Here is a 72,089-nt window from a genome sequence, read left to right as displayed (position 1 = left end):
TATAAAAATTTTCACCTCTCTTCACCTTACGCCTTATCTCCTTATACTCTCCTGTATTTCCTCATTCCACCACCAGGTTTCCCTTTTCCTCCTTCATTTTCCAGATGTCACACCAAGCACCCTTCTTGCTGTCACCCTAACTACTTCTGCTGTAGTTTCCCAGCTGTCGGGTAACTCTTCACTGACACCCAGTGCCTTTTTTACCTTCTCCCTAAACTCAACCTTGCAGTCTTCCTTTTTCAACTTACCCCATTTTATCCTTGGCTCTGCCTTCACTGTCTTCCTCTTCTTGATCTCCAAGCTCATCCTACAGACCACCATCCTATGCTGTCTAACTACACTTTCCTCTGCAACCTCTTTGCAGTCTTTAATCTCCTTCAGATTGACTCTTCTGCATAAGATGTAATCTACCTGTGTGCATCTTCCTCCACTCTTGTATGTCACCCTATGTTCCTCTCTCTTCTTAAAATATGTATTCACCACAGCCATGTCCTTCCTTTTGGCAAAATCCACTGTCATCTGACCGTCTTCATTCCTCTCCTTGACACCATACCTACCCATCACCTCCTCGTCTCTTCTGTTCCTTTCATCTACATGCCCATTGAAATCCTCTCCAATCGCCACTTTCTGTCCCTTGGGTACACTGTTCATCCAACTCACTCCAAAAATCTTCTTTCTCACCTATTGCTCACCCAACTTGCGGTGCATATGCACTAACAACATTCTTCATCACACCTCCAATTTACAGCTTCATAATCATTACTCTGTCTGACACACTCTTCACCTCCAAAACACTCTGTCCATACTGTTCCTTCAGAATAACCCCTACTTCATTTCTCCTTCCATCCACACCATGGTAGAACAATTTGAATCCACCTCTAATCCACCAGGCCTTACTCTCCTTCCATTTAGTCTCTTGCACCCACAATATATCAACCTTCCTTCTCTCCATCATATCTGCTAACTCTCTCCCCTTACCATTCATACTGCCAACATTCAAATTTTCTACCCACAGTTCCACTCTATTTACTTTCCTCCTCGTCTCCTGCCTCTTCTTCTTCTTCAGCCCAATTTCCACCAGCACATTGTTGGCTAACAGTACTGGAGGTGACCATTGCTCACCCAGACCTTGACAGAACTGGTATGGAAATTTGTTTCATTGTCCACATGTTGATCTGGCAAAATTTTATACCGGATGCCTTTCCTAATGTATCCCTCCCCATTAATCTTTTCTTTTACCGCCACAAAGATACACACTGGTTTTTGCATCCCCTGTGGCTAGGTTAAAATTTGTCACTGTAATAAGCACCGGAAATGCAATTCAGGGCACTTTCATTACTATTTTTTGCCACAGCTGTAGAGCAACTAAGGAAAGAAAATATTTACTTTATATTTTTGAGAAGATTTGTTTCTTTCTTTTCATTCCACATACTAAAATGATGGTTTGTGATATCTTACTGCTAAAATGACAGCTTTATTTAATGAACGCCAGGTGCTTAGCACATCCATTTTTAGGTGTTCTTGCATATAATGCCCAAAGCACCTGTTGCAATAGCTATATTGTTTGTCTGCACAATTTGTACACTTCAATGAAATTTGGCAAGATCTGTACACAGTTTTAAAATACAAAAATGTCCTATTGAAAAACTTGTCTATCTTAAAACGAAAAAATATTCTCTGCAACTTCAAATGAGTTCACCATTTCAACTTTACCTTGAGTGCTGTTACACCAACTTGTATATTTTATATACTTCCCTCTTTTTCATGCCTAATAGCCACTACTGATGGCAAACAGATCCCCAATACAAGTTAGTGAAACACCAACAGACTGCATGCCATGGGGTGGGACGTCCGTGTCATTAAATGTTTGCGTGGGAGGGAATGGCAATCCTCCATTTGCAAGCCCACCTGGGTGCATGTAGAAACCTCTCAATTAGCAGGTTGTCTCAGCTTTGTGAAGTCTTCCCAGTGGCTTGAGCACAAGCAAAAGAACCAGTGCATTAGCACCTCAGTTTACAAATGAGTTAACTGTAACAAGTTAGTTCAAAAATCTTCATAAACATAAAAGTATAAAATGCAAGCAAGGAAAACAAAATGGTGTATAGATATGAATGAAGTACCCTGTGACAATAAGCACACGAGTAAATAAACATTTACACAGCATCAACTCTAAACCAGCTTCACAGCTCCATTATCTACATAAATTGCAATGGTCCACTTTTTCACTGTCACTGTTATTTCCCAGGGTGACCAAATGTCTGGGTGATATTGACAGTTCTGATTTTAGGCAATGCATCCTGATGAATAACTGAAGAATATCAAAATGTCCCAGTTTTAACATGCTGCCCATTTAATAAAAAATTGCTCCACCAAACCAAAGATCCTCCTAATAGATTTAGAACTGTGTGTATAAAACTTCAAGGGGGGTTCCCCCCTCCATACCAAAGTAAGATGTAATATATGTACAATAGTGTGATCAAAACTCCCAAGAGGGAAATGTTGATTAAGAATTTGTGCTGCATTTGAAGAGCATAATGACATGAAAGAACCATACAGAAACACTGCCATTTATTTGTTTCAACTTCAACCACTGTGTGCAGTCCTCTACTGTACATTCATTTGTGAAAGGTTTTTTTGTGTACCCCAGTTCCTCTCTAATGACAATGATATAGAGCAAGCATTAAACACATGAGGATGCGCTTTATGTGTGGGCATACAGTATATGCTACACAAGTGTTCTTATCACCCATCCAGAGTGCCACATTCACCCCTAATGGTCTGTCACTGTAATCGAATTGGATTTTCACTTCACTTATTCCCTAATATTTGCCATAACTGAAAAACTGTGCAAGACCCATTTCATGAGAATTACTACAGCCAGACATGCTCGAGCAAAGGAAGAATTTATTATAAAGGGTTTTTTAGGTTATGTTAACTGGTAATTGCAAATTGTGGTGTGTGTGAGAGAGAAAGAGTGAGTGGTCGATGTGATGGACTGGAGTTCTGTCCAGGTCTGTTTTCAGCCATTTACCCAATCCTGGTGAAGACAGCCTCTGGCTTTCAAAACTCTGAAATGGATTGAAAAGGTTCTGGAACCAACCTACTGACCTCAGTCCATTGAGCGGACAGTGCCTGCACAGGCTTTGAACACACCTGAAAGTTAAGCCATGAGTACATTTTGTAACTTGATTCTTTTGGTAAAGCTAGTCCTGATGGTGCCACCTTAAAGGGTAAGGTGTTACAGTAAACAAATATTTGATGATTTATTAATGAAATGACTGTATGACTTACCATTTTTGTCTCCTATCCAGAATGACCTGCATTATGCAGAAGTGAGAACTACAGAAAATCAACAACAGAGAGGGCAAATGAAAAAACACACTGTGTACGCTGAAGTCCAATTAAGAAAATAAAACTTTAAAATGGACTTTCATATTCTGAATCAGCTGTGCTTTTAATCTTAGGCTGCCACACACTGCAAGTGTGTCTGAATCCTGGCAAGAAACAAACTGCTTTTTTTGGTAAAATGTAAAAAAAATAAACACATTTGTATATACAAATATATGCCTTGTTGGTTTACTTCACAAATGACCACTGCATCATTAAAAAAAATGTTTTCTATCATGAACTACTGAGTTTTTTTTTTTTTTTTGCAGTGTAATACTGTAACAGTCAAATTTTGTATTGAACTGAATTAAGGGGGATGACCTTCTCACCTTGTAAGATGACAAATATAATCAAGTTTACTGAATAATGGCCAGGGCACTTAATCGTTACAGATTATTAGGCCATTAAATAGTACTTGGAAATGGAAAAAATATATTCATTCTGGCAGCTCCTGAGTCCGGAGATGCATGGAACATAACATCTGACAAGAGCAATAATATAAGTTAAAAAAGCAATTGGATGCTTTTATTTCAAATACTTAAGGATTTATCAAAATGTAGACAAAATTGATTAGAGCTTTTCTGAGCTAGGCAGCACCTGAAAACATATTATGGATAGATATTACATAATGGACACTAAACACTGGATAGAAAGGTTGACAGATAAATATTAACAGCACTATGTAATAGATCGATAGATAAATAGACATGTGAAAGACACTGTATAATAAATAGTTATATATGTGAAAGACACTATAAGATAGACAGAATAGCAATATATAATAGATAGACAAGAAAGGCACTATAAGATACAGTAGATATCCAAGCTTTGTCCACCTTCCACCTGACTCTGGTTCATCCATGTTAAGAAAGACAACTATTTTTATCTTCCACCCGGGAGTACTTCTGGTCCTTCATACACATGCTCCAAATGCACTTCTGGGTGAGGTTGGAGCACCACAAAATAGAGTTCCCCAGTCCCTGCAGCACCTGTAATAACATATGTAAGCCCAGTCTGCTAGTCGAAAGCAAGTGGCTCTCCTGTGCATGCTCTGTTGGTTCACCTAGAGGCTTCTGGGAGATGGAGTTCTGGAGGCTGGACAATTGCTAACTGGTTTCTCCCTGTAACAACAGAATCACCAGAAACCCCCTAACCTCCTTACCTGTGGTGGAGACATGTTGACTGTTGCACACTTCCGCCTTCCCCTTTTGAGAAATCACATCCATAGGTGTAGGCTCCAGATAGTATGAGGGCCACCATCCATCCACACCTTCTCACAATCCCCTGGGCCAGGTCACATGTCCCTCTTTGAAAATTTAACAGGGCAAGGTGCATGTCACTCTATTCATCCAAGCGCACGCCATTGACATCATTCCCAGGAACATTCAGGGGTCGTCCTTCATTATAGATAGATAGAGATAGATAGATAGACAGACATAGGCTGTTTTGATAGTGAAGATGAGTCAGAGTATAGTAGGCTTGTAGAGCACTTTGTTTTGTGATGCAGAGAACACTAACTGCGGATCAACATTAGCAAAACAAAGGAGCTTGTGGTGGACTTCCAGCATGTCTCAGAGCCTCTAAGACCAGTCATTATTGAGGGGGAGGATGTGGAAGTGGTGCAGAGCACAAGGACCTGGGGGTTCACATAGACAACAATCTGGATTGGTCTGACAACACACTGGCTCTGGACAAGAATATTGTGAAAAGGTTAAATATTGAAGACTCCTGGTGCCACACTCTAATCAGCTAATTAACTCGAAACACCTGCAAAAGCCTTTAGATGGTCTCTCAGTCTAGTTCTGTAGGCTACACAATCATGGGGAAGACTGCTGACTTGACAGTTGTCCAAAAGACGACCATTGACACCTTGGACAAGGAGGGCAAGACACCAAATGTCATTGCTAAAGAGGCTGGCTGTTCACAGAGCTCTGTGTCCAAGCACATTAATAGAGAGGTGAAGGAAGGACAAGATGTGGTAGAAAAAAGTGTACAAGCAATAGGTATAACCGCTTGTACCCTGGAGAGGATTGTGAAACAAAATTGTGGGGGAGATTCACAAAGAGTGGACTGCAGCTGGAGTCAGTGCTTCAAGAACCACCAGGCACAGACGTATGCAAGACATGGGCTTCAGCTGTCGCATTCCTTGTGTCAAGCCACTCTTGAACAAGAGACAGCATCAGAAGCGTCTCGACTGGACTGCTGCTGAGTGGTCCAAAGTTATGTTCTCTGATGAAAGTAAATTTTGTATTTCCTTTGTAAATCAAGGTCCCAGAGTCTGGAGGAAGAGAGGAGAGGCACAGAATCCACGTTGCTTGAGGTCCAGTGTAAAGTTTCCACAGTCAGTGATGGTTTGGGGTGCCATGTCATTAGCTGGTGTTGGTCCATTGTGTTTTCTGAGGTCCAAGGTCAACGCAGCCATCTACCAGGAAGTTTTAGAGCAATTCATTCTTCCTGCTGCTGACAAACTTTATGGAGATGCAGATTTCATTTTCCAACAGGACCTGGCACCTGCACAATGTGCCAAAACTACCAGTACCTGGTTTAAGGACCATGGTATCCCTGTTCTTGATTGGCCAGCAAACTCGCCTGACCTTAACCCCATAGAAAATCTATGGGGTATTGTAAAGAGGAAGATGCAATACGCCAGACCCAACAATTCAGAAGAGCTGAAGTCCACCATCAGAGCAACATGGGCTCTCATAACACCTGAGCAGTGCCACAGACTGATTGACTCCATGCCACGCCGCATTGCTGCATACTTTTCATGTTCATACCTTTCAGTTGGCCAACATTTCTAAAAAACTCTTTTTTGCATTGGTCTTAATTGATATTCTAATTTTCTGAGATACTGAATTTGGGACTTTCATTAGTTGTTAGTTATAATCATCAAAATTAAAAGAAATAAACATTTGAAATACATCAGTCTGTGTGTAATGAGTGAATCTAATATACAAGTTTCACTTTTTGAATGGAATTACTGAAATAAATCAACTTTGTCATGATACTCTAATTTTATGACCGGCACCTGTATATGGTATTATTATTATTATTATTATTATTATTATTATTATTATTATTATTATTATTATTATTATACTTTCTTACACTTCTGATTTTGTACTTTTAGTGTTTTGTATGTTTTACAGTTGAAAGATCAGACTTAATAAATATGTCATTTTTCAAGCCAAAAAATGCAACATTTTTTACAATAAGAAGGTTATGTTGTCTCTGAAACTCACGTGTGTGACTGTATACACATAGTGTGTTTAGAATTGGATTAAAGAGTTCAGAGTTTAAAAGTTTAACTGTTTAAAATCAGAGGGTACAGATTTTCAAATTGCTGGCTGTTTACTCAAGTGTCCTTACTGCTGGCCCATTAATCAGTGTTAGATCACACAGGTCAAATTTTGACTTATATTTGCTGTCCAAGGTATTTTTTCACATATTGCTTAAATCAAGTTCAATATTGTGAGTTATGAATATTAAACTCATCAAATGGCTTATTTGTTATGCCATATACAATCATTTACTTAAATATACATCTACGCCCACACAGACTCACATGCCAGCACATGCGCATACACTCACTCCTACACAATCAAAGCAATTTACAAATGAATACAGTCGACAGCAAGTTTTCCATACCAGAGCATGTGCTGGATGATGGCGAGAAAGAGATGAACACACACAAAAACACACACACACACAACTGGATCTGTAATGGTTGATATGCACAGAAGCATCAAGCCACTGCTATACCAATACTGTGCAGTTTGTTTACTTCATTTGACTCAATGTGTTTTGTTTTAAATGAAATATTACTGAACTTTTTCACTTATTCAATTTCCTCTTCATTTTATTTGTGTGCATAATAAATATTTTATAAGTGAATATAATTGATTATATATTATTGTACAGTACTAATAATTGTATTGCTGTGTAACATTTTCCACTGAGTGATTTCCAGAGGTATTACTAAAGTGTATATTATATGAATGCATTGCATATGGATCATTTCATACCAAGTCTTTCATTCCTTCCATGGCAGGGATGTTGAATGTCATTTTACAAATTGAATGTGTCTAATTTGAGACATTAATGGTGGTAGATTTTGAAAAGCAGCCCCGCTCAAATGCAATTTTCCTCCACTTATTGCTCTTCCTCAACAATTATCTGTGTTCATCGTCCAACACAAGTTTCAGTCCAGACGTGCCTACTGCAGAGCTAAAAACACCATTTTAATCATTTAACCACTTCAGAGCGCCTGGCACGAGAAAGGCACACACAAGCACACATTCTCACTTCTTCACATGGCCTTCTCATTTTTGTAATGTGACACATTTGACAAACCACATGTCATCTGTGGTCCTGATCAATGCTGTAGTGTTAAGAGCTGCTTCTGCAGCAGAAATGAAGTTACAGTGCATTTGCTCTCTTTTATGCTCAATAGCTGAAGTTACATACATTCATTTTTACACAGACTGCACACTTTGCCCTGTTTTTTGTAAAACAGATGAAGTGTGAAGTGGCTGGGAATGAGGATCAACATCTGTAAGTCATGGTTCTCTCTCATAAAGCAGTGGGCTGCTGTCTCCAGGTACGGAAGGAAACAAATGCCCTCAGTGGAGGAGTTCAAGTATCTCAGGATCTTCTTCAGGGTCTTGATTGTAAAAGGGATTGTGAGATTGACAAGTAGATTAGAGCAGGCATTGTGCAAGTTCTGGGTGGTGAAACTGGAGCTTAATCTAAAGACAACACTCTTGGTTTACAGGTCGATCTACATCTCTGTCCTCACCTGTGGGTAATGATAGAATGGATGAGATTGCAAGTACAGAAATAAGGTTATGTCAAAGGGTGGCTGGACTGACACCCCATGATAGGGTGAGAAGCCCAGTGATTTGAGACAGTTGAGGTGGTTTGGGAATGTCATAAAGGCGCCCCCCCAGGCTGCTCCCTGTAGAACTACTCCAGGCACATCTCACTGTGCGCAGACCCTGTGGCAGAGCCAGGACATGCTAGATTCATTCTGGCTTGGAAACACCTGGGAATTCTTTGGGACAAGTTGAAAACTAAACCTGGGGTCAGGGAAGTCAGGGCTGACCTGTCTACCATCATGACCTTTACCAGGAAAAGCAGAAGATGAGTTGAAGAGGAGATGAAATGAAATGTGATATTTTTCCCTCCTGTGTTGTTGCATCATTGCTTTTTACTAAAAGGCTACTTGAGTGGGCTGCCAGGCTCATTTCCTATTTTTGGGTTTGATGAGCAGGAATTAATGGGCTTTTGACTTATGTTGCAGTTGAGATTGTGAGACAGCTGCCAGGCAAGAGTGTGAACTGTGGTTTTACGCCTTCACTACCTGATGTTACCGCAGCTGTCCTGTATGAAATGTTGTCTTGATGACATACAAAGCCTTTGGTGCACGTCTAAAATCAATCAGTCTAAAACACTGAGAGCGCATTTCATAGAGAGAAAAAAGAACTTCAGAAAACAAACGCATTAAAGCTGTCCTGAAAGTGCAGTGGAAAGAAGTAGATGGGAAACTCTCATTAGTGTAAATCAGCGTTTCTCAACCTTTAAGTATTTGCGACTCGAAATTTTCATAACAGTTTTAATCGCGCCCCCCTAACATTTTTTTGAAATGTAGATGCATATTTTATTATACCTATTTAACTTTTATCGACATTTATCTAACTCTATATTTATTTTTCTAGCATCAGAATGTAGTTTAAGTTAATTTGTTTTGGTTTCAACAGATTTTTTTTCGTATTTGTGATTCTTGTTTTCTTTTTTTCACATCTTCACGCCCCCCTTTTTGTTACTTCGCACCCCTCTAGGGGGGCCAGCCCCACAGGTTGAGAACCACTGGCTTACACAAGAAACATCTGTACAATGGCCTGAGTAACCCTTGGGATTAACTCTTTTAACACGGTTTTCACAGGCCAAAGGTCTAATGCAAAGGAGGTTATTCCTCAATCTTACACTGCTTAGTTCATTCCACACAAGAATTAGATTATATCTGGTGACCCCTATTTACCACACATTTATCAGCTTAATTGTCTTATCAATAAACTGCCTGTCTTTCGACTTCAGGACACAAAAACGCATTACCTTCACATAACTCAAATGACCATCTGTGGAAATATTGTATAAGTATTGTAACTGCCAAAATAAGGTATGGTCAAGCACGGGTGAACACGTGCCGAAAGAAATCCCAAAGTCCAAAAGTTTGTATTCAAAATATTTAGTGAAAGTTAAAAGCAAATAATCCACACAAGAATAAAAGAAAAAATAGTTACACACATAGAATAAAAGACAAAAAAAAGTAAAAAATGTATGTTCTCTAAACTTAGTTTTTCTTGAGAAATTTTAGTCATTCCTGTACTTAAAGGTTCTTTACTTCTTCTCTACTTAAAGATTCTTAAATTCTTATATACTTAAAGATTCTTAGTTTCTTCTTCTGTACGCTTTAGATGTACAGCACATCACATAAATTAGGTGCTGTTTTCTTACATATTTACTTCACACACTCAAAAGACCCGTAGGTCGATTGGCACGTAGGCATGGGCCCAGGCACGGTTTAAAACCTTATGCCTTCCATACCTTACTCAAGGCAAGGCTGTCACTAACTGAAGAATATTGTTTTAGTCAAAGCTGTTAAAAATGGCAGGAAAATACCAATACAATTCTATTTGCGGGGATTATAGGAACATCCCATAGATTATCCGTTGTCATCTAATAAAATATTCATGAATCTTATAGAACTAGGAAAATGGCTCTTACAAGTATGATATGCTTAATAAGCATCTATAAACCAACAGATTTTGTTAAAATTTAAAGAAAATAACTACTATGAAACTATTTAACACACATGAAACCCACTTCATTACTTATTGTTAAACAACAACAATAGGCCTATATATTTTCCTAGTGATAGGATAATGGAGCAGAATACAAAGCCTGAATAGACACATCCAGTATATCCAAATACATATAATGCAAACTGAGCAGATATTCTTCCACTAGACTAAAATCATAACCACTATGTCACACTGCTTGGGTTTTCTTCCAGAATGAGTATGATCTAATTGGACCCTAATAATATAAATTACACAATTTAATAGTAATATTCAGAAGCAAGGTGGATAGTTTTGTAATGGTGCTATATAAATAAAATTTATTATTATTATTATTATTATTATTATTATTATTATTATAGCATAGAGATTTATTACCACAAACAAATGTCCAAACATTTCACCATACAAAGCAAATATTTTCACATTGTAAAAAAAAACATCAAGACACTTCTTGGAAAATCAGACCCATCAGTGATGAATTTTTCTCATCACTTTTTTCACATTTTGCTAAAGGTGCATCGACAAAGTATTGAGCAAAGGCTGTGAATACTTGTGTACATGTGCTTTCTCATTTTTTATTTTTTTTAATAAATTTGCAAAAATCCCAAGTAAACTTTTTTCACGTTGTCATTATGGGGTGTTGTTTGTAGAATTCTGAGGAGAAAAATAAATTTAATCCATTTTGGAATAAGGCTGCAACATAACAAAATGTGGAAAAAGTGATGCGCTGTGAATACTTTCTGGATGCACTGTATATATATATGTATGCATGCTGGTTAAGTTTGCAAACAAAGGGCAGATAATCTCAAATCTGTTGGATTTGTACAGAGAAACTTGGACAGCATTCCGCATGAGAAGGACTGTGACGATGTGGGTTCAGGCTCCACACTCCCATGGCTGTTGGAAGCACTTGAACCCAACACCGTCGATAATGTTACCGAGAGAGCTAGTCAATGGAGGCAAATTACTGAGCAAGGGGAAGGTAGAAAGTGCAACAGTGCTTTTATTAAAAACCAACAAAAACAGTGTTCCATAAATAGTGCAGTTTTTCAATAAATAAATCCATAAAATGAAAAAAACGTGGAGGTTAAAACAACAATAACAAAAGACAATCCTTTAAAATGAGAGGTTAAAAATCTTCTTTAGGAAGCAGTCTTAAAAACCAACAACCAATCCGGTGCATCATTTATTAGCGTCTCACCTGCTTATCCCGTTTGGGCCAAGCAGCAGGCAAGACGCTCTCTGCAGCTGCCGTCCTGAAACACACGCATGAGACTGGAGACCTCCCGATCCCTGGCTTCGGTATAGCATTCATCCCAGTCTCGGAGAACTTGGTTTCCAACCAACGGCCAGGTCGCCCACGTTGGGGATTCCAGCACCAAGTCTCCCGACTTCCGCTGCCTTTCCATGGCCTCTTTGCGGCCAGTCGCCTTCCCTTGGTTACTCCCGCTACCTGATCGCTCAGCGGGAGCGACATCAACACAAACACCTGGGTGTCGGCCTAACACCCAGCTTCCAACGCAGCTGTCCATGAGCGCTCGATCGCGCGCTCACCACACGCACGCTCCACGTGTCTGTCTCACCTGCACCGCATGCTTCCTCGCTCCCTGTAACCTCCGTCCTCTCCTTTCCTTTCCTTTTTCTCTCCGATCGTTTCTTACACCTCCCACACAACCGACTCGCGCTTCTTTTTAAAACCGTGAGGGGCCATCACAGCTGTAGCATTAGCCACGGGAGCAATCACGAATGTGGGCAGTTCCCCACCCGTGCACACGGTGAGAAACGCCCACATTGGCGACTGCCCCGCGGCTCGCTACAACAACGCCCCTCACGAAGCCGCCTCGGGTGCGGTGATTATTTAAAATGAATGGCCTTTGCTCAACGAGCTGTGGATCCATAACACCACAAGGACCTGGGAGTCATAGTGAACTTGTCATTATATAAATGTAGTTGACAGAAATTGTTGAATTTTATAAGAAGTTCTCCACTCAGCTAGCTCCCCTCCTATTAGCAACACTCACAGAAGCTAAAGACAATAACATTCTACCTCAAACATTTTACCAAGCATTAATTCACCACCTTCCCTTAACAAAATGACGGATTACAATGTGTATCATACAGACCAATTTCACTTTTGAATAATGACGTTACTCTCCAAAATCCTAGCTAGAAGGATAGAGAAAGTGCTGCCTTCAGTAATATCACAAAATCAAACTGGATCTATTAAAGGCTGAGATTTACCGTCCAATCTTCAATGCCTGTTTAATATAATATACTCACCCGCAAAGACAAACATCCCAGATTTTATTATCCTTGGATGCAGAAAAAGCATTTGATATGATTGAATGGAACTACCTTTTTACTACATTGGAGATATTTGGGTTTGGTCCGAATATTTGTGCATGGATCATACTACTGTATGCCAATTCAGTTTTTATTAACAACATTAATTCACACTACTTTAAACTAGAACATGGCACCAGACAAGGATGCCCCCAGTCACCATTACTTTTTGCAATCACCATTGAACCACTCGCAGTTCACTGTCGAAATGCTTATCAGATAAAGGGGATTATCAGAGAAAGACAGGAACAGAAAATTTCTCTCTATGCAGATGATATGGTACTGTATATATCAGACCCACAAAATATTGTACCTGCAGTTTTAACAGCACTTACAGAATTTCAAAAGATTTCTGGTCTCAGAATTAATTTGACTAAAAGTGTGCTCTTTCCAGTGAATTCTCAAGCATACAATATTAGATTGGACACCTTTGTATGGAATGTTGTGTGATTTCAATAAAATCAATAAAATAAAAAAAAAAAATGATGAGGAAGGTTAATAGAATGTCAGGTTATATAGCCCGGTGGGTGGGCACAAGTCACAGGAGGTTCTGCTCACGCTTTATAACACACTGGTGAGGCCTCATCTGGAGTCCTGTGTGCAGTTTTAGTCCCCAGACTACAAAAAAGACATTGTAGCACCCGAAAATGTCCAGAGAAGAGCAAATAGGCTGACTATGGGGCTACAGGGGATGAATCATGAAGAAAAAATATGAAAAGTGCTGAGCCTTTACAGTTTAAAAGAAGATTAAGAGGTGACCTGACTGAAGCATTTAAAATTATGAAGGGATCGAGACTGTGACTTTAAAATGAGTTCATCAAGAACACAGGGACACCACTGAAAATTTATTAAGAATAAACTTCACACAAACATTAGGAAGTTTTTCTTCACACAGAGAACCACAGACATGTGGAATAAGTGACCAAGTAGTGTGGTAGACTGTTGGACTTCAGGGACCTTCAAGGACCTTCAAACTCAACTTGATGTCATCTTGGAGGTGAATAGGATGGACGAATCTGTTGAGCTAAAGGGCCTGAACTTGTCACAACTTTTCTTATGTTCTAATGTTCTGAAAAAAATATCAAAAGAGAAAAAGAACTGAAGTAAAACAGGAAAGGGAAAGAATGGGGGAGAGGAGATGGATTTTTTGTTAAAGCCTCTCCAAAGAGTTAGGAAAATTTAGAAACGGAAAGGAAAACATAAAACAAAACAAAGAGGGGATTGAAGGACTGCTAGACTTATTCCCACTTTCAAACAAGCAAAGACAATGCAAAGACACAGATTAGTCAGCGAGCCACTACACTTATGTCAAGCACTTACCAATGTACACTTTCATTTCCCACCTGCTTGGTGGTCTCAACCTTTAAGTCGGCAGTGTTTATTTGCAGTGCTATTTAACACTGATCAGAAAGCTAGCTTAAAAAAGAATTTTCTTGGGTGAGCTAAAACTTTGAATTTGTACTATATACACCTCATAATCAATCCATTGACCAGTTTCTATACAATTTGGTTCAGTCTGCGTTGGTTTGGACATGTGCAGAGGAGAGATGATGAGTATATTAGGAGAAGGATGTTAAGAATAGAGCTGCCAGGCAAGAGGAGAAGAGGAAGGCCTAAGAGAAGGTTTATGGATGTGGTGAGGGAGGGCATGCACGTGATGGTGTGACAGAGCAAGATGACGAGGACAGAAAGATATGGAAGAAGATGATCCGCTGTGGCGACCCCAAACGACAGCAGCCGAATTTTTATCTTTTCATCTTTATGAATATTCTCTGATTTTTGAGGCCTTGGTTGAGTGCTAGCTTTCTGAAAGTGAGAGTCAGGCTGTGCCTCTTGTGACTGAGGGTACTGCCCGAGAGGGTGTGAGGGTCTGGTTTGAAGTCCTAATGCAATTATACACTGAGTTTTTGCACATTGTAATGGCCACTTTGGGTCTCTCTGGTTTTCTCCCTCGCTTCTAGGCTGTTTGGTGAATCCACCAACCAAATGATTTTGCCCTGTTATGGACTGGTGGCTGTCCACAGTAGATTACTCTTTACAGTTATAATTGCATTTTACCCATAGATTTGATTTGAACTTTCAAGTTGCATGGCACTTTAAGAAGAGGTGTACACTATTGAGATAGAATGTGAGGGTAAACCTTAAATGATCCCATCTGACTAAAACTCATCTTTAGTGATGTGAACACCACATCCGCTGACTGTAATACGCTTTTAGCCTTTGCCAAGCAGCCAACTTCTCTGCACCATTTGACTGCCTATTTCTATTTTGAGTACAGCAGCCCATATAACAGGTTCTACTAAACCACAAACCAAAGGTGCTACACCAGAGTGGGGCACACACAAGCTTAACAGAGGAATAGAAAGTCCTGGGAGGGGTACATGTGGTGGGTGTCTATTCATTACTTGCATTGTCTAATAGTGTAGCAAAACCAAAATGGCAAGCATAGTAGTTTTAGAGCTTTTAGGCAGTGCCACCCAGCGGATTAGACATTTGCTTCTAGTTAAGATGCTGCCTCAGTTGTTTCCTTTGCACATTTAGAGAGGTGCATCTGATTTTATTTATCTTGATTTTCAGGGGGCTTTTGATCAGATTCCATATGAAAGGTTAATGAAGAAACCTAAACAACTGGGAATTTAGGAGATGGAATATAAGAGGGTACAAAACTCGCTCAGAAACATGAAGCAGAAGGTGACGGTGCAAGGAACCTTATTAAAATTAAGAGATAAGAGTGGTGCAAGGGCCACTGCTATTTTTAATAAAGACTGTATAAATTACTGCGGTGGGCTGGCGCCCTGCACGGGGTTTGTTTCCTGCCTTGCACCCTGTGTTGGCTGGGATTGGCTCCAGCAGACCTCCGTGACCTTGTAGTTAGGATATAGTGGGTTAGATAATGGATGGATGGATGTATAAATTATTTGGATAGGAATATAAATTACAAGCTGTTTATGTTTGTGAACGATACCAAGCTAAGTGCAATGCATAGAATCTAGAATCAGCCATATCACTTCAAAAGGACTTCAACAGAATAGAGGCTTGGGCAGATTTGTGGCAAATTAAATTTAATACATGTTTAAACTACTGGCTCATATTTAGTACAGCAGAACTGGTGAGTATTAGGTTGACACAGACTTAAATGTTTAGAGATTTGCTAAAATGTTCAAAAAGATAAAGCTAAACTGGTATGTACACAAATGTATTCTCAATATGCTAACACATTGCACTAATAAGACCCTACTGGAAGTATTGAGTGCAGCTTTGATGGTCAGATTTATAAAACTTACATATGCACAATCAGAGACTCAAACTGTGTGTGCACAGCTTTTCACACAAAACATGGAAATTATGAACAACAAAAAAAAAATACTTGATAAGAGAACTTGACATGCATAAGGCTACTCTGATAAAACAGTATGCATCATTTTGGAAAACTGTGGGAAATGATGAAACCCTTGATGAAGTCAGCTGAATGAGGACTCTCACAGATAATAATTCATATTGCTGAGAGCTATTGTATTGTGCATTTATCTGACAAAAAACTACACCTCAAAAGTGATTATAGTAATATGAGGTTAATCAATAAGTAAATGCAGTTTGAAAATTATACTGTAACATTATGAATGTTGCTCATTTCAGATAAGCCATAGTACACTTGAGCATTTGCTTCCTTTTCAGGGCTGTTTCACATTGTCAGATTTTTTATTCTTTATACCCTAACATTGCCACAGACACCATTTGGTATTTTATTAAATCTTCAATACAAATATTATACATACTATACTATATACTATACACTGATGAGCCGAAACATTTGGAGCACTCCAATATGAAGTGAACAATGTTGACTATTTCATAACAGCAGCGCATGTTAGGGTCAGGAGTATATTAGATATTAAGCTGACATGAGGTACTTGTAGTTGATATACAGTAGGTTGCTCTAAAGACCTGAGTGACTTTGATAAGGGAAATATTGTTATTGCTAGATGACTGGGTCAGAGAATTTCTTAAATGGCAAGGCTTGCGGGGCGGGGCTGGGAGTTTGCTCACAGTCAGCTGTGGTGGGTACCTATTGACAGTGCCACAAGGAGGAAAAAATGAACTTTTGACATTCTGCTGGGCCACTAAGATTTATTAATTCGTGAGGTCAACAAAGGCCGTCCCCATCTGGTACACATCAACAGAAGAGCTACTGTGATTAGAGAGAACAACATGCAGTTCATATGATAGGTCTGAATACACAATGGATGGTGTCACACACGTGCGCATGGGAATCAGCTAAAAAGATTGAATGCGAGTAATTCCGAGCCAGACCAGGAGGTGGTAGAGTGAACTAACTCTTTTTCTCGCTTTTCTGCAGACCGTTCACGGGAAATCCCGCCTGTCCCTGATGACATCAGTTCTGGTTCCAACCCCTTTGACGTCACTTCCTATACTGGCCGCCACCTTTCTTATATCCCCTCAGTTCTGTTCTGAACTACAATCTGTACACATCAGTACAAATCTTTAACCATTTTGCAGCCAGGGAATAATATACAGCTGGCAGCCCCAAACTTTCTGTGGCTCTTTTTAAATTTTACGACAGTGGTTTACAAATCAAAGTTCGCCTTATGAGAAGAATTTAGGAGTCCTAGTGGACTCTAAGCAATAGACTTCCAGACAGTGTTCAGAAGCCATTAACAAGGTGTTGTGATGTGAGATTTTGCATATAAGTTGATAAATATTTTGTATGTCTTTATTTGTAACTTAGGCAAAACTAAGTCAGGAAAGTGAATTTTACGACAGAGCTGGGGTAAGTCTCTGCTAATGTTTCTCTCTCACCCCCCGCAAAAAAGCCAGACTGCCTAACGGCCAAACTTTACCTTAGCATATGGTTTTGGGAAATGACAAGTGTTAAGATGTTCTTTGCCCCATTGGTCTGAAGTATGGCTGTTTGCAATTGGCTTGCATCAGAAGCCTTTAAGTAACATGACATCCTATTGGCTCTAGGGGTTGGACAGAGAATCTATACATTTGCTCACTCCCTCACTCTCTCTCTCCAAGTGACCAAGTAGTGTGGTAGACTTGAGGAACTTTCAAAACTTGACTTGATGTCATTTTGGAAGAATTAAGTAGATAGGACTGGTGAGCTTTGTTGGGCTGAATGGCCTGTTCTCGTCTAGATCTCTCTAATATTCTAACCAACTATGTTACATATTAGGCTACAGGCCAGGCAGAATGTCCTTGCTAACCCCATTAAAAGTGCCTACAACTTATGATTACTTACAAACTAGAGCACACAATAAGATCTCAAGATGCTGGCCTACTTATAATTCCAAGAATGAAGAAAATAAGAGTGGGAGGTCAATCTTTTAGTAACAGGGTCTCAAAGCTGTGGAATGATCTGTCTGCTGATCTAGGAGATGCCCCATTAATCTCAGGCTGAAGACTCACAACTTCAGTTTAGTATACCCTGACTAGAGCTGCTGATTAGCTGTACACAGTACATTTCTGTTTGCTAGTCTTTTGTATAAAAATATAAGTAATACGTTATTTATAACCTGTTACTGTTCTGTTTCTTTTCTGGGTGTCTCAGCGTCTACTGCCAAGCTTTTCTTCTACTCGTGGAAAAGACATCTCAGATACTTGGAGCCTTGAAATCATCAGATGGAAAGATTCTGTCATCAGATTGGATGGCCAGTGCAGACTCCACTATAGAATGACCAGCAGGCATTAGGCAGCCAGTTAGCCGAAGTCTGCAGGGCTCTGATTAGGTCTCGCATGTGTCTGACATTGTCTGTTTTAGGTGATGGTGGACCCCAGGAGGTTTACTTTCCCCATTGATTAGTTTTTGTTTTATATTTAATAATTTGTAAAATTTATAATTGCACTTAACCTGAGGACTTGACTCAGTGCTCTGTGCCTGCACTTGATGAAGAGCGCAATACAAAAATAAACAGAATTAAATCTTCTTCATAGGAAAAAAAGTGCAAAGTATCTGCATAGGCTGATCGGAAACAAAAATGATTTTCCAGCTGAGTGGATGCCGCTGCACCACATGACTAATTGTGCACAGTGGTTAATGTATGACTTTAAAAAAATGCTGCGTGGCATGGCCAATCTGTGCCCCCCAAAGACTCAAACTCTGTGTACACAATCATTCCTTTTTTCCACTCATGGGTGGTATGTGGCCATTTATTGTATCTTGTTTGTGATTATCATTTCATCTGAGTCTTTCATTGTTTAAGGCATGTTGGTGCATTGGTTATCACTGCTGCCTCACAGCTCAGCTCATGCTTTTTGGCCACAATAATCAATCCAGAATAGTTGGCAGACAGTTGCTCGGTCCTCTCAGACTCTTTAAAGACCATCACATCATTATTATCCACTCATAATTAGTTGAGGTCCTCCTTCCACATTGACTTCAATGCATTTTTCAAAGTTCATCAAAGTTCCTAAACATTTCTATAATTTTTCCAATATTGCAATAAAGAGAACTCTGTGGGATTTACTTTCCACTGGTCACCACATGGAATTTCTTCTTGATGAGATGATGAAGCCTATAAGGTTGCTTATTTGCAGTCAGAATTGTTGTGTCTTCAAAGAGAAATGTCTCATCTTTTATGTTATTATCCTTAATGGGCGATACAAAATCATCTGATCAATAAATTAATGCCTCATGAACTCCTTTCATCATGATTTCATCATCTCTCAGATTGATGGGGACTTCTGATGGTCTCTATAAATGGCCATTGGCCTATAAGGTACATTAATGGTTCACAGAATTTTAACATTCTTCAGAGAGACAGAATAAAATGTCTTTCTCCTGCTTGCATTTCATGACCATTCCATAAGTTGTCTTCTGTATGACAGTAACATTTTCATTGCAGTGTATCCTATCTCCCTTAAAAGGGGCATCATGTGCACTAAAGGTGTCACTGGTTGATCTGTAAATAACTAAATAAATAAATAGATAATGCAGACCACCTCTGATCTGTTGTTGGCTTTAGATTTGAAGGAACGTTCAGTTATTCAAAATTTTGTTGCCACAACATCGCCCCTCGGTGTCTTCCATCTGTTAATCACTCCTTCATTGCCTTTAACCTTTGTAAAAATCTTTTCCAGATTTTTTTCTAGAACATTTATACAAGAAAGTTAATGTTTTAAGTTTTCATGTATTTATTTGTATTTAAATTATTGCTTTCCTTTTTTGTGGTTATTTATTATTTTAAGCTGTACATTTTGTAATTTTAATTTCTATAAAATAAATAAAGCTTGTTAATTTGGGAGACATTTACAAAATGAGCGTAATATTCATTTAAAATTCTTTACTGGTAGTTATTATTTATTAAACTTTTACTTTTGCTTTTCTTAATTGACAAATTTCTTTATTTCTAATTTTATTTGTTTTGCATAAAGTACAGACTAGGAAATTAAAAGTTACTTTAGAATGAAAAATGTAAACAAAATTCCCGTAGTACTAGGGTGTTGTACTGTGTTAACCATTATGGATTATAATTTTTATAATTATAGGTTTTATATTATAATGTATATAATTTATAATTTTTAAATTATAAGTCAAGCAAAATGAGACCTTTTATTGGCTAACTAGAAAGATTACAATATGCAAGCTTCGAGGTTACGCGGACCCCTTCTTCAGGCGAGACATCCTGAGTTGCCTTGAAAACTTGCATATTGTAATCTTTTGATTTAGCCAAACAAAATTCTTCATATGGCAATCACTTGTCTTAAACTAAAATCCTATTTTATTATCATTTGTCAAAGTCTGCTAAATTGACAAGTCTCCTCATGGTAGGAAGTGTTGTAGAATTTATCCTAAGATTTTCAGGAAAGCAGGAAAGATTTCAGGTCTGACATGTCGGTTAACTGATTATGGTGCCTAGAACAAAATATTCAATCAGGGATACGTAAATTATATTATTTATGTGAAGCCTTTTCATACGAAATGTTAGTGATGAAGGTTAAAAAAAAAGAAGTCACAGTAGTGGCACTACTACCTCAGTGTAAGGAGACCAGGGCTCACATCATGGGTCTTCCCTGCATGCATTGTTCATGTTCTCCCCGTGACTGTGTGGGTTTCGCCCCACTGTCCAAAGACATGCAGGTTAGGTGAACAGGTGACACTAAGTTGGCCCTAGTGTGTGTTTAGTGTGTGTTCACCCTACAATGGACTGGCACCCTGTCCAGAATTCTTTCCTGCCTTGCACCCAGCACTACCTGGGATAGGCTCCTAACACCCATACCAATAGCCCTGGACTGGATTAAGTGGGTTAGAAAATAGCATGACAATTGGAAGTTCAACACACAATGTGGATACCTTATCAAAGTAAGGTGATGTTAGAGGTGATGACCATCAGGAGCCAATGCCCTGGCTGTTGCTTTTTTCAATAAATAAATACAAATACAGGGTGAGTCAAAATTATGTTAACATTTGAATGACGGAAACAATTTATTAAAAAAAAATACTTCATATGTGCAAGAATATTTACCATCACTTTCAAAACACAAAAACCAAAGAGCAACAGTACCGTTTAAAGGCTGGACACACATTTTTCAGGAAATAGATGATACCACAGTCCGTATTCTGTCCTTCAGGTCACTGATATCACAAACTTTCCTGCTATCCACACACTCCTTCACCATACCCCATAACCAGAAATCACAGGGTTTGAAATCAGGGGAGTGTGGAAGCAAATGGCAATGGTCCACCATGACCTATCCATCAACCTGGAAAGGTGTGGTACAGATAAAAATAATTCATTAGTGTTAACATAATTTTGACTCACCCTGTGTGTATGTGTGTATGTATATATATATATATATTATATATATATATATATATATATTATATATAGTGGACTTGAACCGGACACACACAGACGGACATCTTAAGTTCACCACACACACGTTTATTTTACAATATATTTACAGTGCACTCCCCAGTGCCTCTTGCACTGTTCCCCCAAATGTCCAGGCCTCACAGTCCTTGTGCATTTCTCCTGGCTGCCTCCAATCCTCTCTCCAGCTCCGTTTCTCTTCCACCCGACTTCCGCCTCGACTGAAGGGAGCCGGTCCCTTAAATAGGAACCCGGATAGGATTCAGCTGCTTCCCAGCATTCCTCCGAAGACACGCCCCAGTGTGGCGGAAATGCCTGCTGCGCACCCGGAAGCCCTTCGGGTGTCCCCTGTCTTCTTCCCCCAGCACTTCCTGGTGTGGCGGAAGTGCTGGGCTCCAGATTTCTACAGGCACCGGGGCGACGCCTGGAGGTGGCCACGGGTCCCTACAGGGCTGGGCTTCCAAGCCCTTTACCCGTGGCCCCCAACATAACCAGGGCTGTTGCCCCCTCGTGGTCTGGAGGAAGTACTAGCCCTCCTCCGGTTCTCCTGGGCATCCTGGCCGGATGCCACAGTATGTATATATATATATATTTACTCCATATATATATATATATATATATATATATACTCAGTAAAAAAAGAAACGTCCTCTGACTTTCAACTGTTTTACTTTCAGTAAACTTAATGTGTAAATATTTGTATGAACAGTAAAAGAGTCAACACCATAAGACATAAACTAAAAATGTTTCACAATGTGTCCCTGAATGAAGGGAGGCTCAAAATCAAAAGTACCAGTCAGTATGTATCTGGTGTGGCCACCAGCTGCTTGAAGTACTGCAGTGCATCTCCTCCTCATGGACTGGACCAGATTTGTCAGTTCTTGCTGTGAGATGTTACCCCACTCTTCCACCAAGGCACCTGCAAGTTCCTGGACATTTCTGGGGGGAATGGCCCTAGCCCTCACCCTGCGATCCAACAGGTCCCAGACGTGCTCAATGGGATTGAGATCTGGGCTCTTCCACTGCGAGGATGATCAGCTGTCCTTCCTGTCTCCCTGTAGCGCTGTCTTAGGTGTCTCACAGTGCGGACATGGCAATTTATTGCCCTAGCCACATCAGCAGTCCTCATGCCTCCCTGCAGCATGCCTAATGCACTTCACGCAGATGAGCAGGGACCCTGGGCATCTTTCTTTGGGTGTTTTTCACAGTCGGTAGACAAGTCTCTTTAGTGTCCTGCGTTTTTAGAACCGTGACCTTAAATGCCTACTTTCTGTAAGCTGTTAAGGTCTTAACGACCATTCCACAGGTGCATGTTAATTAATTGATTATGGTTAATTGAACATGCATGGAAAACATTGTTTAAACCCTTTACAATGAAGATCTGTAAAGTTATTTGGATTTTTAAAACATTATTGTTGAAATACACAGTCCTGAAAAAGGGACGTTTCTTGTTTTGCTGAGTTTATATATATACTCCATATATATAAAATCCTAAGCCTAAATGTGCAACAATTTTGCGCAATGATTTTATGTGACCTTTTTATGTCACATTTTTTGTCTCACTTTAAATCTGGCTTGTTTTTAAACCTACATATATATATATATATATATATATATATATATATATATATATATATATATATATATATATATATATATATATATACATATATATATTTGGTATCATTTTTTTCAGTTTATTGAACTTTAATGTGTTATTGTTAGATTTTCAGATTCTTAATCCTTTTAAAATTATAAACTAAAATATCAAGAAAGTTGTGGTTTTTGTCAGTTAAAATGAATGGATCATTTATTTAGTCTCTTATACTGTAAATACTTATAATAGGTGTATAAAATAAAAAAGTTTACCTGTTTGGAGGTTCACCAAATCCTGATAACATTCATTGTGTTGTTTGTTTTCCTGTTATATTTCCCTACTCTGTTTGTTGTGTTATGTGACGTCCTCAGTGTGAGCCTGTCCCAGTATTCGCTTTGTTAATGTGAGAGGAGGTCAGCACGCTGTTATTTTCAGTTTGGTAAAGTTAATTAAATCATTTTAAATTGCTTGAGTTATTTTTATTGTATGTGACAGTAATTGTAATGTGATTTTTGTTGTATACAGTTGTTGTTTTGAAATGTTTTAAATGCTTTTCTATTCATTTTGGTTATGTGTTAATGTGAGCGTTCAACAGCCTTTCCATGTGGTTTTCTTTTGTTAATAGGAGGAAGCACAGAGCTTGAATTGTCACTTTTTATGTTCGCTGGTATGTTATTTTTTTATTTGTATATTGAGCTATGCATGGTCATGTACTGTATGTTGTTGTAATTTAGATTGATCCCAGTATTCGTTGTGTTACTGCGAGAGGAGGAGGAATCACAGAGCTTGAATAGTCACCTTTTATGTTCTCTGTTTTAATATTTCAGATTATTAATAAAAAAAAGAGAAAATATCAAGAACTAAAGTGTGTTTGCATTACTCCTTCATGGCAGTTTGTACGGCACATTGCATATATGTCACAACGCAGAAGCTTTAAGGGTTAACCGAATCCAGTGGCCAGGATGCAGCAGTACGGCGCTTGTGGTGGAGAGACCGGTTACATACTCATTAAGCATAGTGGACCTCAATTTAATAGGAATATTCCAACCGGTAAAAGAGTAAATATTTTATTCTCATTTCATGATTTTTACTCCATTAAATAATGATTAATTTTTCTTTTATATATTTATAGAACTTCATGATTTTGACTCCAATAAATAATCATTTTTCTTTTGTACATTTACAGATTTTACTAATATTCTGGCCACAACTGGGGGTTGGGCACCGAAGGCACCAGGGTTTGGGTTTGCCCCCCTAGTATATATACATATATTTATATACTAGCAAAATACTCGCGCTTTGCAGTGGAGAAGTAGTGTGTTAAAGAAGTTATGAAAAAGAAAAGGAAATATTTTAAAAATAACGTAACATGAGTGTCAATGTAACTGTTGTGGGCTTATTTTAGTATTGAGAGTGAAGCTGATGATTGTAAAGAGTTTTATTTATGATTGTATATGTCATGTATGAGAAATGCCCATTTTTAGGATGTAAGGATCTCTTTGTAAATGACCTTTGCAGTTCTGCTCTCAGGCTGTAAAATGACCAGACTGTCTGCTAAGCTTATCTCTTGAGCATGCAATGTACAGTCGGCCATGTGAGAAGCAATCTTGTGTCAAGTCAATGGAGACCTTTTTTAGAGTCTGGCCCTGTGATTTATTTATTGTCATAGCAAAGCAGACTCTTACTGGAAATTGGAGGCGTTTGTATTGGAATGGGAGGTCAGAGGGCATTAGAGGGATGCGAGGAATAAATCCAGTCTCTCCTGAGCCAGTTCCAGTGAAGATAGTTGCCTCAATAAGGTTCTTGTGCAAAGATCTGATCTGAAACCTGGTGCCGCTACAAAGTTTGGTGGTTGTCAGTTTCATAGTAACATAATTGGTGTGCCGACCTTCAAAAGTAGAGTATGAGGAGGCCTGCCCAGAGGATTAAGAATTTGAAGAAACTAAATGAAAAGGCAGGAGTCACCAGCAGGAAGACGTGAAGCAAGGCCAACAATAGTGAGGAGGGGTTTCCCCTATCTATATACACAGTTTAGGGGGTACACCCGTTAACCCCCCCCCCACCTTCCGCCGGTGTTGCAATATGACTTGAAACATACCTAACTTTTGTAAGTACACTGCAAGGAATGAGCACACGAAATTTCAGCTTCCAACCTATATAGACAGTGGGAGAATTAATGATGAGTCAGTGAGGGCTTTGCCTTTTATATGTAGAGATCTATCTGTCTGTGTACACAGTGTGTGCACACTCATGTTGTGTGGATGCAGACGTACAGAAGAAGCACAGCTAGAAATGACCGCTGTAAGCATTTTGACAAACTGAATATACAGTTTTGTTAAAGTCCTTCAAACTACTCTCCATGTTGATTAAGTGGACAACATCCTCTGACAATGTGTATGTCTGATGAAACCACTTTATTAGAATATTTACCGAAGCCTCGGGAGTGTTTCAAATCTAAGAAAACAGATGTCATTGGTACAAGTCATTTAAAATCGTACAACTGTTCAGTAGGTGACCAAAGAACAAAGAAGTCCGCTTTTATAAGAGTCTCATTTTTGTCTCCGCGGTTTGAGGCGCCTTCGGTACCTAAGCTGTCTAAGTCGCTCTGACCGCAAAAGCTCTTCACTCAACTGCTTTTTATTTTAATTTCTTGTAATAATTATTTCAGACCCAGAGGAGTCGTTTCAATAATCAAGAAGCTGGGAGGCTGTCGATTCATGGAGCTGCGTCTCGTTTATTGTAAGTTGGTGGAATTGCAATGTTAAACGACTTTCTAGTTATGCTGATCCGGTTTTTGTTTTTTGTTTTTTTTTCGTACTTGCCTTTTGAAATCTTTGCATACATTTGCTACAATAATTAAAGTCGTAATTATACTATTGATACCAACAGCTTTTCTTAAAGAACTGAGTTTAAATGCGACTTTAAAGGGACGATTTTTGTTCGGCGATATTCGTAATGGACGGCGGTGCTCATTAATTTTCGTTAGCGCATAACAGTCAATGGCATGGGAGACAAATCCTGACATTTACCTTTGCCAAATCAGGTAAAGATCAATTATGAAATAAACGATCACATGGGGAAATGCAGCGATGTACTGAACAAACCATTCAATTCTGAAAAGTTATCTAAATATTATGGAATTCGACGTTATCGTTTTATTTAGTTTAAATGAGGCTACGTTAAATGTAATTGTTGAAGGTTTTATTTATAAACGGCTTCTTTTTTACAAGACTGTTTTTGGGGTGTCTGTGTAACACTGAGGCATTTCCGAAAGACGCAAGATGTTATTTTGAGACAAACTGATGGAAAACAAGAAAATCAAGAGGATATGTAAGACCTCAGAACAGATCATGGACCATTCTTCAGCATCTTACCCAGGGGTTCACGAAGCGCGCTTTGAAATGAAGACTTGGCTGAGAACGCATCGCTTGAATAAACCCCTTTTGCCAATCTGGATTAGTTAGGCTACTTCTACGAAAGCCAACTTTCCCGTTAATTTAAAACGGGCTTCGACAATCCATAATTTTGCGCGCTCTCGTGAGATTTAAGCGGCGCCAAGAACTCATCATCAACAGCAGCGATCAGGACTCACAGCGCAGAGCGCAGCGGACAGAATCTGAATATCGAGTAACAGGGACTTTAAGTGTGAAACTGATGCGATGTATGGAGTATTATGGGACAGCTTGAAAACTTAAAGAGTTTTATTTATTGTCATAAAACGAAAGAACATGACACAGAGACAGCGGCGGTCTTTTCGGCAAATACTCAAGAAACAATAGCTGATGTATGATAAAGAAACGCGCTCACATTAAGAATGCTAGTGAGGCTGAGAGATAAATCTTTAGCAGACCGATACAAGGGTACATCACGGTTATAAATTTGTGTATTGCATAATTAAATGTTACTTGAATTATTCGCATTTAAAATGTAAACGTATCATTTTGTAAACGTCTTACTTCAGACGCTTAAAACAAGTGAGTGTTCAGCAGCATTATGAGGCGCATTTGACAACAATTGCCGTCATTCGAACACGAGGGCAGCCTGTTGCGACGATAACGTTTGAGAATCTTGAATATTTGTGTTTTGTGTGACTGTTACAACTTTGGAAAATTACATTTTACAGAGGCTCACTTGACCAAAAAAAAAAAAAAAACAAAAAAAAAATAAAAAACATGAATTGATGCAATGCACACTGGTCAGGAGTCTTCTGCAATGAGGTGACTTAGTAATGAGTGCTTTCAACTAACTGCATATAAAATGTTTTTTTGCAATTCTGTATTCGTTAGGAATATCCAAGGGGTCTGTGCTGTCCTTTACTATTTGCTACAGATAATCAGAGCTCCTTTATTTATCGGTTTTTAAAGGAATAGACAAGTAATGGGTGATCCCACAGGGTTGTCGAAAGCAAACCGACTTTTAATACATTGAATGAAACCACAAACGACTGCACAGAAAGAATCACCACGAGCCTGACCAGACTTGAGCAATTTTTTTAATGAGTATTTCTTTTTTATCGCCACATCTGACATCTTGTATTTGTGATATTTTCCAAGTGGCTGCCGAAAAAAAGAGAAAAAAAAAAAAGCAAAAAAACAAAAAAACAAAAATAAAATAAATTTGTCGAATGTACTTAATTATTTTGGTATATAATCAAATCTGTTATATTTTGGTCATTATTATTTTACAATAAGCTGTGTGCTTTCTTTCTAATCCTTATTTGTGCGGCGCGGGTTTAAAAGCTCTACGCAGTACGCGACCACAGGAGCACACCGGGATTGAGCCTCTCGCTCTTAAAATCAAGATGACAGAGTAGTTCTTCAGAAAGATGCTTTAGGGGAGCCGTTTTTTTTTTTTGGTTCTCAAAAGACACATTCACATGATTGTTACAGAAACAACTTTTATTTAGTTAGATCAGATACAGTCTTCGCACAGTAAATAACCATGAAGAAATGGTAACATCTGTGAAATACTAAAATGACTTCTTGCTGCATACGATTACACAGGCTCAGTTCAGATTTCCTTAATCTGTTAGTTTTAGGCTATATAGGTAGCCTACCATACATTGAAGATAAATTGAAGATTTCAGTTTTTCGATATATTAGGAAGTTTTTCAAAATATTGGAACTTTATTCTAACTGACGATTTCATTGCGGAACACGCTCTTTCTTTCTTTCTTTCTTTCTTTCTTTCTTTCTTTCTTTCTTTCTTTCTTTCTTTCTTTCTTTCTGTTGCTGACAAATAAGGTATTCGAGAAAAATGGCATATAATTTAAATGTGATATTTTATTTCTTGTCTTTAAAAAGAGTTGCTTTTAACGTCTTGCCACTTTGCAACGAACGTTTCTATGTAATGCATCCGAGAAAAATTATGCTAGCACTGCATACATTTTTAAAGTTAAATCAACGTGTTAACTTAAATAAATGTATTACTAACTAAAAAACAAAACTTATAGTTTATATTAAACATTATCAGTTGAATTAACTTAATACGTTTAATTTTCTGGATAGATTCAGTTCACTCGAATAACACCAACTTGGAATTTTAGGATATATTCATGTAGTAATGACGGAACAACAATTTACTCAAATTTAATATATACTTTTTAATACAGACAAATACAAAACAACTTGTAAATACGAGTATTCACAAACGATTCACTTTGTATTGTATAAAAATAGTATGTTAATATTGATTTTTTGCATAATCTTAGAATTAACTAACAAAGTAAAAAAGATGCTTTTATGATATCGGGTTCTTCAAAAATTGTACCGCATATCAGCTTCCACAACAAATTCCACACCATTTCGATAAAATCCATTTCCTAAAAGTTTAAACACATTACCAGTATGGAGTATGTGGGACTCTTCTTTCTCCTTTTCTAGTTGTTCACACGTTCATTTATTTACTTATTTATTTATTGATCTATTTATTTATTTATTGATCTATTTATTTATTGTCTTTTTGCAGACTCCTTCCTGTTTCAGTTTGCTGCGCTCGTCTGCCCCAAGGTGCCAATGGCCTCTGGCTCAGACGTGTCGGTGTTCTGTGAACACACCAACACTATGATCTACTGGTTCAGACTGCGACACCCTGCGGAGCTCCCGGTGCCGCTACTACACACCATTGGGCCAGGAGACGACTCTGTGGTCCGCAACCCCGGGACCTCAGACAGATTCTCAGTGACACCGGACGGCACGCTGGTCATCGGAAACGCGACAGAGGAGGACAAGAACTCCTACTATTACTGTGTGGAGAAAGATAAAAAGTTGCGAGATCTTCTTTAGAAACGTTACTAACCCTTCAAGGAAAAGTAAGGCGTGTGTTTTCTTTACATTATGTGTTTTGTTTAAATATTTTAGTTTCATCTGATTTTACAAGGAGGGTGTAAATACAACATTCAATGAAATGTTCAACCTTTTAGTCCTGTCCATATACTTGTTCATTTCTAGTGATTATTCGCTTAAGTGTTTGCAAAGGATTTTTAACAAGATTGATTACAATTCTACATTCAAACATAACTTTAATGTTCATCAGGGAAGATATACAATAGCTCTTACCACAAGTATAAAAGACACCAACCTGCCATATAAAGTGTCACACTCTTTAGCGTGCACATCACACTTCATACGAGGTGTGGCAGAAAAGTAATGAGACTGATTTTTTATTTACCAAAGTTTTTATTTTTTTCAAACATCAATGTTATCCCCTTCAAAGTAGTTCCCTTGGGCAGCTACACATCGATGGAGACGTTGTTCCCACTGTTGGTAGCAGCGCTGGAAGTCTTCAACCAGTATGGTCTTCAGCATGTCCATTACACTCTTTTGGATGTTTTCTAAAGTCCCGAAATGATGTCCTTTGAGGACATTTTTCAGTTTAGGAAAAAGGAAAAAGTCACACGGACTGAGGTCAGGTGAATAAGGGGGCTGGGGAACCACAGGAATGCCTTTTGAGGTCAAAAATTCTGTTATGGAGAGGGCAGTTTTTCGGAACCATTTTGGCACAGACCATTCGCATGTGCAAATGTTCAGTAAAAATTTGATGAATGGTAAATCTGTTCAAATTTAATTGTTCACTCAACATTCTTAATGTTAAACGATGGTCTGATCTCACAAGAGTGTTCACACGTTTGATGTTTTCATTGGTTTTCGAAGTTGAAGTCCTCCCTGAACGGTGTTTATCTTCAACGGGTTTTCTGCCTTCCAAAAATGATTTGTGCCAGCGAAAAACTTGAGCTCGGGATAAAGAATATTCCCCATAGGCCTGTTTTAACTTTTCAAATGTCACACTTGCTGTTTAATGGCACAACGTTGCTCCAAATTCCACTGTTCCATTTTGCGTGACGCACAACCAAAAACACAACTTCGCTAATAGCAGTCACAAAAATCACGTAGTTAACGGAAGGAGTTGAAACTCGCACTGAGCTATGGGAGGGTACTGATACACGTGCTCTATCAAGGACAACAGCGCAGCATTGCCAGATCGCTTGCAGTGTTGCCAGTCTCATTACTTTTCTGCCACACCTCGTATACAGTATGATGCCCATCATCACATCATTCCTTTTCAGTTTTATTTTCCTTTCACTTCTTATAAACAACAAAAAACAAAGTGATATGAAGTCAGAATTAATGAACACCTGACCACTAATGTTGTCATCTCAATCCTTGCAAATGTGAGCCTTCTGTTACAGATTTAATTTGCCCACCAGGTTACTCCTCCTGCTGATTTTCCTTAATACTGTCTTTCATTTTTTTACCTTCCTTTGAGTCTCTCATTTAATGTGTTGTTGGTGGCTGCAGGTTCAGATTGCTGTGCAGCACCAACATGGAGCAGTCCATCAGGAGTGTGGGATGGTGTTTCTCCAACTGCACCAGGAATGGGCTGCAGATTATGTTGATTGCATATGTGTGTCACCCCCCTGCACCACCCCAGTGTGTTTTATGGAGATTTATTTTCTCCAGTGACAAAAATATGTTTTCCAAGTGTTCTGCTGACCTAGTTTTGTGAGGACAGTATATCCTGGTTGGGGGTCTTGCTCTGTGGTGATGATTCTGCTTTTCCATTGCAATCCTGCCTATGACGTCTTTCAAGCTTGGCCACTTGGGCTGAAGATTTGTCTAAAGCATTGTAAATGTTTTCTTCATCCTATGGCCCATAAGATGCTCTGAAGGACTCTCACCAGTTGCAATGTGGATTGATAACTCATGAAAGTGAGAAAAGGTCCTGGTTGCTTTATAATCCTCTTTGCTATCTGAACTCCTCTCTGCCAGTTACATGGTGCATTACATGGGCGCAAAGTAATGTGCTCAAAATCAAACTGTCCTGCAATATCTTTGAATTCAGCACTCACAAATGTAGGCCCATTGTCTCAAACAACAGGGAAACCGAATCTTGCAAAGAATGACTTTAACTTTAGAATGACCTGTGAGGCAGTGTTTGTTTCCCATGAAATATGTCCAGGAATCTTGAGTAATAGACTGACACATTTAGATAAGTGTGCTTGTTATGTTTATGCAGGAGTACAGCAAGTCTTTTCCATGGTCGGTCAGGTTTAGGGCTTAAGAGAAGCAGTTCTTTCAGCTGTGTGCATCTTAATTCAAGGTAAATGTGGCAAGACAGAACCTTCGATGTCATTTTGAATGACTTGTCAGGCCATCAAACAGATGTATTAACTCTGTACAATTTGTTAGGCCATGATGTACTATCCAAGTCCTTCTGTAATGATATAACAGATTCCAAATTATCTGCTAATCCACCTATCTTTGTATCATCTGCAAACTTAACCAGCTTGTTACTTATATTCCTATCTAAATCATTTATATATATTAAAAATAGCAGCGGCCCTAGCACTGACCCCTGTGGTCAACAATCTTAACATCGGCCAGTTCTGATGAGGTTCCTCGCACCATCACCCTCTGCTTCCTGGGTCTGAGTCAATTCTGCACCCATCTAAAAACATCACCCTGAACTCCCACTTCTTTTAACTTGATGCCCAACCTCTCATGTGGCACCTTATCAAATGCTTTCTGAAAGTCCAGATAAATAATCTCATCTGCTCCACTTTGATCGTATCCTTTTGTTGCTCATTTAATTCCAGCATGTTAGGAAAACACAACCTCCATCTTCTGATCCCATGCTGACTGTTCAGAATAACTCCTGTGCTTGCCATGCGTTGCTCAATCTTATCCTTAATAATTCCTTCCATTAATTTTTCCCGTTATGCATGTTAAGCTTACTGGCCTATAGTTGCTTGGATCTGCCCTTTTACCCTTTTTATATAATGGGATGATATTTGCCATTTTCCAGTCCTTTGGAATCTCTCCAGTGTGCAGTGACTTCCTAAAAATATGTGTCAAGTGTTTATATCTGTACTCTCTAGCCTCCTTAAGAACTCGAGGGTAAATATTATCTGGTCCTGGTGATTTGTTTGATTTCAGGCTATTTAATCTCAGCAGCTCTTCTCCCGCTATATTTTCCAAATCCCTCAGTACCTCCTTAGTAGTCCCTGTTACTTTGGGAGGATGGAACAACCTCCATGTCAGCAGAGCAAAAGGTGCTGGTGGCAGTACATGATCCTCCAAAAGAGGAGCAATGCAGTAGAAGCAGCTGCTAAGGAAGGAGGGATGATGTAAAGGATTGAATACTGGCTTATTTTCTGAAAAAAGGGTTGACATTCTTGAAGATGTTGTCAGGGGATGGTTATAGATACTTGTCATTAATTTCTCAGTCCCCATGATAGTTTATCTGAAGCTGGCAACAGTTGATTTTCCTCATCAGATGGAGCAGGTTATTTCACTTTTTAATGTATGAACAAGGTTCTGTTGATGCAATTCTTAGACCAGGCATCTGCACTCTTCTTATTCATGATGGATTGATTACAAAATATTATCCTACAATAGAAAGAAACTTCTGCGTTTGTCAGTCATTCTTTCAAAGGGCCCTTCTGACTACCTTGTGGGCTCAATGTACTTCAGGTAGCATAATCACCAGGGGCCTCATGTATAAACGGTGCGTACACACAGAAATGTTGCGTAAGAACTTTTCCACATTCAAATCGCGATGTATGAAACCTACACTTGGCGTAAAGCCACGCACTTTTCCACGGTACCTCATGCCTTGTCGTACGCAAGTTCTCCGCTCGGTTTTGCAGACTGGTGGCACCCAGCGTCAAAGCAGTGCTACTGTTCCTGTGTGGTTGCTCATTATTTTCCTGACGTGGCTTTATAAATACACAGAAACTAACCGCATATTGTTTATTAGTGTAACGCATCTGATTGTAATTAACTTGTAACAATATAATGGTCCAGGGAACAGCCATAGTATTCCAAATACCATAACTGCTTTAGCATTGTTACTCTCACTGCACCTTCTTCTTCTTCTTCTTCTTCTTCTTTCAGCTCCTCCCGTTAGGAGTTGCCACAGCGGATCATCTTTTTCCATATTACTCTCACTGCACGACTCGGAGTATTTATATCACTGTATCTGAGTGTGAATCACAGCAGCAGCTGATCGGAAAGAGAATTATCGGTATACAGTTTTAAGGACACGCTGTCTCAGCCACTGCAAAACGTTTTAAAGCCTTTCCTGAATGGACCTCGCGGTTCAAAACAGTTTAATCCCAAGAACTTTAAATGCACTCAATCAATTGCTCCTTGTAGAACTGTTTGTACTTATAAGTACAATCACCCCACTGTAAACTTGCACTATAGTTATAATATCGCACAACCTGAGCCACTTTATAAAGCGCATATTTACATATGATGACGATATCATTTTTAAGGTGAAATGCAGCAAAATATGTTTATTAAATTATACAGATAAAACTTTAACTTCATTTAAATAATCTATATTCTTCACTGGGAGTGTCGTGAAGGATAGAATAATTAAACATGTACTATGAAGATATTTCAATGTTCTTTAAACGTTTTGAAGAATCGACGCTAAGCTTACAGATGGCTTAACGTCTATTACAGAGCTGATTGTATGGCGATCGGTTACTTGGGGAAAGAAAAGCACTGACTGCAGTGACGGCTATGCCAATATATATTGAATATAAAACAGAAAGAGAAAATTACAACACAGCTAAAAACGCAGCTTCAAATTTCGACAAAAGTTAAATGCTTGTGTCATGAGCACGAGGTGGCTATGCAGTGTCCGCAACGCACGTGGCCATCCACCGCATAAGCTACCTTACTGACATTGGCGGCTAAGGAGCCACCATTCTTCCTCTGCCCAGTGCCACCACAAGCCTAGAGCCGCCCCTGAGTACTGCTGCAATAAATTATTTCATCGAAGTGAAACACATGTTTAATAACGTGCTTTAACTCCTATCATCATGAAAATGATATCACGTATACATCTCAGTATTTTAGTTATTCAGAGAGCTGTAATATCACGAATGTAATGGACTCTGTGTCCAGTTGGAGGAAGAGAGCCGGTTTAAGAAGCAAGTAGTGATTCACACACATAGAGCACATAGAAGATCAAATACAAAACAAAGCATTTAACGTGCTACTTTAATTACGATGTGATTTGAGAAACTGGTTAATTAAACGATTTTAAGATGAAGTTTATGATGTTCTACTTTAATGACAAAATAAACTACGTGATTAAAGTGGAAATGTCGAGATTGAAGTTGACATTTCGTGCTTTTTCCCCACCGTGTGCCTTTTTTCTCTGTACCCTAATAAACTTTCATATGACACTCAGACAGTGGGCTTACAACTCTTCTTTTCACGGCGACTTTGATATGTGACTTCTTTTTATTTCCGGCACTGTGCGATTTTGTGAATGTGAGCTTTCAAGTTTCTCCAACACGCTATGTCACTTGATCAACTTCATTTTGTTGATTATACCACGGTTTATTTGAACAAATAGTATGTTTTTCCTTTGCCTCCACTTGGTATTCACTGAAATTCTTATATTTTCCCCGTGCTTTTCCCATTGTCTTTTCACAGAAGGCTGCGCTTAAGGGCGATTTATATTGATTTGCATATTCAAAGAGGCGTAATTCTGGGAGGAGTTGGGCGTTACATAAAGCGTGCGGCGTTAGTTTTCATGCTGATCTGGATTTATGTAGCGGAAGAACGTGGAAGTTGGAGTACGCACAGATTCCTGCATCTGGATTTTTCTGCTCTTAAGCACATTTCGGCTTTTGTGCTTACGCCATGTTATAGTGCGAGTTCTACGCACGGCGTTATACATGAGGCCCCAGGGCTGAAAGGTGACTAAAAGTGGACAGGAGTCACTTAAGTCACTTCTCCCTCTTTTAATTTACTTAATTTTCTTTTTATATTTTAGATATTGCTAATGAAGCTAAGCCTAACAACAGAGGTGAGTCCATCTTTATGTTGTTTCCATTCTTTATGTCCTTCAGTGTAATGTCTGACAGTCCAGGGTTGAGACGAGACCCACCTGACATTCTGACCACACTGACTCCATCACATGTAAACCTAGAAGATCTTCTAAAAGCTCACTTTCATCAAACCACTTTCCTGAATTCAGAGTAAAATGCTTTGTAAGAAGACAAAACACATTTTATTTTCTTTGAAAAGTCCACCGGGATGACTGGACAGCAGCAGATCCATTCCGTTCACAGGAGGCAAAATTTGAATGAATGGCTGAAAACAAAGAAACGCCTTAGATCACGGGTCCTCAACTCCGGTCCTGGAGTGCCCCAATGGCTGTAAGTTTTCATTCTAAGCCTTTTCTTAATTAGTGACCTGTTTCTGCTCCTAATTAACTTCTTTTGAATTACTTTTATTGGACTTGCTCTTGAAGACTCAGACCCCTCAATTGTTTCTTTTTCCTTAACTAGCAGCCAAACAATAATGAGGTACAAAATGAGCCAAAATAGGACCATCAAACCGTTTCTACCATACAATATCTGAAAATAAAGAAAGATGAAGGTCTTAGAAATGTTGATCTGCTCAGGTCCACAAAACATTTTACCGGTGCTCTTAGAAAAGAGAAAATGAACAATTTCAGAAATGTCTGCTAATGCACTACGAGAGCAGCAAGAAGCCATGGAATTAAAGAATGAGTTTTATTAACAACAAGACTCTGTGCCTAATTAAGCAACTGGTTGGAGTGAAATTGGTTGGAGTTTGAGACCCTGACTTAGTCGGTGTTCTTATGGCTCACTCATTTTTCATTTAATTTCTGTTTGGGTGCCATTTTAGGAAAGAAATGAAGCAATTCAGAGGAATGATGAAGACATTCAGGGCAACAAATCTTAAAAAACAAGCCAATTAAAATGAATTCAAATGAAGTTAATTAGCAGCAAAAACAGGTCACTCATTAAGAAAAGGGTTAGAATGAAAACCTGCAGCCACTGAGTTGGGGACCCGTGCCTCAGAGTCAGTCATCTTCCAACCCGCTATATCCTAACACAGAGTCACGGGGGTCTGCTGGAGCCAATCCCAGCCAGCACAGGGTGCAAGGCAGGAACAAATCCCGGGCAGGGCACCAGCCCACCGCATGGCACACACACACACACTCGGCACACAATAGGGACAAGTTAAGATCGCCAATGCACCTAACCTCCATGTCTTTGGACTGTGTGAGGAAACCCACACAGACACGGGGAGAACATGCAAACTCCATGCAGGGAGGACCCAGGAAGTGAACCCAGGTCTCCTTAATGCGAGGCAGCAGCACTACCATTGCACCACCATGCCACCTCTGCCTTAGAATGTGCTATGAATGTCTTATACCTCATTGTGCTGTACCATGACAGGCACTATATCCCATCTCCAGTGTCTAACACTTTGATTTCCCTTTCATTTTCAGCCTTACCTGAGAGGTGCAGCTGTACAGTGCCAGTCTGGGCTTCCATTACTCTAGCATTGCTTCTTGTGGTCTTCATTCATTTCTTCGTTTATATAACATGCGTCCTGAAGAGTAAAAGTATGTAGAAGCAGACCACTGCCAACTTCATGAAGGTAAAAGCTTAAAATTTATGTGCGGATGGATACTGACGATGATGTGTTTAATGGCTCCTAACAGATAGCCAGACATTAAAGAAACTGAAGACAATGAGACAGCTGCAGGTGAGTAGTGACAGTCCACTGCAGCCAGTTAATTTTAATTTGATATCATATCTTTCATGATTAGGGCACATGGATGAAAAGATAAAATCTGAGAGTGGTACTGTGTTCTGCATTCTGCCTGGTACCCTATTTTATTCACTAATATCAGAGGGTCGCCATTTTAATGCTGATGAGCGGCTGCTACTCCTTTACTGTCAGGTCGGTCACTCTTTCATGTCACGACTTAATCTCTGCTTTATTTTATTTCCTGTCAGTTTCTTTTCTGGAGCTTTTGACATTTTCAAAAAAAAAAAAAATAAATAAAAAGGAACTACTTAGGATGATAAACCACATGTGTGGGACTGGCTGATACAAAGATAGATCAGGCTGCCTGGCGCTCTAAGCCTGTGGGCAGCTCTGTATGAAAGTCAGTGTGACAGTTGCAATGCCCTTGTCACCATTTAGCTGAACATTTAAAACCACAAGTAGAAAATGAGAAGATCTAAACTCTCAATCTTTGTGGAGGGCATTTCAAAGGACTGACTCTTTAAGCTTGTTCTCCGTTTCTTTAAGCCCTTGGATTTCTCTTTTTCCTCTTTCATTGATTCTCTTGATTGCTTCCTTCAGAGGTCTGCAGACCTAAAATGACACAAAGTCATCTTCACCAGCAAGTTCTCTTCCTCATTTCGCAGTGGAGTACTTGCATCCTTTACACACCAGGTTTCACTTGACCGCCTTTGATTTTTATTCTTTCTATGTTTTCAGTGTGACAGCTCAATGCTTATTGTTTCTTCCTCAAGGACCCAGAGACTGAGATTTGAATCCCATGCCCAGACCCTGCCTATGTGCACTTTCCACATTATCCCTGGATCTGCATGAGCATTTCATCAATTTTCTGCTTTTCCAGCCACATCCTAAATATACTGCTCAAAAAATTAAAGGACCACTTTTGAATCCGAGTATAGCATCACGTCAATAAACGTCTGGGCTGTTGATCTGGTTAGTGAAAGAGCACAGGGGCTTGTTCATCAGTTTCAGCTGCTTTGGTGCACTAGAGGGGCAACAATGAGAGAGACGACCCCCAAAACAGGAATGAATGAGTTCACAGGTGGAGGGAGACCACTGACATTTTTCCCTCGTCATCTGTTTTGTGATTCGTTTTGTATTTGGCTACGGTCAGTGTCACTACTGGTAGCATGAGGCCATACCTGGACCCTACAGAGGTGGCACAGGTAGTCCAAATTCTCCAGGATGGCACATCAATACGTGGCATAGCCAGAAGGTTTGCTGTGTCTCCCAGCACAGTCTCAACGGCATGGAGGAGATTCCAGGAGACAGACAGACAGTTACTCTAGTAGAGCTGGACAGAGCCCCTCGTTGAAGGTCCTTAACCCAACAGCAGGAATGTCAAGGAGGGGCAGGATGATCACTGCCAGAGCCTACAAAATGACCTCCAGCAGGCCACTGGTGTGAATGTCTCTGACCAAACAATCAGAAACAGACTTCATGAGGGTGGCCTGTGGGCCCGACGTCCTCTAGTGGGCGCCGTGGAGCTCGATTGGCATTTGCCATAGAATACCAGATTTGGCAGGTTTTACATTGGCACCCTGTGCTTTTTACATATGAGAGCAGGTTCACCCTGAGCACATGTGACAGACATGAAAGGTCCTGGAGAAGCCATGGAGAAAGTTATGCTGCCTGTAACATCGTTCAGCATGACTGGTTTGGTGGTGGGTCAGCGATGGTCTGGGGAGAGACCTCTACAGGCTAGACAATGACACCTTGACTGCCATTAGGCATCGAGATTAAATCCTTGGACCCACTGTCAGACCCTATGCTGGTACAGTAGGTCCTGGGTTCTTCCTGGTGCACGACAATGCCCGGCCTCATGTGATGAGAGGATGAAGGAATTGATATCATTGACTGGCCCTTACACTCACTCGCCTGACCACAATCCAATAGAACATCTCTGGGTGGGACATTATGTTTTTCGGTCCATCCAACGCCTCAGCCTGTCCAGAAGATCAGTGATGCTCTGGTCCAGATCTGGGAGCAGATCCCCAGGACACCATCCGTCATCTCATTAGGACGTTGTGAGGCATGCATACAAGCACGTGGGGGCCATACAAACTACTGAGTAGGCCTACGATTTGGAGTTGCTGCAATGAAATTTCGGCCAAATGAACTCGCCTGCCACATCATTTTTCATCTTTGATTTTCGGGGTGTCTTTGAATTCAGCCCTCTGAAGGTTTATCATTTTCATTTCCATTAAACGTTGTTTTGGTGCTGATGTTGCTTCCAGAATCAGTTTGTCACTCATAAGAGAAGCCATTTTTGACACTTCATCATTCCTCCTCCTCATCCCGTTAGGGTTTGCCACAGCGGATCATCTTTTTCCACATATAGGATAAAGTGGCTAACCTGTTTATATTTTCATTTTCAGGAAGAACCTGGTATGATGGATTTGGAAGGCGATTATCAGGTACGGGTGATGGTGGTTGTTGTCATTGGGGGCCATCGGTCACAGCCAGGGTTAGGGTTATCTCCATGCCAAGGATTGCACCTCTTGATTGGCTAGATAACATAGCTTCTTTGTCTCTTCCTTCTTCCAAGAAACAATTACACTGGTCTACAAAAAATATATTTTGTTTGCTACTGGGAATTTCAGAGCAGCTCTTTATCAAGTTTTTTACGCTGATTTCATATATGACATCAGAATTAAGCTAGCATGTCAGGTTTTTGAGATACACATCATTGTCGTTTTGACACTTTTAAATATCAATATAATATATCAACACAACATCTGGAGTTTGAACTTTGTCCCACCAAAATTTTTTTGATGTATTTATTCTGAAAGCAAACTAAAAGGCGATGCCAGGGACACTTTAAAGTATATTTATGTCAATTTACCTCAATATAAAACTGAGGTCAGAGTGCTCCAAAATGTTAGAGGCACTCGCTTTGTGCTTGTACTGCACATCCATCTCTCTTTGCAAGAACCAACAGCAGTTACCCATCATGAGTAAATTTTCCAGGATATCGGTTTTCCATCACCTTTATATCTTGACTAACAAAATACCCGCACTTCGCAGCGGAGAAGTAGTGTGTTAAAGAAGTAATGAAAAAGAAAAGGAAACATTTTAATAATAACGTAACATGATTGACAATGTAATTGTTTTGTCATTGTCATGAGTGTTGCTGGCATATATATATATATATACACACACACACACGCACACATATAAACATATATATACATATATATAATATACATATATACACACATACATATTTACACATACATATAAATACACATACATATATAAACATATATATACATATACACATATATACACACATACATATATATATATATATATATATATATATATATATATATATATATATATATATATATATATATATATATATACTCTTTGGGGTGCGAGCAACTGTTGCTGGGGGTGCCAGAATCCATCAAGGAAGAAAAATGAAAAACATTATTTGTACAAAATCTTAATTTATTTATCCATTCCTAAATAATTAAATGGGCAGGCTATTTCGTATCAGTGCAATACGCTGCTTGTTAAAACGGATGACTTCTGCTCTTATGCGTACTTAGCGCTGCGTGGGTATTATGAACTATCATATTTGTTCAAGTTCTATTTAAATTTTAAATTTAAGTAATTTTTATTTAGTCGACAGAAATATCTTTGGTAGGAATGTAAGTTTAGTCATCATTGCATAAATTTTTCTTCACCATAGAAATTTAAAGGCTAAATTCAACTTACATTCCTACCAAAGATATTTCTGTCGACTAAATAGAACCTACTTATATCCAAATAGAACTTGAAAAAATATATTTTTTTGAATCTGACCGCGCATTTTAGATTGACTTGACGTGCACTACATCGAGCCCACGTGCTATTGTGCTGTCACCTGCCTGCCTCAATAAGTCACCGTCACTTCACTCTTACTTTTTTACCGTTCATTTAATCATGGCTAGTCGCGAAAAAATTAGAAAATGGAAGGAGGATTACACTGAGTATGGCTTTACCAAAACAATTATTGATGGAGAATAAAGTATCCATTATTTATAAAGCTTCAATCGGTGATCTGTTTTTCTGTGTTAGCCTCATATTTTTTCATACTTCTTCTCAAACCAAGGGAGTGCGAAATCGGCCTCGTACATCTCAGGGGGTGCGAGGGCAAAATGAATCATGAAGAGCTGCTATATATGTATGTATGTGTGTATATATATATATAGAAATAGTTTTACTGTCAAATAATGCTAAGAGTACGCGACACATGTTTCACCCTAATTCTGGGCTCATCAGGCGTACACACTCCCTGCACCCCTTCTCAGGAATTGAACCTCGGAAGTCAGCGCTAGAGGCAAAGCCTCTTGCGTTGCGCCACGGCGTGTGGTTCGTTTATTTGCCAGGATGTAGATCGGGTATATAAATATATAGCTAAATAACCGCGATTCGCAGCAGAGAAGTAGTGTGTTAAAGAAATTATGAAAAAGAAAAGGGAACATTTTAAAAATAACGTAACATGATTGTCAATATACAGTATTTGTTTTGTGATTGTTATGAGTGTTGCTGTCATCAAGGATTTGATTATCATTATTTCTTTCAATCAGGTTCATATTTGGAGGATGTGTTGTGTTCAAGTTACATTCTATGTTTGTCAATCGTTGTAAAGATGACAGGTTTTATTCATCGATTCCTTTCTTACTACATCAATAAACAGCTCGTCTTCCTCTTTATCTGAGATGTGACACACTGCATGCATGGGTTTTTTTACACTGTCTTCCTTTAGCTGAACATTGACTTTTTCCACCGTGTGCTTTGTTTCCGCAGTAGCTGCACTTATGAATATGCTTGTATGCGTCACACGCTTCATATTCTTTTGCTGCCTTCTCAATTGTGCAATGCATTTTTTGTTCAGCGCTCTTTGGAGCTGTTGATTTTTGTCTGCGTACTGCGTTCACAGTCAGTTCACGTGAGCCGCTCGGAGTACATGCATCGAAGGTTCTCAGCTGTGCTTGTGCTATCTCGTGCGATGTCCATGGCTTTATTTAATGTTAGCTAAGACCCGGCACTTAAAATTTTCTCTCGCAGTTTCGCCGAGTTTGTGCCAAACACCTCCCTGACCATCTGATTTTCGTCTGCATAAGCACAGTCCTTCACCTGTGAATATTTAGCGGCAGTGTTTCTATTGGATTGCCGCTGACGTATGGCCTTATATGGGCAGGCACTCAATTATGTGGGAGGTATGACGATGAGGGACGCAACTCCGCCTCACATGGTGACCGAGCTGCAGGCTATGGCCGGTATATATGTACATAAGTAGGTTCCAGTTATGACCGTTACGCGTAGAATTTCGAAATGAAACCTGCCTAACTTTTGTAAGTAAGCTGTAAGGAATGAGCCTGCCAAATTTCAGCCTTCTACCTACACAGGAAGTTGGAGAATTAGTGATGAGTCAGTGAGTGATTGTTATTGGACTTCTGTGCTCGTCACGGATTGTCCATAACGAACACCATGTTCAAGCATAAGGGTGTTCATATGTGCACTTGGCACCAGGACACCCTAGGCCTCAGTTCGATGATCGACTTTGTGGTCGTGTCGTCGGACTTGCGGACATATATCTTGGACACTCAGGTGAAGAGAGAGGCAGAGCTGTCAACTGATCACCACCTGGTGGTGAGTTGGCTTCGATGATGAGGGAAGATGCAGGTCAGACCTGGTAGGCCCAAACGTGTTGTGAGGGTCTGCTGGGAACGGCTGGCAGAATCCCCTGTCAGAAGTAGATTCGACTCCCACCTCCGGCAGAACTTCAACCACGTCCTGAGGAAGGTAGGGGACTTTGAGTCCGAATGGGCCATGTTCCGTGCCTCTATTGTTGAGGCGGCTGACCGGAGCTGTGGCCGCAAGGTGGTCGGTGACTGTCATGGTGGCAATCCCGAACCCGTTGATGGACACCAGCAGTGAGGGATGCCGTCAAGCTGAAGAAGGAGTCCTATAGGACCTTTTTGTCCTGTGGGTCTCTGGAGGCAGCTGATAGGTACCGGCAGGCCAAGCAGAATGCGGCTTCAGTTTTTGCTGAGGCAAAAACTTGGGCATGGGAGGAGTTTGGAGAGGCCATGTAGAACGATTTTCGGACGGCTTCGAGGAGATTCTGGTCCACCGTCCGGCGCCTTAGGAGGGGGAAGCAGTGCAGTGTCAACACCGTATATGTTGGGGATGGTGCGCTTCTGACCTCAACTCGGGACATTGTGGGTCGGTGGGGGGAGTACTTCGAAGACCTCCTCAATCCCACTAACATGCCTTCCAATGAGGAAGCAGAACCTGGGAACTCTGAGGTGGGCTCTCTCATCTCTGGGACTGAAGTCACCAAGGTGGTCAAAAAACTCCTTGGTGGCAGGGCCCCAGGGGTTGATGAGATACACCCGGAGGGTGGAGTGCCCTCTCAGGGTTGGGGGAGAGATCCTGCCCCAAGTGGAGAAGTTTAAGTATCTCGGGGTCTTGTTCACGAGTGAGGGAAAAATGGACCGTGAGATTGACAGGCGGATTGGTGTGGCATCTGCAGTGATGCGGGCTCTGCATCGGTCTGTCGTGGTAAAAAAGGAGCTGAGCCGTAAGGCAAAGATCTCAATTTACCAGTCGATCTACGTTCCTACCCTCACCTATGGTCATGAGCTATGGGTAGTGACTGAAAGAACGAGATCGCAAATACAAGCGGCTGAAATGAGTTTCCTCCGCAGGGTGTCTGGGCTTTCCCTTAAAGATAGGGTGAGAAGCTCAGTCATCCGGGAGGGGCTCAGAGTAGAGCCGCTGCTCCTCCACATCGAGAGGACTCAGATGAGGTGGCTCGGGCATCTGATCAGGATGCCTCCTGGATGCCGCCTGGGTGAGTTGTTCCGGGCACGTCCAACCGGGAGGAGGCCCCGGGGAAGACCCAGGACACGCTGGAGGGACTATGTCTCCCGGCTGGCCTGGGAAGGCCTTGGGATTCTCCCGGAAGACCTGGAAGAAGTGGCCGGGGAGAGGGAAGTCTGGGCCTCTCTGCTTAATCTGCTGCCCTCGCAACCCGACCCCGGATAAGCGGAAGAGGATGGATGGATGGATGGATCAATGAGTGAGTGAGTGAGAGTGAGTGAGTGAGTGAGTGAGTGAGTGAGTGAGTCAGTCAGTCAGTCAGTCAGTGAGGGCTTTGCCTTTTATTAGTATAGATTATGATGATGATACTTTTTATTAACCCCTGAGGCCAAATTCATTGTTTCACTGTCATTTTTTGAGTTAGCATTTGCCACATTTTGATTTGAATTTATTAGATATCTGTTATTTGTATTCTGCCCCCTTAAATATATATTCATTCCCTGTGTCCTGGGAGTGACATCCTAAGAGGTGGCATCATTCTAATGTCACCATGACTACCCTGAGTCAGAAAAGAGGACCTAATTAGTGGTGCATTGAAGTGTGAGTATTTTTGTCATATGCATGTATTTTCAGCTTTGCTTTTTAACTCTTAAGTTCAGATTGTGTGTTGGAACTTGGTTGCTTTAGCAACATCTCCTTACTTTTTTAGGGAATTTTTGATGTATTTTCTGTTTTTGTGAATAAATACCATTGTGTATAAAGATTCTTTGTTTCCAATTGCCAGGCCAGAATTTTTTATAGCTTCTCTCCTTGGGAAGCATCTTACAATATGTTGGGACACAAAGTGAAAAGCCTTTTCCCCATTTTAGGCCTGCTTAGGCTGAAGTCTGCCTGTAGCAGCTGGGCACTAGCTGGATTATGGAGAGCTACTTCTGGGATGGCTAGTGAAGGTCCTGGCCTGGTTTTAGAGGATTCACACATCCCTTTTTGTTATGGTCCTGACTAAAAATCATAACACACTGATCCCTTCTGTTGCTGGCTGCTGTCACATGAAAATTGGAAGTAGAGATGCATGATGTCATTGTCACAATGGCATAAAGGATGGGATTGTAGTGGTCCAAGATTATGGAAAAATAAAAACCCATGTGCGTGTTTTTTTCATGTGATTGTTTGCAAGAATTTTTGTTGTATGTTTTCTGTAGCAATTTGGGTTTTGGTTTGAAAATATTAGTCAAAAGCAAAAAATAAATATTATGTGCAGATTTGGGAAGAAAGTGAACAAAGAAAAGATTCTGAATGAAAATGAAAAGCTAAAATTACTGTTGCTGAGTGATTCATTTATATTTCCATCTGGTATTTTGATTATTTCATTACTCCAGATACTCAGCATATAGTGTTTGTCAAATAATATTCATCAGATATTATTTAGGTGTTTTGCAGTCTCTGTGTACAATGTGCTAAAATACCGCAACTGCATTATGGTACTGCGTGTTTGATGTTTCTAATCAGACAGTAATGGTGACTTCCTTCAGTTGTTTGCTTATATGTGCTGTCAGAAAGTGTATGCTGTGCAGCCTCGTCCATGGTGATTAGTATCATGAGGCACATTTACTGTTTCTTGTGTATTGGGTACAGAAATCTGCATCTTCTTTGGCTGCCTATCAGCACCAGTATGAAGATGTCACTTACAAGGAGTGTTTTTCACCTCCTATTTACTTGGTGTGATGACACACTGTTTAGCTTGAACGCACATTAAAGCGTTCATCTGAATGTACTGTAGCTGCCAGTTCTTTCAACCTCACATTTACTCTGATTGTATTGTCGTAACTGTGAACACCAGAGAGCACACACAATCATCTTCATTGTCATTTACACCCACTAGGCTTTACCGAGTGCAGTCTTAAGTTTGGTGAGTCGTCGGTAGAGTGAACATAAATCATCAGCCAGTGGCACAACTAGCTTGATGAAGGCCCTTGTGCAGCACCCTGAGGTGGACCCCTCCTGTCTAACATACAACTAGATCCTAGGGGCCACTGGGTATTGGAGTCCAGGACCGCATCACTATCGGATCACACACTGGTGACAAACAAAGCAGCTCTCTAAATGGAATTTGTAATAACTTTTTTAATCGCATTATTACAGCAGCTGTAAGTTAGCAAAAATAAAATAAATTGTGGGAATGGAATATGGGATGTGTGGGTAGTAGTAGTAGTAGTAGTAGCAGTACATAAATATATGTAAGATATGGACCTGCTTACCAAGACAACTTTGTGAAAGAAGATGATTAAAATGTAACGTGACCTAGAAACTATTCTGCGCTATAAAATAAAGTGATTTCAATTTGTAACAAATTAAAATGACAATACCAGCTGACAGGATACTACTACACAGTCGACCTGTTTTACACAAGTTCTGAGAAAATGGACATCATAAAGTGAGCCATCAATGGTTCCAAGAAATTTGCCTTGTTGGTATTAAATTGCTTTGTCATATATTTTGCTTGTTTGTCGTTAGTAATTTCTCCATTTTTAATGGTTTTAGCAGACAGCACCTGATCTGAAGCCATTGTATCGCTACTTCCAGACCCAATAGTTGCCACCATTTCACTCACTGCACTGTCTCCATAACCTGCTTGCGGCCGTTGCACCGATTCACCGCGCTCAGCATTCTCAGTTCCTACCGCTGGCCCTCGCTCAGTTTTGAGAAAGATAGAAATCTCGGTAAACTTAGCGTTTTTCAATTCCTGCTGCAGGCGTGCCTGACGTTTAGCAGCACCACTCTTATAATGTTTGCCGGGTCCGCTGCTACTGGCCAACATGGCGTCATATCGGGAGAACATAAAACATGTCAAATTGTTCAAATATTCTGCATTTCCCAACTAACGGGGACTTAACAACAGAATTGCTATGATTTTTTGGCTACAAGTTGGAATTTTGAAAACTGTTGACATCAAATCAGAGTACAAAAGTAACAATCATTTACAATTTGCTGTGTAAGCCCATGCTGTAAAAAGCCCGGGATCCTACAAACTATTGAAATCGTCAGAAACAAAAACGGAAATGTAGAGATGTCAGGTAATTGAAAAGAACTACTCTGGACTTCTCTCTCCTAGGAGGATTAGCGCGCGGGAGGAAAAGTAAAAGGGATACCATTTTGCCAACGTTAGCAGCTAAGCGACTTTCTCTTTTTTCGTTTTGCTGACGTGCTCGCCCTGCTTGTGCTATTAGCAGCTAAGCGAGTTTTCTGTTTCCTCAGAGGCAGAGCCCTTAGCCCGACTCCACCTCTTACTTCCGAGCCAGACAGACACACACACTTCCACTTGTAGACGTTTATATATAAGATAATAATCTATAGTTACATTACTATAATACTATAGTGACATCCTTCAAAACTTCTTCCATTGACGTCCACTATGGCAGACCAAAGGTCACCAAATTTGGAAATGTGCATTTCTCTGTAAGGCGGACTTGGACTTGTTGTGCCTACAATTAGGCTCTAAGCCCCCAAACTCCCGAAATCTAAATTCGTGAAAACTGTAGGCCTGCTAAATACGTAATATCATCATGGATTGGATTGGACTTCCCTGGTGATGATGCAAACATACCACTGAAACTGTGAATTATTAACACAATGAACTGTGCAAGTGATTTAGGTTATTCAATTTTTTTTTAAATCTATATGGCCCTAAATGAGACCCCCAAGCTTGTAGGCCCTTGTGTTTTGCACAATTTGCACAATTCATTGCTACGCCATAGCTCACAGAAGAAATTCAGATGAAGACTTGGGGTCTTTTGAATCAAAGTAGCTGCGTTGTGCCCCTTTTCTTGCACTCGTATTCACCACAGACACACACAGAGTGACAACTTCGAGCAGGTGCTTTCCTTGCCTTGGTAATTTTGAACTAAACTGATGGGTCTTGCAGAATTCCTCAACTAGTCACTGAGCCCTAATATGTTGATGAGTGAAAATGACAGTTTTTGAAACTGAAGTAAATAAATTCATTAAGAAATGAGCAATAAATCACATATATTTCATGATATCATTGGCACATTTTACCATAGGTTTATATATTTGTGTGTTTATATATTCATTTTGTCAGAAATATTCCTAGCATTCCCATCATCCTCTATTGGGAAAGGTGCCATATAAATATTTTTTTTATTATTATTGCTGGATGAACCGAGGGCAGAAAATAGATTGATAGAACATAAAGTAGAAGTATGGACAAATTATATAGAGGAGGAGGGTAGTGGACCACTGGGTGTGCCACAAAATCTCATCATCTTGATTTTGTTTTTCAGACGCTGTCTCATAAAGACACTGCAGTTTATGATGTGTGCATCAAAGATGAGAATATCAAGAGGAACAAGGAGAACAATTAACTGAACAAAGGAAAGAGAGAAGGAACCGCTGCCATGAGGACAGTGAACAGACAGAGTAGAAGGGAAATAGGGAAATCTACTTACTTAGCAGTGGCAACAAGAAATAAAAAGATATGTTACGCTGTGTGTTTATGACCCACTCTTACTTAACAATTCGATATTTTCTTCCTCGTTTTTTTTTTTTATTTAGAGACTATGGGCCAAAGCATTCAAGCATCAGTCTTTCCTTCTCATCTATGGAATCCCGTGTCTCTACTGCATGTGCTGTTTTTATTGGATTTCCTCTTAAGTGGCTCTTCACATCTTTTTAACTTTTGACACTCCCAGCCCTGTTCTGTTCTCAACTAGGATGGCCATTGGGTTAATTCTCCATAGTCTCCTCTTGTCTGCTTTGCTTTCCACCAGTAATTCAAAAGAAACAGTTATGGCAGCTGACTTTGGAGTAAATGTTTGAATTGTGTTCCTAAAGGACTTACTCCACTTGCTGAATCCATTACTACTAAGAGTGATGAACATGACCAAGATTCGTCTAACAGATGAATCACGCAAGCGGAGAATACCTCATCGAATCTCCTTACTACTTCAATGTGGGCTGAATGCTGACATCTTATCTGGGTGCTATGAATGTACAGTTAGTTCTGTCGAGTTCTATCACTTAGAACCGGGGAAGCCAGTTCTGTCCTGTAAGCCCCTGTGGCTGCAAGTTTTCATGTCAAACAATTTCTACTTTAAATTGGACTCCTTCCATAAGTAAACAAGCTATATCAATCAATGCATGAATTACAAAATGGTTATTCTAAATTTTTACTGAATAAAGCAGGAACTTAGATGTATACAAATTCCTTTTTTGCTTTTTATTATTTTGTTTGGTTTAATTTCCTGATTAATTATGCCATTGTTTACGAATACGCACAAGTAGGTAACATGCAAATAGTGTCATTTAGTAATCAGTCACTAATGAAAATAAAAAAATAGTGCAATATGCCTGAAAAATGGGGAAATTTTGCAATATGATATAAATTATATACAAATCAAATATATATTTTAATGACAATATCTTAAATATTTCGAAACATAAATTTCTTTTAATATATTGTGTGATGGACGGCCGGCAGCTTTTCCCAGCCAACACATCCAGGACGCTAGATGGCGTCTTCCTTGCAGCCTAGAGGTGCCCTGGATTCCTGCAGGGCATCATGGAAGATGGTGTTCGGCTTCATAGCCCTGCTGGGTGCTGTGGGTTCCGCCGTGTGACGCTGCAGGGAGACTCAGGGATTTTTATTTCCCATATAGCCCGGAAGTACTCCATAGTCATGGGAACTGAAAAACAGAAGTACTTCCGGGCTGAAGAAAAATGTAATTCTTCATCTGACCTGGAAGTGCTGACAAGTCACGTGAACAGAAGAGGAGAATCACTTCTGGGTCAAGGTCTATATAAAGGACTATGGGAGACCCAACTAGCCAAGCCGGAGTTGGGAGGGAGTGTGACAGAGCTGCTGTGAGGAGAGGAGGAATATTATTGTATTGTTTTGATTATTGATTTATTGTTTATGGTGGAAGAGGTACTTTGGGGAACTTTGGAGAAGAAAATTAAATTACTTCTTGGTGCTTTTAAACCAGTGTCTGCATCTGTCTGTTGGGTTTCACAGGGCAACAGCGCCCTCAAGTGTCCAATCATTGACAATTGACACAAACATTTTCAAATAGATTGTGCACAAAATATGCACTATGCTGTTTGCCCAGCCCCATGTTAGTAAAAGATCATTCATATGTAGCACTGGTCAAGCCTTTAATATAATAAATGCTTATTTCTTCAAGGAGTCATACAATAAAATATATTACAAATAAAATATAAACAAATATAATACAACGCATTTAGGTATCCATTAATATGTGAATACAAATGAACTTCTTAATGTGTATTAAAAACTCTACAAATCTTACAAGAACTAGTGAAATCATAATAAAACGAGGAAAAACAAAACCTTTTGTGGCTCACCAGGCGGGCACATCGCCGTCCAACCCAACACAGACAGATGCAGAGGCACAAGTACAAGCACACGGTTTTATTTTTTCTCTTTTCCCTTGTGGGAAACTCCTTATATGTTTCCCACAAGTATAACACAGTTCAGCACAGTTCACACAATGCTCTTCTTCTTTTTCTTCTGTCTCTTTTCTCCTCCACTCCTCCTGGCAAGCTTTGTCTCCCTCCTCCCGACACTGGCTACTCAAGTAGTGTCTGTTGGCTCCTTTTATAAGGCAATAGGAGTGCTCCAGGTGCTCGATGCATTTTCCGGCAGTACTTCCTGGTGTGGTGGAAAAGCTGCACTCGAGGGCTCAGAAGTAGCTGCAGTACCCCCTGGCACTGCCCATGGATACCCAACAGGGCTGCACCAAACTCCAACTCCCATGGAGTATTGTGGGAGTCTGAGGCGCTGCTGCAACCCAGGGGGTCTGCCATCTAATGTTCTGGGGTAGGTAAAGCTCTGGATATAATCCTTCCCCTGGTTCTTCCAGTGTGGAAGTATGGAAGCATCTAGCAGCACTGGAGAAGGTCCAGAGAATAGCGACTAGACTGATTCAGGTCTACAGGGGTTGAATTATGAGGAAAGAATAAAAGAGCTGAGCCTTTACAGTTTCAGCAAAAGAAGATTAAGAGGTGACCTGATTGAAGTGTTTAAAATTATGAAGGGAATTAGTCCAGTGGATTGAGACGGTGACTTTAAGATGAGTTCATCAAGAACACGGGGACACAGTTGGAAACTTGTGAAGGGTAAAATTCACATAACCATTAGGAACGATAGACACTTGGAATAATCTAACAAGTAAAGTGGTAGACAGTAAGACGTTAGGGACTTTCAAAACTCAACTTGATGTTTTTTTGGAAGAAATAAGTGGATAGGACTGGCAAGCTTTGTTGGGCTGAATGGCCTGTTCTCATCTAAAGTGTTCTAATGTTCTATTGTTCAACAAAGAGACAGATGTCACATTTTTGTGTTTTACATATTTTGTCACAGAAGTCTGTGTGACATGTTTGGGCAATTTGCTCAAACTGCCACACCATTGTTTGCAAATAAGATTATTACATAAAATGGAATAATGATCAAAGCAAATCTTGTACATTACAGGATTACTCCATCTGTGTGGAGAATCCATGCACTGTCAGGCGAAATAAAAGCACTGAAAACATTACTGTTGAGGAAATGTTGGATAAGGAAGTCCAAACTTATGACCTCACTGACACCTTAGTTGCAGTTCTTCAATGCATCTGCAATCGCAGTGGGATTTTCATTTTAATGAAAATATAAATCTAAGACATGCATAAGTCCAGAAATTCCATTATGTTCAAGTTGTTGGTTATATACAGTACATTCAAGATTTATTATGAGATTAGCTGTCCCCCGCCACTCCACCCACGTAGTGGTGAAACAAGACAAACTCTGCTTATTGATTTTTAAACAGGAACGGAGGCTGGCGCATGAGTGAGGAGGGTCCCATCTGGCTCTCTGCTCCTGACATCACGCTTCCTCCTTCCCCTCGACCCGCAGCCTCTGTCGCAGATTAGTGTGAATATATCGCTCTTGTAAGCGAACTATCATTCTTAGCGTGATGAGAGAAATTGCAAAATCAACCGGAATATTTAAGCAAATTATACAAAAAATCCCGATCTAAATCTAATTCTCTCGTGGAAAACGGACAGACATAGAGAGAGGCATTGAATTTTACAGTGTATAGAGAGAGATGAATGAGATACAGGATGAATTGTGAAGATTTACGTGATGTGTGTGTGGTTTCTTCTTAAGGACCTACAGTACAACAATTAAACTTCAGAAACACTCTTGTACATGTAGAAATGAACAGGTTGTCACAGGAGGCCGGGGGACAGAACCAGCTAGGACGCCTGAAAGAACTGGGAGGTGGTGTATACTTCCTCTGGGCCATGAGGGGCAACTGCCCTGGATCGGGAGAGGACCACTGGAGAGGACAAAGGAGGCTCAAGCCCGTTGGGGCCTGTGGCCACTGCCAGAGGGCGCCCGAGCCTCATGGAACCCAGGAAACATTTACTTCCGCCACTTCCGGGAAGATGGAGGGAGATTCTTCCAGGAAATGCTGTCGGAAGAGCGTCATCGAGCACCTGGGACACGTTCGGATGAACATAAAAGGGGCCGCCTTCCTACAATATGGGAGCTAGAGTCAGAAGTGGGAGCAGGATGAAGCTTCTGAGAAGAGAGAAAAGGCAGCCATGGACAGTGAAAGGCTCGAGGAAGGGTGTTGTGGTGCGGGAGCACTGTGCTGCGTGCGGCACTGGTGTCTGGGAGACATTAGAAATAAAAGCGTGTGTTATTATGAAGAGTTGGTGTCCATTTGGTTGTGTCCGGGCTGAATCCTTCACAATGTATGAAGTGTGTTGCAGCTGGGAAAGTCAACAAGAACATTTAGCGATAACCAAACGATGAATTTTGCCTGAAGGTAATGGAGACAAGTCCTTTGCTTTGTCCAGAACCTGCTGATCCAGTATTTCTGGGGTGGATCTCAACTCCAGAGTAAGGCAAAGCTGCTTGGCCAATCTCTTCAGGATCACAGAAAACTGACAGGTTATGTTGGGAGATAATTGGCTATAGCGCATAGCGGGCTAAAGATTTAAACAGGATAGAAAAGTGGATTTTTGGTTCAGTTGCATTTTTGGCAACAGGGAAAAGGCAGCTTTTCAATAGTGATGATTTGGGTATATCAGAAAATGGCATTTCTCGAATTTAGCCCCAAACTTTTAATACCCTCACAACAAATCAAAGGGATACGCAGATTTATACATTTCCCCACAACTCCATGTGAGGTCATCTTAAAGCAAGCTGTATTCATGAAAATCAGCACACATATCAAGGTCATCGCCCCAAGTGTGGATGATCATGCATATACAAATCACAAGTGATATCACGGGAACAACACATAGGTGGTCATGGATCCAGACTGTATGATAATGGCCAGCATATTACATGAAGATAGGTGGGGCTGGAAGGGTGATTGACAGTGTCATACAGGTACACTATGCTTTGCATTCCACAAATCCTTGGAGCATTCACGTTACATTTTACAAGCCTGGAAAAGTTTCAGTAGGCAGGCAGAAACCCCTGGGGTATTGGATCAGTACAGTCTTGCAGACAATAAGGGGGCATCTCGGAGAGAGAGACACAACATATGGGTCTGGAAGATGATTGGGAACAATGGAATAGTGAACACAACTTTGGAAACAGTGCTGGACTAGCTGTGCCTAGATTCAATAACTCTTCATTCCCCATCTCCATAACAGCAGGAAGGCAATTTTTTTCTGGAAGAACAGCAGTGGATCATTGGTTGATTGTTGAATAAAAATGCCTGCTATTAGACTTGACTCTCATTCAGTGTGTGTGTCTTGGTCTTTCCAACTCACTGCTTGTTACAATATTATTCAAAATGTTGCTGCGAAGTGCAATGTCCTAAGTTATTATGTTTTCCTTTTCTGTAAATATTATTATTATCTTTATTATTATTTATTTTTATTTTATTATTATTATCAAGCCTTGTATTAGTTTTCAGAAAACTACAAAGCATTATCATGATTTCCAGGGAAACTACAAAACGTCTTGTCATGCATGGGCGTCGGAGGACTCCTCAAAGGGCTGGGGAAAGGTATGTAAAAACCCGCCGAGACGAGACGGGGGGCTACCACTGACACAGCTCTGAGAAGCCGCCCAGTTTCCAGAAGTTTTGTTATACCTGTAAAAGACATGCTAATTAAGAAAGAGGCGTCTTTTGCCTAAAGACCAGAACGAGCCACACAGTGGAGCACCAGATTTTCTTAAACCTCAATAAAGGAGGAATCCCTGATCAGGAACAGCGCATTGGTGCATATTTTCGTTACTTTTTATTTTTGCACCCAGTAGGCATCCCAAACCTTTGACTGATTCCAGTCTGTCCTTCCACCGCCTGACCACATGCTTCATGAGTTCCACTTTGTGGCTCAGGGGACGACATTCATACTCAACCGTGGACTCCTACTAATTTCTGGCTGTGCCTGTGCAACATTTTACAACTTTTTCTCGTGATTATTCCACTTGCGTGTGGTCAGTGTGTTAGTAGTGGGATTTTCAGATGCAACCACAAGGTGTATCCCCCCAGGAATGCAACTATCCAAAACAACACCACGATCAGAATGCTGCTCTCACTTGCACCAATTATTTCAAATAAAATTAAGAACTAGTTAGAACTCAGTGACCATCTCTCGTTTCTGTTTAACCCATTATTACAGAACTGACCAAGAGACATCGCAAAGGTTTGGGGCAGCCATCCATATAATTTGCCCTGGCTGCAAAATGGGTAAATTGTTGAGATATGATCACAGGTTAGAGTCCAGAAATCAACTGATGGTATGGAGGCAAGATGGCGGCTTTAAAGGCCAGTAAAGGAAGTGATGTCATCGGGACCAGAAGTGACGTCATCAATAGCGCCAGACCAGAAAGTGACGTCTTCGGGACTGGAAGTAATGTTATCAATGGTGCGGAAACCTCACGGGATTTCCCGTGGATGGTCTGCAGAGGATTGAGAGCGAGAGTTAGTGCAGCTTGCCGCCCCTTGGTCTTGTGTGATATTGCTATTATTCAGGGCCTCTAGCTTCCTCCCAGTCACATGTATGTAACAACATTCACCAAAAACCCCAGAACAGCACCCAATGATCATCTCTATATATATAAAATCCTGCATCTGTCTGTGTGTATGTCTGTCCGTTTTTTGAGAGAGAACTACTTAGAGGATTTAGATCGGATTTTTTATATAATTTGGTTGAACATTCCGATTGATTTAGCGACTTCTCTTATTGTGCTATGCATCATAGTTCGCTTGCAGTATCAATTTATTTGCGCAAATCCAAGAGAGACACAACGGGCCGAGAGGAGGGGGGCGTGCGGGGCCCTCCTCACTCATGCGCCAGCCTCAGGGCGTATTTTACCTCCGCTTAGCAAACGAGCGAGAGAACTACTTTAGGGATTTAGATTGGGTTTTTTTCTAGAATTTGCTTGAACATTCCGGTTGATTTTGTGACTTCTCTCATTGTGCTAAGTATCATAGTTCACTTGCAGGAGTGATATATACAAAATAAACTGAGAGAGAGGCTGTGGGCCGAGGGGAGGGGAAGCGTAACGTTAGGAGTAGGGAGCCGGGCGGGGCCCTCTTCACAGTCCTGTTACACTATTACACGGGCGGAGCCATGGGGGACGGCTAGTTAATATATACAAGTATACTAACAATTCCACAAACAAAGAATAAAAAATGTTATGACATAAACCCCTTAAACAACAAATAAATTTCCAAATTAAAGCTCAACATTTCCAATGTAGATTGTGCAATGACATTCCAATGATTGAGCCCTTTCAGAAGAAAACAATAGTCTGCGGGCGGCATGGTGGCACAGTGGTAGATCTGCTGCCTCGCAGTTAGGAGACCTGGGTTTACTTCCAGAGAAAGTGGGAAGGGGAATCCAAAAGTTTGCTTCAGGTTCTGTATTTGTGGAGATGTGAAACCAGTCCCATGCAGCTGGAGGGGCTTTGGTGGCTTCTTTTTTTGTTTTTATTTCATCCTTTGGTTTCTTCCATTGATCAGTCCTCTTCTATATAGGGTTCTACTACATAGGAATAAGGCAGTACAAGTCTGTTTATGAAAGGATCAGAAGGTGAAATCCCAATATGTAACAAAAAAAATGAAGTTTAAGAAACAGATTCTCATGGCGTAACCATCTCTGGCTCAAGTGTTCCTGCTTTCTCATTAATCTTTGAGTAACAGACAAACTTATGAAAGAACATGAAACAAAACCAGATAAAAATGGCAAAAGGGACTGGGTGAGTCTGTCATCATCTTCACAGAAAAGGGTGGCTTACTGGAGAGAGTTGTCTTCTCACATTTGCAGGCTTCTAATTGAATGTCAACTTTCAGACATTGCTGTTTTTACTTGAAGGCTGAGACAGAAGAGGTGCAATCTTCATGACGTTAGAGGAATTGACACTCATAACGCTTCTGACCGGCCATCACCCACTCTGAAGGCAAAAGGGAGGTTGAGGAGTTAGTGACTATTCTGACCCTTGGTCCAGAGGTGAATTAGAATTAATTAATTAATGTCTGACATTCTTAAAATATTATTTGGCAAAATTTGTTGCTGATTATATGTTCTATTTGTTATTATAAATTTCTTTGTCCAAATTGTTTTGTTAATTTTAAATGATTGGTTTATGTTGATTATGTACGTACATCTGAAAATGTAAGTACACCCCACAGAATGCTTTTTCTTTTTTAATCTCTGTGAACAGATCAAGATATTCTCTTCATTTAAACAGTATCTATACATAGAGCTGATGTAATATAACAAACATCAGGCCACTTTAACATTTTTAGTCAATTGTAAAATTAAAAAAAATAGATATACTGCTCAAAAAAATTAGAGGAACACTTTGAAAAGACATCAGATCTCAATGAGAAAAAAATTCATTCTGGCTATGTCTACTGCCAAGGACTGATATGGTGATGTGTGAGGAACGAAAGGATGGAAATGAAAATGATCAACCGACAGAGATAGGGCTGAACTCAAAGACATCCCGAAAATCAAAGGGAACAAAATGATGAGGCAGGCAGGTGAGTTCATTTTGCCGAAATTTCATTGCAGCAACTCCAAATTGTAGTCAGTAGTTCCTGTAAGAACTCTGTGATAAATGTTATCTGATGCTGGTGATTTGCTGTGGGGCAATGGTGGGTAAAGAAAGATTTACGGATCTTGACTTTGCCAATGATTCTATGATTTTCACGGAGTCATTAGAGGCTCTGATGGGGTGACTGAGCGAGGAGTCTGAGGGTCTGGGCTTGCGAGTGTCCTGATAAAAAACAACATCCAGGCCTTTAATGACCTCTTGGGCATGGCTGTCAGCAGTGTGTCTGTTTGCGGAGAGTGTCGACCTCATCATCGAGAGGTTTACTTACCTCGGCAGTGACATTCATGTCTCTGGTGACTCTTCCTGTGAAGTCAGCAGACGGATTCGGAGAGCATGGGGGGTTATGAGGTCACTCCCAATATCTCTGCAAAAGAATGAAGGTCCAAGTTTTTAGAGTCCTAGTACTTCCTGATATGGTTGTGAGACAAGGATGCTATCTAGGGACCTGAGACAAAGACTAGACTCCTTCGGTACTGTGTCACTTCAGAGAATCCTTGGATACTGCTGGTTTGACTTTGCATTGCTCACGGACTACCAAGTGAGACACATTAGCTGCATTGTGAGGAATCGTCAGATGCGGCACTACAGCCATGTGGTGCAATTCCCTGAGGGTGATCTGGCTCACATTGATGAGTATAGATGGTGACTTCCAGAGGGTGGGACTGGGTTACGTGACTTCCTGGGGGTTTGCCATCTGGGATTCAGAGCTGTTTTGTTGTTTGGTAGATGTGGCAGCAACACGTTGTACCAGTGCATGCTCCCCAGCCTGACATGACCTGACCTATTTTTTAATTCCCCTCTGGTACTCCTGATGCACTTCACCTTCTCCTTATCTGTTCTTTTCCTAATAAAATCCTGAAAGAATCTCTTTGGGTCATCATTTGCCTTATCTGCTCTATTCCTATCTAACTGCCTTTTAGCCTCCCTGATATCCTTCTTAATGGTTGTCCTCAAGTTCTAATATGCCCCATGATTCACATTGCAGCTATTAGTCTTAGAAATCTAACTAATCTGTTTTTTCCTTTGTAGCTTCTTTTTTTGTTTCTTAAATTTTCTACTAATTTCTAATTTAGGTATGTACCTGCCCTGCATTAGATGTTTTTAAACTTGTTCCACCGCTCTTCGACACTTAAAAGCTTATCCCAGTCTATCTTCCATAGACTTTGGTGCATCTGCTCAAAATTTTCTCTATTAAAATTAAAACATAATCATTTTAGTCTTTGCATATATAATCTTACAAAATACTCAGAACTGTATTATGTTATGGTCACTTGACCCTAGTGGTCCAATCACCTCTAAAAATAATAATAATTTGCATTTATAGAGCGCCTTTCACAAACCCAAGGTGGCCTTACATACAGAGAAAATAAAAATTACACAGAAGACAAAAGTTCATAGAAGAGGAAAGTTTGGAGTTGAGATTTAAAGGTGGAGAAAGAGGAGCAAACTCGGAAAGACTGAGGAAACGAGTTCCAGGGTTGAAGGGGCCATAATTCTGAAGGAGCTGAGAGTCTGGTGCATGGGACAGGAAGGAGATGACTGTGTGAAGACCTGAGAGAGCGACAAGAAGTGTATGGAGCAAGGAGCTGAGTGAGGTAAAGAGGGCTTTGAAGGTGAGAATCTTGAATTCAATCCTTGATAGAACCGGTGACCAGTGAAGCTGGGAGAGAACAGCGGAGATGTGAGAAGAATGCTTTGTGTGGCTGTGGAGTTCTGAATGTCCTGTAGCTTCTGTGTAGATTATGCAGGGAGGTCAATGAAGAGGTAATTACAGTAATCAATATAAGACATTATGAAACAATGAACCAGAGTTTGAGCATCATTGAAGAACAGAAATAGACAGAGGCGAGCAATGTGACAGAGATGATAAGAACACCATCAATTCTATCCTGACTATTACAACCTACTAAATCGAGACAAGCTTCACTCCACATTGGTGCTTTAACATACTGTGTTTAAAAACAGTCTAAGAACTCTTGGGGCCTTATGTATAATACCAGGCATAGAATTCACACTAGAACATAGCGTATGGACAAAACTGGAAATGTGTGTATGCACACAAAAAAAAATCCAGATGCATAAAACTGTACACACACCGAGTTCCATGAACCTTCCCTTTATAAATCCCAATTAACGTGAAATTTAGTGCAAGTGCATAAGCCTGCAGCCCCACCCAACTCCTCAAATCAATATAAATAGCACCTTTTGTTCATTCAGTGTTTTGTTAAAAGACAATAGTAAAAGCACATGGAAAAAAGGTGCATTCACAAACATATAATTTTATGTTCTCTTCAGATTTATAAAGAAACTTGGTGTGGGACCTGGTGTGCATGTGAATTTATACATTTAATATGTCTGCTGTTTTTGCCTTTGTAACATAAGAAAAACTTTAGTATAAATATTAGGAAGGTTTTATACTTGAGACCCCTGGACTACAATGTGCTGTCAACAAGTTAAATTACAGTACACTTTAAAATTCTTTTGGACATTTATAGTGATCTTTCTGAAATGACTTGAACTTGGTAAGCTATTATAAAAGACTGATTTAGTTTGGCCAGCAGAGGGAGCAGTGGGTCAACTTTAAAAGATTCACTTCCTGTGAACACACCCAATTCTTTCAATTTCGGACTTCCTGTTATTTTTCAAAATGTGTTCCATTGCATTTGCAGGGACATCAAAGTCAAGAGACTTCTTCATCTTCGTCTCATACAAAATTGATTCATAAATTCATGTTGGCTCATTTTGTTTGATCTTGGCAGGTTGCAATAGTTTTGGAGATGTTTTGAACCAAACTGCAGACATCTTAAGGTTTATTTCAGTGTTATGAAAAGCACCAGAGTGTTGTGCTCTTTCAGATATCAGTTGCTCATTCTGAGGAATCTGTTTGATTGTGCTGCATTAACGTGTATATCTGTAACTGAAAGGTCGTAACGTTCAACAGTTAAAGGAGGAGGTGTGAAACGAAAGAGGCGTATTCATTGGTCAATATGTCATGTCTTCTGGTTAACTCTTTATATTCTGCAGTTTGAAGGCTTTACTTGATAGTTAGGGTCCGTCAAAAAAGCCTGGGACTATGCAAGCACAAAACAGTAAAGAAACTTCTTCCAACTGATCAAAAAAATTACAATATGGGTTCTTAAAAGTAGCTCCATGTATAAAAAGTAATGCTACAACAACAACAACATTTATTTATATAGCACATTTTCATACAAAAAAAATGTAGCTCAAAGTGCTTTACATAATGAAGAATAGAAAAATAAAAGACACAATAAAAAATAAACATAAGTCAACATTAATTAACATAGAATAAGAGTAAGGTCCAATGGCCAGGGGGGACAGAAAAAAAAAAAAAAAAACTCCAGACGGCCGGAGAAAAAAAAAAATCTGCAGGGATTCCAGGCCATGAGACTGCCCAGTCCCCTCAGATGGACAAACATTTGTCAAAGAATGGGTCGCTCTCAGGAGCACGTAAATTCCAGTGTGGTACCGTGATAGGATACCCCCTATGCAATAAGTCCATTCATGACATTTCCTCCCTACTAAATATTCCTCAGTCAACTGTTAGCGGTATTATAACAAAGTGGAAGCAATTGGGAAGAACAGCAACTCAGCCATGAAGTGGTAAGCTACGTGAAATCACAGAGCATGGACAGCGCATGCTGAGGTGTGCAGAAGTCGCCAGCTTTCTGCAGAGTCAATAGCTACAGATCTCCAAAAGCTCAAGAACAGTGCAGTGTAGAGACAGAGCTTCATGGAATGAATTGGTCTCCATGGCCAAGCAGCTGCAGTCAAGCCTGACATCACTAAGTGCAATGCAAAGCACCAGATATAGTGGTGTAAAGCCCACTGGCCTCTCGAGCAGTGCAGACGTGTCCTCTGGAGTGATGAATCACACAATCCGATGGACGTGTCTGGCCAGGAGAACGGGACTCGCCTGCCTGCATTGTGCCAAGTGGAAAGTTTGGAGGAGGGGAGGTTATGGTGTGGGGATGGGTTTGGCCCCTTAATTCCAGTGAAAGGAACTCTTAATGCTTCAGCATACAAAGCCATTTTGGACAATTTCATGCTCCCAACTTTGTGGGAACAGTTTGAGGATGGTAACATGACTGCACGCGCACCAGTACACAAAGCAAGGTCTATAAAGAAATGGATGAGTGAGTTTGGTTTGGAGGAACTTGACTGCCCTGCACAGAGCCATGACCTCAACCTGATAGAACACTTTTGGGATGAATTCGAGCGGAGACTGCGAGTGAGCCAGGCCTTCTCGGCCAACATCAGTCCCTAACCTCACAAATGCTCTCCTGGTCACAAACTCCCCTAAACACACTCCTACACCTTGTGGAAACCCTTCTCATAAGAGTTGAAGCTGTTAGAGCTGCAAAGGGTGGGCCTACTCCTTATTAAAGCCTATGGGATGTCATTAAAGTTCATGTGTGTGTAAAGGCAGGCGTCCCAATACTTTTGGCATTATAGTCTATCTATCTATCTATCTATCTATCTATCTATCTATCTATCTATCTATCTATCTATCTATCTATCTATCTATCTATCTATCTATCTATCTATCTATCTATCTATCTATCTATCTATCTATCTATCTATCTATTGTAAGAGACAGCCAGCATCTCAATCCAGCTGGGATGCCCCGATATGGAAGAATGGGTGAAGGCAGCTTTTTTTGGACAATAGCTCCCCCAAGATGCTAGATAGTAGCTCCCCTGAAGTGTAGCATTCCCACAGGGCATCCTGGGAATTGGAGTTCTGAATCTCAGCCCTGTTGGGTACCATGGGTGCTGCCAGGGGATGCTGTGGAAGGACAGTGGGAGACAAGGTTCACGCCTAGTACTAGTAGTAGCAGGTCATGGGAATGGAAGCCCAGAAGTACTTCCGGGCTGATTAAAAAACTTGAATTCTCCAACATCCCCGGAAGGATTGACAAGTGACGTGGACAGAAGAACAGAAGCACTTCCAGGTTGGACACTATATATAGGTAGGACTGCTGTGAACTCAGCAGGGGAGCCTGAGTTGGGAGGAGGTGGACAGCGCTTGCTAGGAGGTGTGGGGGAGAAAGAGAGAGAGAGAGAAGATTCTTTGAAGAAAAGCTGGTGGTGGAAGCTGGATCAGAGGCTTTTCATATCATCACTGTGTCGGACTTCCAGGTCTGGATCAGGTATTCCAGTTGGTGTTTCTCTCGCTGCCTTGCTAAGGAGCACATTCTGTAAAATAATACAATGGTTGAACCTTATTGTGCCATATTTCTGTGATAAGAGCTTTATGTGCTGGTGTTTTTACAGTATCATAAAGGCATGATAAATTTGACAGTGAGGATTGTGTGTGTTTTCATTCTTGCATCACATTATATTAGTCAATCAATGCAAGTACTCATGGATGGACTTGTGATCTCTATATTTATAATAATGGAGTAATTGTCCTGATCTCCGGCCTTACACGCAGTAAGCTGCAAGCATCACCCATTGATGACTGGCTGCATTTTTTATGCTGTGTCCCATTGTGAGGGCTGGTCAGGGCTTTGCCTGTGGTTAGCTGGTGCCTGCTTGTCTATCTCTGTGGTCTCTGAATGCTACTGTTGTAATTGAGTTGTTCACTTTTTATTTTGCTGCAAGTATTAATTGTATGAATTAATGTTGCAGTGTGAATGATGAGTTTTGCTAATTGTGTCAGCGTTTGGCTTTCAGAATGTGTCTGCTGTGTTGATGAGTGTGGTGGACCATATGAGTAAAAGTGTAATAGGGGCTTTAGAAAGTCTTCAGACCCCTTTGCTTTTTACACATTTGTTATGTTGCAGCCTTATGGTAAAATTATTCAAATTAACGTTTTCCCTCATTAATAATAATAGTAACAACACAGACACAGAGGTACACAGACTGGTCATGTGGTGTGCGGATAACAACTTGATACTCTACTCTGGTAAAACCGAAGAACTCGTTTTAGACTTTAGGAAGTGCGGTGTCAACCCCCTCCCTCTGACCATCAATGGGCGATTGTGTGGAAAGAGTTCACAGCTTTAAATTCTTGGGAACCCTCATCTCGGACAGACTCACATGGGCAGACAACACCATGGCTGCAGTGAAGAAGGCACAACAGTGCCTATATTTCCTCAGACGTCTTAGGAAATGCAACTTGTGTGCCAAGCTGCTGGTGCTTTTCTATCGTTCGACCATAGAGAGCATCCTGATGTACGGTGTGACTTTGTGGTGTGCTGGTTGCTCTTCAGCAGACAAAAAAGCAATGTCGGGTGCAATTACCACTGCTCAAAAGATTGTCGGCTGCCTCTCCCCTCTCTAGAGGAGATTGGCAACTCTAGACTGCTCTCTAGAGCAGTTAAGATCTCACAAGACGGCTCTCATCCTGGTCGCTCCCTGTTTGAATTGTTGCTCTCAAGAAGGCATTACAGATGTCTCAAGACAACGGCCAGTAGATTCAGGAATAGTTGCTATCCTCAAGCAATAACAATCCTAAATGCTGCTAAACTTTCTGATTATACAGCACATACTGAATCCTAGCACACTATCTAGATTATTTATAGTGTCTTTGTTTTGTGGTATGCGTGTATTCACATAAGGATGTATGAGTGGTATAGTTAGTTTGTGAGAAGTCTTTATGTTAGTATGGATCTATGGGTTGGTTTGATGGGTGGGTGTGTTTGTATTGTATGATGTTGGAACTGTGGTTTTATTAAACTACCAGTAACAGCATACTGCACGATAACGTGCAGGGAATACACTTGACTTATAGCTTTTATACTCTCTCTGTACGTTTATCATTCGTTTGCTCAGAGGTTGATGAGCCTGCCGCTTCCTGAGCAGCTCTTCTTTTCTCCATCCTAGCGGCCCGCTTCTTCTCTTCTTCCGTTGGCATCTTATTGCATTAAAACTGATTAAGTTAGTGTTTGTGTTGCAATTACTTAGTACGTTTTTCTTTAAATTTTCACTTAAGCTTTAATCTGCCTCAAGGATGATTTAAGATATGAAGAGGTAGGGGAAGTGGTAGGGATGAAGCCCTCTAGCTATCTGCCTCAAGAATGAATTGAGATATGGAGAGGTAGGGGAAGTGACGGCGAAGGTGGTAGGGTTGAGAACGGCGCCCGTACGTATGCGCTGCACAGCCACCCTGCTGTGTGCTGCTAAGAGTTGATTCTACAATAAAATAAAATAATAATAAAAAGAGTAATAATTCCAAAACTCTTTGCTTTTAATATAAAACTGTACTGCAGAGTTTCAGCGCAGTATACAGTATGTGTACCAAATTTCAGGCTACAGGTTATTTGATTTTTGACCTTGATCTTACTGGGTTGACCTTTGACCTAAGAGGTCAATCATCACCTGGGAATAATTCCGTGGAACCAGTGTGCCATCCTGGAAGTACTTCCGGGTTATACTGAAAGCGGGGAGGTCCTCCCACGCTAGCACCCTCTCTCTGCAACCAGGGCTGAACTTCCAAACTCAGACTCCCAAACACCCCTGCGGGTGTCCTAAGTGTGCCGTCACAAGGGGATCACTGACACCATTCGTATGGGGGATGGAACTGCTTGGAACCAGCAGTTCTGGCTTTAGCTAGTCCAAGCATTATTTTATTCTTATGTATTATTCCAGTCGGACACAAAGTCACTTCTTTGTCCAGCTGTCTGTCCTTATGTTCATGCCTTCCATCCGGGTAAGAAAACATCTTCCTTCCTGGCCAGGATATCTATTCTCTTTCTACAACTGTCTTTAAGCTCACCTAATGGCTTTATCTTTGCTCACAACAACATTAACAATTTATTTCTTGTATGTAGGCCCTCCAATCTGCAGGGAAAAACTTGAGGGTTGGTGGCAGAATTGGCATTCCAGCCACCATAAAAAATCTTGCACTGTTTCCATTCCATCTGAGCTGGTGTGGTGCTGAGGTATCGCCCATTGCATGGCTGCACTCGGGTTCGAATCTGAATCCTGAGTTGGTTTGCTGTGTGGTGGGTGCAGCAATGCACTGTATCAGTGTGTGCTCCTAACCTCATCATCATCAAAGTCCAAAATCACACAAGGAAGGCCTCAATGGGCTTTAACAGGCCCTGTTTTTAAGCCCCATCCCTTGACATTCTTATAAGACAATAAAAAAAAAAATCCAAAAATAAAAACCTTTTAGAGAAAAATAAATGGAAGAAACATTTTGGGATAGGCAATTCAGACACAGACCCCTTTCCAGGTAGGTTGGATGGGTGTCAAAAAATGGGGTAAATACAACACACTAATGAGAACACAAGGAAACCTCTTCACAGAGCTTGATGGCCAACCTATCATGGCCACCTCAGAAGTACAATACAACAGTACAAACTGCTTTGTTCTTGCACAGCTCTCCTCTCAATGAGCAAGCACAGAGCGAGTGACAACTCTCAAGGCAAAATGCAGGAACAGGTGACACCACTTACTAAATGCAGGACTATCACATATGACAGTACAGATTTGTTCAAATACATCAAAAGAAATGTAGAAACTAATGCACATAAATGAAAACAACAAAATCTGTCCATCAGATAATTGTAGAAAAGGAGTCAGATAAGCCAGACACAGTCAGAGTGCTGGAGACCTCCCTATTGGCCATTCTACTGTTCATTCAGTGCTGGACCAACCAATCAGATAAAAGGACCCTTCTACCCATTATTTCCATTTCTGCTTTATCTGAGATGCCTTTTCATAGGTGGGCAAACAATGTGGTAGTAAAGCGGTGACACCAAGAGCCACATGAGGATACCAAGAAAGGAAACAGAACAGGGGAGGGTTAGCAACCATTCAGAAATATCACATTACTTGTATTTTAGTACAAATGACTAACAACAGAGATACAGTCTGAACAGCTAATCATCAGATCCAGTCAGGGGAGACCATCCATAAACAAGTGTGTGCCTTTCCTAATCGGTCCAATCAACTGAATTGACAACAAACAGAGTGCAGATACATCTCAATGATGAGTAACAGAATGGGATGCACCTGAGACAAATTTTAAAAATCATAGAAAATGGTCTGACAAGAGAAAAAGAGGAAGGCCTAAGAGAAGGTTTATGAATGTGGTGAGAGAGGACATGAAGATGATGGGGGTAACAGAGCAAGATGACGAGGACAGGAAGATATGGAAGAAGATGATCCTCTATGGCAACCGCTAACGGGAGCAGCCAAAAGAAGAAGAAGAAGGTAGAAAATGGTCTGAATACTTGTGTCAATGTGAGATTTCAGTTTTAATCTTTGATACATTTGCAAAACTATCAAAAATTCTCTTTTCAGTTTGTCATTTTGGGTCATTGAGTGTTGCTTAATGAGGGAGAAAATGAACATAAAAGATTTTAGCACAAGGCTGCAACATAACAAAAAGTGCAAAAAGTGAAGTGGTCTCAGTTCTTTTCAGAATCCACAGTATGTCGGCAGTAGGACCATGAAAGAGGGTCTGTCTGCCCTCCTCCGCGTGTCTGATATGTCCCAGAGCAGAGCTGTTTCCCAGACGGAGGGGATTCCAGCTGTTTCTAATTTTACTCTGGTTTCTTTCAGTCCACAGTGCAGGGAATAACAGGAAAAGAACAGGAAGAGCCAATGACAAAACGGGACATTTAGAAATTTTGTTGTGCACTTGAAAACACAAGACAGAAGATGTACAGTTCAGAATGTCTAGCACAATGACCGAAAGAAAGTGTGTGTCCACCACTGATGCACACTGCAAACTTTTAAACACAGTAAATAAGCGGCCTGTTTCTAATGTAAGGCTGGGCGTCATCCTCCTCCCCCACTCCTCTTCTGTACTCGTCTTTATTTCAGCTCAGCTATTTATTACGAGGCTGCCTGCCTGCCAGTTGTCGACCTCAGAGCTTTGAAATAGCGATAAAGACTGTTAAACAAGAGCCATGGTGTAACTAATGTCTGTGAAGATCAGAGCTTTATTTTAGGAAATCTCAATGCATTACCAGGAGATAAGGTTTAACACCAAATATAATTTCAAACTTGATGCAAGAGTTTAAAGGACAAGCTGGACTTTGTCTAATCAAGCTATCCTTGGTGCAAAGAATTTAGTACACAGAGTCAGGGAAGTCACACACCCCAGCAGACATTTAATGAGAAGTCAGAGAGGAGGCACTTAATATTGCTTGGATCACTTCTTTTATCATTAAACATATATTGTCACACATGTGCTATATCTTCCCAAGTTGCTGGATCATAAGAAGGTAAGAAATTTGACAAACAAGAAGAGACCATTTAGTTGATCAAGCCCATTTGTTTAGCTAAAAGCTATGCTGTTCCAATCCAAAATAGCTAAGATGGATCCTACCAAGGAATCGGCAGCAGCTTCTCATCCAGGCAGGTACTGTAGGTAATTGGAAGGGTCTGGGTGAGGCATGGAGAGATGGACATCAGAGATGTTCTTTAGAATCATTGAGTCTGTTGTTAGTGGAAGGTCCACCACAGTACTCCAGAGCAGCCTGAGGAAGAAGAGGAGCAGGTGAACATTGTGGAAAACACCTTCACAATGAAAGGACCTGGGGGGAGAGCATGCATTATCTCCCCTGGAATGCTAGGGGGGGGGCACGGGTCATGGTGGTACCACAACTTCTCACAGGGCTTCATTGGAGTTTTAAACTTATATGGCTTATACTTCACGCTCAAAACGCGTATGCACATGCATCATGGCTCCCACACGTTCACAGTGCTTATTTGACGCGTCCTCTGAGGAGATCCTCAGAAATTAACACGGCGTGTGCACGAGTTGCAGTACCAGCAAAAAGTCGGGGAGTGTGATCAAGTCAGAATGTGATGTCAGAGTCTCTATTTACAATCTATATGTGACAGAAAGCAGATCATCCAGGATCGATGTGTGTGCTTAGGTGTTTGATGAAAAGTTCGATGTGGTGAAGCAAAATGGTGACATACAACTGCATTCGTGGTGCTTTTATATTCAAGTGTCGCATATTCCCCAACGTAATGGCACAATATATTTTTAAAGTCTCACCATCTTCTGTGCGTCACCTTCACAGCAGCATCATAATGTACAGCAGCGTATTTGAGCCATAATGAAAAGGTCTAACTTGTGATTACAGTGTAAATTTCGGCTTTAATCTCGAAATGTTCACTTTAACCTTGTCATTTAATTTATCATTAAAGTAGGGCGTCATAAATGTCATCTTAAAACCAATGCAGTTGTTAATCGCTATGTGCTTCTGGGGCTTCCTCCTGATCTGACAGCAGCAATCGCCAAACAGAACACATTACATTTATGATATTCCAGCTCTCTGCACATTTAGAATCCTTAAATATATACCATATATACTCGCGTATAAGTCGGGTCTTGAAACCTGAAAAATCAATCATAAAATCAGATCCCGACTTATAAACTCATTCAAAAATGCAACACTTGTTTTTTTTTTTACATCTTCTTGCTTCCTCTAATCTCTCATCAGTTTCTCAGACACATTGAATTTTGTTGTAGCAGCGCAGTTACCAATTTCTTTCACTACTTCAATGACGTTTAATTTAAAACCAGCTTCATATTTTCTTCTGATCGAACACTCCATCGTAGATAAGGGATGCTCTTACGATAAAGGTATATGAGGGCGTGAGATACATAAATCAGTGCAAACGTCGCTTCGGAATAGTTTGGGTATTACCATGTGGACACGTAGGCGCAATACATAGAAACAAAAGGCTGTGTACTCCGTGGTTACTCTCTCAGGTGGCCGTTAACATATCGTAATCTCTTAAACCAATAGCACATTCGATTTATACGACCAACATTATAAAATTCCGGAAATTATACGGTAAAATAAAGCCCTGACTTATCCGCGAGAATGTATGTTACTTGTTATATTTTTCAGATAAGTTGTTCACTTCATTTAAATAATGAATACTGTTAATAATTGAACATGTTATGGCAGTAGGGTGGCAGAGCAGTAGCGCTGCTGTCTCGCAGCAGGGAGTCACTTCCCTGGTGTTCCCTGCCTGAATTTTGCATGTTTTCCTGGTGGGTTTCCACAGTGTGCTCCTCTTTCCTTCCAAAGACATTGAGGTTTGGGGATTTCGTGATGCTAAAATGACGCTTGTGTTCACCTTGCAATGAGCTGATGCCTCGTCCAGGGATTTTGTTTCTTTCTCATGCCCAATGCTTGCTGGAATGGTCACATTCCTGGATTGATGGATGTAATCATTAAACATTATTTTGAGAGATATTGTGGCAAGGTGTCCTGGGAATTTAATGGACGTTTCAGGCAATTCACAACACAGTGAAGCTGAACGTTTTCTCAAATGATGATATCTCGCACTGCCACCTGGTGGAATCGTCCAGATTTGCGTAAAGTATGCACACAAGTATGAACAGTACCATGCTTGTGTAGCAGTAACATCTGCTGGAGCATGCATTGCGACTCGTGAAGTATAAACCCAGTCTAACGAGGCAAGTCGTTATTACATTCTACATGTTTCATTTTCTGATGAAAGTGGGTGCTGTCCTTAACAGTCTTGTGTCGTTTTATCATCATGGCCTTGAGAAACTTCCCCTTGACATCAACAAAGCCAAGGAAGTTCTGCCCCTTCCAGTCCACCAGGTATAAAGGGATGATGCTCCCAGAAGGTGGCATCTCATTTCAGACCTTACCATGATAGCAAACAGATTAAGAAAACAAAATGCAGTTGAAACGAGCACTAACTAAAGGGTATTGTCCCTCTCAGAAAGCAACTGCAAGCACATATTTTCTGTTATTTTTTTGTCTTTTGTTGAAATTAAACAGGGTGTTGTCCGGTTGGCAGCCCAAGCATTTGGCTTTTGCTCTGCCTCATCATTTGCCCCGCTAATGAACACCCACTTCATAATGCAAATACACAGGTTTAAATGGAAGCACGTTAGCTGAAGAGCTACTTGTTCCTTTGTCATTTGCATTTCATTAACGGCTGGTAACAATTAAAACTTAAAAGGAACAGTTTACCATAGGCGATTAAGAGTTCTGAATTGTAACAAATGAGTTAATGAAAACTAAGCCCAAAAATTACCAGTATTGGTTTAGTAGTAAATAAATGGGTTCTAATTAAAAATTTGGCTGAATCAAAAACTTGCAGCTACCGAGGACCTCCAGGACCAAAGCTGAGCACCCCTAATCCAGAGCATTGCGAAGTGGGATATTGTGGTGGTCTGGCCATTAGTTTGACCGGAGTTGTTGTATTTCTTTTAAAAAGTCATTCTGTTCATTTTGTCCTGGGGGTTGGTGAGAAAGGAAACAGATGAGTGTGACTGTCGGAGGTATGAAGAGTAAACCAGACAGACCTTTGTCATGAGGTGATCCAGTGTTGCTCACACAGTCCTTGACTCTCACAAACGGTGGTCTGCCCACTATTATCCAAGACTTCATAAGCTCATCCACTTCCGTATCTCTGAGTTTACCTCTTAAAAAGGATGGCTGGATGGTATTGAAGGTGCTGGAGAAGTCAAATAACATCCTCCTCCTAGTCCTGCCAGCTTTGTCCAGGTGAAAATACTCCTTGTGGAGCAGACAGATAGTCACCTCCTCCACTCCAATCTTTGTCTGTTAGGCAAGCTGCAGAGGGTCCAGGTGGTCTACCACAAGAGAACTCATATAGTCCAGGACCAGCCTCTCAAAGGTCTTCTTGATGTGAGAAATACTTGTCACTAGTCTGTAGTCATGAGGTGAAGAGGCGCCTGCCTTCTTTGGAACAGGAACAATGCAGGATGTTTTCCACAGCAGCAGCAATTCGCAAAGTCTTAGTGACACACTAAACAGGTGACAGAGGGCACCACAAAGTTGCTCAACAATGACCTACTTAGGAACTCGAGGACTGACTCCATCTGGTTCCGCAGCTTTTCTGTGTGTAGCTCCCTCAATTGTCTTCTTACCTGGTCTTCAGTTATGGACACTGATCAGAAATGGACTCATCACTGCCCATTCTAGTTGACTTAAATTGACCAAGCTATGAGAGATGAAACTCTAATCTTGTTGAAAACGTTTCCTCGTAGGTTAAGAGGTGTGAATAGATGTTCATTTTAACAACTGAGTATATACAAATATTCTTTCATTGTTTCATTGTTGATGTGATTTTTATATCATTATTAATCTCTCACTCCTTGTGATAACCAAGTATTTTTGTTCTTCATCTGTATCTTTGACATATGTTGGTTCTGAATGAATAAAATGGCCACAAATTACATTATTGACTTCCTTAGGCAAACCTCATATGCTCTGGAGCAGGAGGGAGCTAATGATGACATTCCAGCAGCCAATGAAGCCTGAAGCAGCTCCACTACTGGCCCACCACCTAGTTGAGTCAGTAGTCCAACTTTATGAAGAGCCTGACTTTTTACAAATGTAGCCCTCCCACCATTGAACTGGTGGGATCCATATTTAACATATCCCAATAAATTTTAATAACCAATGGGTCCAATGAAACAATTATATTTATCCCTGCTGTTACAATATTTCAAAGTAATGATTTGTAAACACTCACTCCTTTTATTAATTATTTGAATGCAACCACCATGTAATCACTCCATACAATCATGGATAGGAAACAACAACAACAAAAAAACAAATAATAATAATAATAATAATAATAATAATAATAATAATAATAATAATAAAAACATTTATTAAACACACCACTCAAGGGATATTATTGCAGTTTAACTTAACTCAATTAATTGTATTAGGGCTTACTATGCTTATCCAGAGACACTTTTTAACACCATTTCCTGGGTTTACTATCTTAATATTTCAGGATTGTTAAAGACTATATTTTATGCTTATAGTGTTTGGACTGTATTGGGAATAGATATCTCAATTTGAATCCTCATACACAGCTGCTGCGGGGCTTGTTTTATTTTGGACGTGCTCTGTCTCTAGGTATGTCAGAAGACTTTGTGAAAATGCAATTATGTATATACTTTCTTAGAAGGTTGGCGTCCTTCAACATCTGCAATAAGATGCTGCAGATGTTCTACCAGACGGTTGTGGCGAGTGCCCTCTTCTACGCGGTGGTGTGCTGGAGAGGCAGCATAAAGATG

General features: G+C 40.4%; 1 long non-coding RNA gene across 1 annotated transcript; it reads left to right on the top strand.

The window, feature by feature from the left end:
- The first annotated feature begins 36,826 nt into the window (after positions 1-36,826).
- Positions 36,827-49,135, top strand: LOC120519504. Its single transcript, XR_005631555.1, has 4 exons — positions 36,827-36,929; positions 37,029-37,072; positions 39,496-39,534; positions 48,241-49,135. It is a non-coding gene; the product is annotated as an uncharacterized LOC120519504 (long non-coding RNA).
- Positions 49,136-72,089: the final 22,954 nt, after the last annotated feature.

Source organism: Polypterus senegalus, chromosome 1 (genome assembly GCF_016835505.1).
Source record: "Polypterus senegalus isolate Bchr_013 chromosome 1, ASM1683550v1, whole genome shotgun sequence".
Taxonomy (NCBI): domain Eukaryota; kingdom Metazoa; phylum Chordata; class Cladistia; order Polypteriformes; family Polypteridae; genus Polypterus; species Polypterus senegalus.
This window is presented reverse-complemented; position numbering and strand designations above follow the sequence as displayed.